At 44.0% G+C, this 72089-nt stretch overlaps 2 protein-coding genes across 2 annotated transcripts; both read left to right on the top strand.

Moving 5' to 3' along the window:
• The first annotated feature begins 21403 nt into the window (after nucleotides 1-21403).
• LOC147607425 (uncharacterized) lies at nucleotides 21404-69685 on the top strand. The gene is made up of 6 exons (XM_086790864.1): nucleotides 21404-21624; nucleotides 22567-22606; nucleotides 43520-43600; nucleotides 68169-68358; nucleotides 68871-69129; nucleotides 69228-69685. The coding sequence occupies exons 1-6, from the start codon at nucleotides 21550-21552 to the stop codon at nucleotides 69420-69422; spliced, it is 840 nt and encodes a 279-aa protein (XP_086646990.1). The 5' UTR covers nucleotides 21404-21549; the 3' UTR covers nucleotides 69423-69685.
• LOC147607426 (uncharacterized) lies at nucleotides 61409-62928 on the top strand. Its single transcript, XM_086790862.1, has 3 exons — nucleotides 61409-61895; nucleotides 61989-62150; nucleotides 62243-62928. The coding sequence occupies exons 1-3, from the start codon at nucleotides 61494-61496 to the stop codon at nucleotides 62696-62698; spliced, it is 1020 nt and encodes a 339-aa protein (XP_086646988.1). The 5' UTR covers nucleotides 61409-61493; the 3' UTR covers nucleotides 62699-62928.
• Nucleotides 69686-72089: the final 2404 nt, after the last annotated feature.

Genomic DNA, 72089 nt, shown 5'->3' with positions numbered 1-72089 from the left:
TCTCACGTCGTGAACCCTTATCGGTTCACATCGTGAACCGGACTTCACGTAAAGGTTAAATTCGTTTTGTTTTTTTTTTTTGTCGTGTGAACGAAGAGTCTCATGCCGTGAAGTTATAGAAAATGGTTCACGCGTCTGAACCAGACTTCACGAAAAAGAACTGGTCCGTTTTCACGAAAAAATTCAATTCTTTTTTTGCACGTGTTTCGAGGGCGTGAACCCTTAGGCCGTGAAGTTGCAGAAAATGGTTCACGTATAAACCAGACTTCACGAAAAAATTAAATTTGATTTTTTTTTGGTCATGTGAATGAAGGGTTTCATGCCATGAAGTTGCAAAAAATGGTTCACACGTGAACTGGACTTCACGGAAAAATTAAATTCAATTTTTTTTGCGCGGGTTCCGAGGGCGTGAACCCTGAGGCCGTAAAGTTGTAGAAAATGGTTCACACGTGAACCAAACTTCACGGAAAAATTAAATTTAAATTATTACATTTTGGGCGCAGGTTCCGAGGGCGTGAACCCTTAGGCCGTGAAGTTGCAGAAAATGGTTCACGCGTGAACCAGACTTCATAATTCGATTTTTTTTTAGAGTCTAGTGGGAAATTTGAATTTCTCTTTTTTTGGGGAGGGGGATATTTTTTGAATTTAAAATGAAAGAGATATGGGCATTTTCCCAAAAAGGTAAGTGGGAATCAAAAAAGTCAACCTTTATGACCCCCCTTCTTACACCCTTCATAAATGACTCCCAAAATGGACAATTTGACAACTCATGAACATCTACTCATTGAATGCTCATTAGCCTTAATGAGTGATGTAAAAAAGTGATTAAGAATTAATTCAAGATTAATCCTTTCACTAATCTTTTCCTCTTTTATACTAATCAAAGACTCTAATTAACTACTAATCAAAGACTCTAATTAGCCACTAATCCCTAATTAATTCACACAATTGAGCACATCATTGGATAGAGCAAGGGAATGCTAATCTTTGTACATCAACAAATGTGTAAATTAATCTAAAATAGGAGATTAATTAGACTCTTAATTGTGGTCTCGTCTTTTAATGTAAAATTAAGCAAAAAGAGTCAAATTTCTCCAATTAATACACATTTTTCTAATTTTTTTACCTCTTGATGAACAATATTAATCCCCCTTAATGACAAAAACTAGTCCATTAAGAGAAATTAGTCAAATTTAAGGATTTTTTTATGGTTTTAAGAAATTTTTTGAAAGATTAAGCTACTCCTAATGCTTCCTAACACTCTAATGCAAACAATTTCAACAAGAAACACACAATTAAGCTAAAATGATTTTAGTTCTATGTTTAACACTAAAGAGAGCTAACATTCACTAAAAATTACAATCTATTGTATTGTTTGATGCAATGGATACAAACTAAGCCTAATACAAACTATGTGCAAGCCCTAAGAACATGAAAAACCATAAAAACAACAACAAAAATAACAAATTAATCTAAAAATTAAGCAAAAGGCATTCTTTTCAAAAATAAAAAAGAGAGCTATTCTACACCAAATCACACACGAATCACCATGAAATCCACATCTTCTTCATGGAAAACCATTAATCAAGATAATGGGCAATGGGTAATGCGTAGATTAAAGGAAAAATGATGGAAAAAGCCAAGGGATGGCTCCTCGACAATGCCACAAAAAATGTTAAGGCTCACCCTAACCCTTCTTAAAACACATCCAAAAAGAGATTACCTGGTGAACCGCAACTATCGTGAGGATATTTCCAATGGCTGATCTCGTAACCCTTGAGGTCTCCAAGCTCTACAACCCTTTAAGAAGCAATTCCACCGCGCCTCCGACGAGCGTTGTCACACCGCGGCATTGCACTACGGGTACTCGTCCCTCCTCTCATCTCACTTCACTCACACACACTCACTAGCATGCATTAGGGAGATATATTAACAAGAGGATTAGCAAGACTCAATTGCACAATGGGAGAGTATGTTGTATTATGAGAGATATTCACTTATATACATGGCCATAAGTTTTCACACTCACTTAAACTGTGGCCAACCGGGCACTTTAGGCTCCTAAGAGGCCTAATGCTATTACAATGACTACTCTCGTAATATATCCATGAAGTAAATCACTTAGGACTTCATCCTAACTTGCTATCCCATTCTCTTGAAGCGGGAATCGCCATAAATACTCCATCACACCATTACGAGCACCCGTCCAAGTTGTGGCTTTGGACACTATTGCTTCATATCTTGAATGTATGACACTTTGGTGTATATATCGTGACTCCTTGATGTAAGATAATTGCGATAGCTTTTGTTAACCCTAGAATTGGGTTAACCCTCTAAAATCTATAAAAATAGCTCTATCATCCAATCAATCTCACGCTATGAGAATAACTTCAACCCATCATGAGCATATCTCCAAATTGTCATGAGCTAGTTTGATCACATGGTAGGTGGAGCTAACTTTGTCCAAGGTTATGAATTTCATCGTCAAACTATATCCGGCCTTACCTACCCATGGTTTGGGAAGGATTTTCATGTCATAAAATTTATCTTAGCCCTAAATCCCATGCTATTTCTTGTCCTTCGGCAATTAAGAGAACTTTAAACACAATATTCTCTCATAAATGAAGCTATGGTGGTATGACCATGTGGCCCAACTTGACACCTTCACTCTAAACCTATGTCATCAAACTTGCACGAGCAAAAACTTCATTAACACTGTGAGCCTAATTTCATCAAAACACTGAGTTTGATAGTTTATCAAATATACCATGAGCCAAAAATCAAAGCGTTAGCCAAGTTGTTCCACAAACCATTAATCAGTTGAATTTGTGCTCCGATCTCAAAATTGTCATATTTTAGTTCCACCAAGATTGATATCAAAACCATTGACCATAATCACCCATGGTATGACTACTTCTATCAAAACCATGTACGAATATAAACTTAAAATCTTCAGATTTAAAAATCATTTTAACCACCATGAATGAGAATCAAAATTATTGGCCCTACCCCATTCATGTTGACCAACTTCAAACTGTCAAGTGCAAATTTTGAGCCCGTGATATCTGTTGAAGCATTCACTCGGTTTGCTCATGTCTGACCAATCCAATGTCTCTGGGTCAAACCCTCTCGATCAAATTGTTGAGAGGCCATAGCAAAAATCATTATCCATCCATGCCAGTTTCAAAGGGTGTCAGTGATCTAATCTTAAGGTTTAATTCCAAATTGGGTCCACACCCCAAGAAGCTCAAGCTATAGTGGATAGGGCCATTTAGGATCTCCAAACAAGCACTTTTGAGCTTACCATACTAGATGGAGTTAAACTACAGAGTAAGAATGACTTTAGATTAAATCCTTATTTTGGCAAATTCCTTGTTGATGGGGTGCCCTCCTATTCTATTTTAGTTACATATCATTACATAATAACCCTTGTATTCCACATGTCCTACATGCTTCGAGTTGTGAGGAAGTCCCTCATGCATAATTATTTCATTATGGGATGGGAGATAGTGGAAGCAAATATGCAATAGGATGGTATCCTAAGACATTACTATTATATGTATTGTACCAACCTATTGGGGTGGGTTCACATGACTTGATTGAGGGAATTTAGGAGCTGATTAAGAGAATTAAGGGATTTTATAGAGGGAATCACAGAGAAGAATGTGGATCTAATGATGCTTTTTGTTAGCTATAAAAACATATACTTGGAACTCATTTTATATGAGAACTAACAAGGCTCTTGTGTTTATTTTGCATTTGTTATCTTGATTAAGATTTGTAATGTTTGCATTATTCAACCATGACATCAATTGATTGCTTTAATCCACTATTACGAATTCTAAGTAAGGCGTGGTGTCAACATAAAGCTTCTTTGTGATAGAGCATGACACCATCACACCAACCCCAACAAAGATGAAAAATATGGGGAACATCATAGAAAGAGAGCTCAAGCACAAATGTTAGCTCAACCCTATTCTTCTTCCTGACCACTAACTAACACATTTAGCCTACTTTCTCTAACTCCTATTACTAACCTTATCACTCCTCACCACCCTCTTCTCTCTTTTCGTAACTTCATCAACAATTCAATAAAGAAAGGTCCATGCAACTTCTATGGTCTTTGCTACCCCAAGAACTTTGAAAAACTTCACAAGCAAGTAATGACATATATTAAGATCTTCTAGAGCCTTCACAATAAGAACCAATGTAATTTTATACTCCCTTGATAACCCTCTTCCTTGGGAAGCACAAGAATGTCTACTTAAGGATAAAACAAGCCCTTAAAGACACTAGAATTCAAAGTGATAGCTGGAGCATGAGACATTCAAAGGCTAGAGAAGGCAACACATGCTAGTGGTTGCATCTGGCTAGGCAAGTTTCTAGAGCTAATAAAAGATGAATACATGGGGTTACAACAATGAGAGTGGTGCACAAGGAAAAGCTATACGTGAAGAAGTCAAAATAGTGGAAAGTTTGTAACAATGCACACATGGACCAAAAAATGGATCCAACATACTTCCCTATCATTAAGTAGTGGCAATGGAAAGAATATAAAAAGATATAAGAAGTTGATCCAACAATACTTTGAGTTTCCACAAACATTAAATGAAGTAAAAATCGAGCATAAAATTGACAAATTCAACAAAGAGACAATGCATTCTCAATCATGATGTTGTAGACCATAATTGGATTCTTCAAGCTAATTTCTTTGTTAGCTAAGGGTAATTCCAAAGGATAAAGAGTTTCTCAGAGTGCATGAAGGATTGGTGCTTGACCTCTCTAATGGGCATGCACTAAATCAAACTATTACCTTCTAAATCTAAGGCTAGATAAGAGAAATTCCAAAGGATAAAGAGTTTCTCATAGTGCATGAAGGATTGGTGCTTGACCTCTCTAATGGGCCTACACTAAATCAAACTATTACCTTCTAAATCTAAGGCTAGATAAGAGCAATTCCAAAGGATAAAGAGTTTCTTATAGTGCATGAAGGATTGGTGCTTGACCTCTCTAATGGGCCTACACTAAATGAAAATATTACCTTCTAAATATAAAGCTAGCTAAAGGAAATCATGTTTTAAGGGCCTATCCTAAAGAAAGATTGCCTTCTATTAAGGTCGAGTACATCCAACACCACTGCATTGTAACCATTAAATATAAGTTCAATATTGAAATGGATCTAGAGCAAAATATAGAATCAAACACATCAAAGCAAGAATCTAGCATCCATTAATCATGAGATTAGTGATCAAATTGCTCATCACATGAATATACAAGAAAGAGAAAATCTATAAGTGCATGTAGCAAGAGAAGATGCACAAATAGCCTAAGTGTGTTAACCTCTCACCAAGAGGATGACCATGGAAGGCCATATCTCCATAGATGGAGCCCAAAGGTACAAGATGACCAAAGTTAGTAAAAGTGTCAAAAGGCCCTACCAAAGTATCCCAAGCCCTATTTATAGTCACTATCTCCTTTTGCCCATGGGCCCCTATGTACATGTGGAAATCAAGCTCTATGGTTCATGACAAACCATCCCTTCCCAAAGATTTTGTCCTCAAAATCATACAAGATATTTACAATTGAATCGCAATCTCAATGTAAACCCATGGGAAGTAGAGAGGTCTTCAAAAATGTGCCTCGAATACATTTGGAATAGGGAAACCAAATGTAGTGAAGCCGATAAACTCCTTCTCCAAAAAATAGCATGTAGGACTGTTATGGTAGCCATGTTGTCGATGAAGCTTCCCTTGAAATTCTCCATAAAAATGAGCTGCAAATGATGCGTAGCCACACTCAAAAGGGTCCCACATATTTGTCATCAAACCAAATGATCTTCCAAGTATGTTGGAGTAGATTGGTAACCCCAACAATAGATCCAACCAAAGCTGTCCAGAAATTACAGCACATATGAAACCTCATGATATGCCCATTCTTCATATAATAATCATGCCACTTGATCAAGGAATACTTCCATCAAGTAAAACATGTTGTTGAACATACTCCATTGATTGCCCAGTAGCCTCATCTATGGGCAAGCGCTTCCATTTCACAAGGAATTCATCAATGTTCCGGTTCCTCAAAACCCTTGTCCTCTTGTCCACAATCCTCTCCGGCTCATAGATAACCTCCCCTTCTTCATCCATCGGTGGTAACTCTTCAATCTCTTGAGGAAGAGAGCCCACAAACCTCTTAAGGTTGGATACATGAAACACATTATGAATCCTTGTAGAAGGAGGTAGGTCAAGCTTTGAAGCCAAATCTCCCACTTTCTTGACTACCAAATATGGTCCATAGTATCTATGTGCCAACTTGGAATTGGAAGACCCTTTGAGAATATTGTGACGGCTCTTAGGAAGCTTGAGCAACACATAATCACCTTCCTTGAACTCCATTTTACGTCTATGCTCATCCGCATTTGCCTTCATGACTTCTTGTGCCTTCTTCATATTATCCTTGCATATTATCCTTGCATAATTGAAGAAGCTGTCTCATCCTTTCCAACTCTTCCTTGGCTAAAGGATTAACCATTTTATCCTCATGGAAAGGAATAGATGGCACATGCACTTGATACCCATAAAGAGCCTCGAAAGGTGACATCCCAATACCCTAATGCTTGCTTGAATTATGACAAAATTCAGCAAGGTAAAGCCATTCATCCCATGATGTTTGCATGTCATGACAATAGTGTCTCAAGTACACTTCAAGCCATTTGTTTGTGCACTCCGTTTACCCATCCGTTTGAGGGTGAATGCATCTCATGAAGCACCTTGAGAATGTAGGATGAGGTTGGAACCAAATACACCTTATCCTTGTGCCATAGTAGACCATTCCGAAGCTTATAATGAGGAAATTCTTCACCATCTCCTTGCTGTAATTTTCTTAAATATGGGCAGCACTTTATTTTAGCATATTGTCCCTCAAAATGCATGCATGATCCCTTCCACCGGGGTCGAAAGGAAACTCATCCTCTTCTTTGACAAAAGAATGACTCTCCAAGTCTTCTTCATGTGTCTTCTCGCTGCAATCTTCAAACTCTTCCACATCATGAGATGACTTGGAATCGTAATCCGCATCCATAATGATCATAGTAGCCACCACTTTCTTTGATTTGCAAATGTGCTCGGGTGACCACTTCTCTTTGCATTTAAAACATAGGCCTTTGCTCCTCAATTCCTCAATCTTAGGATCATCCATCCGTTGAGTCTTCTTGAATGGTTGAGGAGACTCCTTGACAAACCCATTGCTCTTCTTAATATCATTATGAACTCCACTTGTGGACTGTCCACTTCCAAAAGATGTATGGAAATTGGAAGTGTAAGTGGATGTAGAAGAAGGTAGACTTTTCCCCACATTTGAAGAAGTGTGAAATGGCTTATGAAAAGGTACATTGGGCTGAACCCTCTTATACTTTGGCTCATATAACTCCGCCAACCTCATAGCCTCTTTGATAGTGCTTGGTCTTTGTGCCGAGACATCCGCTTTGATGTATGAATCTAGACCATGCACAAACTTCTTCAATCGCATGCCTTCATTGAGTCCATCCACAAACATAGAGAGCTTCATGAACCTCTTGATGTACTCCCTAACCGACATGCCCTTTTGTGTGAGTTCATACCAGTATCGGTCAAGAACCAAAGGCGACACAAATGTCAAATTCATTTCATGCTTGAGTTCTTCCCAAGTATGTGGCATAACTCCTTCCTTGAGCATATGTCTCCACCATTGATGTGCATAGTCTTCCAAATGCAAGGATGCAAAATGCACTTTGTCCCTTTCACTCTTCGGATAGAGCTGAAAGTATGTATCCAACTTATTCATCCATTCTGAACCATCACCCTTGAACTTAGAAAGTGAAATCTTGTCCTTTACATCCTTTGACACGGTTGACGATGCATTCTCATGATGGTGCGAGGGCTTGTACTTTTGCATTTGCACAAAAGATGCAAGGAATTGAGCAAAATCCTTGTACTCCCCATTGAGGAAATTTAGCATTTCCATCCACTTGAGCTTCTCTTTGTCTCTCAATGAATGACATATGTTCCCAATCAAGCTCAACCACATCATCCATATCATACACCTCCTCTTCAAGCATGGAGAACTGATTTGCTTTGGGTTTCAAAGGTACTCTCCTTGGATCCCCAAAATTTGACTCCTCATGTCTGAATGTAGGTGCATGTTGCTTTCTATCCAATTGGGAAGAACCCGCTTGGAATGTAGTAGGCTTCATCTCCCGCATAGAAGGCCTCCTAGCATCCGCCAATGAATCCAAAAGTGACATTCTTGGTGGAATGCTCATGCGTTACCTTGGGAGAAACCTCTTGCACCATGGGTAGCTTGCCTTCCCTATGGCCTTCAAAAGCTGTCCCAAATTGCTTGCCTTCATGTAAAGCACCATGACCACTATCATAGGAAGGTTGGCTCATTGGCCGAGTGACCCTCTCTTCCAAAACTTCCATCCTTGTAGCCATAGTGTCAAGCCTACCATTGACTTCCACCCTTGTAGCCATCATGTCCATCCTAGCATTCATTTCCATTAGCATTTGCATGATCGAATCGATGGGGATAGCATGCAAAGATTGTGGGATGTGCTTATGGGCACTTCCGACATTCAACTCCTCATTCCCTTCTCTTGAAGTATGCCCAAAAGTATCCCCTTCTCTTGAAGTGTGCCCAAGAGTATCCTCCGGAGCATCAAAAATTCCTTGTTCCATCATTGCCTCTTCATCTTCTACCTCTTCGAAAGCCAAAGTGTTGCGCCTCGGTCGCCCTTTTGGCTTCGGCCCCATGGAAACCTTCGGTTTCAGAAATTTGGCTCTAAATTGAGGTAGGGATGTCCGATTGAAGTGATCTAAAGCTTGTTGGAGAGCTAATGAAGTGTACTAGACCACTATGCAAAGACTTGTAAGAGATGAGGTGTGCTACTATTCTTTGTTTTAGGGTTTACAGGGTTATAGGCTGAAACGGTATTTTGGGTATAACTTGAGCTAGGAATATCCTAATGCAAAACTTTTTAGCTCAAATCGAAGCCCTCAATGAGTACTACAAGCCTATGTAATTAGATCTAGAAGACCTTCAAACCCCTGTGACTGAATTAGGGTTTATTGTTTCTGCAAAAACCCTAAATTCTACCCTAAAGAGATATCGAAATGTGGAGGTTAAGGGCTCGTTGGGTAGCTCTAAGAAAGCACTAAGAGCTCATATGGTCCCTTTCAAGTCAGTCCAAAAGGGTTGGGACTGAATTAGGGTTTTTGAATCTGCAGATTCTTGCCAAAGTGACCCTTTTTGTGCCCAATTGATCCTTGTTTGCTTCCAAACCAATGTCAACACCTTCTGCACCTCATTGGCATCCCAAGGTCTGCAAATTATGCTCCACAAGCTTCAATTGTCCATGTATGACCAGAAATTTGAGAAAATTTTGACATAGTCTTCTTTGTTTTAGGAGCTAAATCTCAATCTTTCTCAAGTAGCAATGCAAAAATCCATAATCCTCTTATCAATTCCCATCCATTACATAGCATGTGCCTCAACTTGCATCACCAAAAGGCATACAAATTCCTTGCAATTCCCATGAGATGTCCATATCAAGGCGCCATTGCCATGTACATAAACCAAGAGGATCGTCGGTGTAGCGCGTTGAAGCTTGCCGATCTCCCGGCCAAGCTCTTCTCACCCCCGTACCTAGTTCGAACCAAGGCACGGGTTGAGGCCGTCTTCACCTCCAAACCTAATCCTCCACCGTACCGCTTTACCAAGGCACTCACGACACGGTGGATTCAAGCCATGCTCTTCCCCGGGCCTCTTCTCCAATGCCCGAGGTACCTCACAACATACTAGTTTCTAGAAATTGAAGTGAGTGGAAACAATTGTGAGGTGCATATAGCTTGAATCTGAAAATGAGGTGGATCACTTACAAGGATGTGACATGACTCATACCCATTACAATATACTCATAAACCATTATGCATGAACTCATGCTTATCCACATAGCTCCAAATGTCCACCATTCATCCAAAGATCCAACATCAATCAATAAGCACAAGTGAGATAATACCATATACCAATGACATCAATATCCAATTGGTATCACTCCCAAAGCATTGCTTATGAGTAATTGGCATCAAATGGCATTCAAGGGCATCAACTTGCATTTGAATGTAGCATTACCAATTGATTCCAATCACACATCAAGCTCTTCCAATGCTTCAACAGCATCATACCAATGCATAAAAACATCATGTCCATAGCAAAAACCTTCTCATTATTACCCAACATCCACTCCATGCATGTGGCTCAATCAATGCATCCAAGCATATGCATTCCTTCATCCATTTATGCATGGATTCATCAAAGAATCTTGCATTTGTCTCCCAAATGGCCACATGACATCCAAATGGGTGTGATTAAAGAAAGATGTGAGCAATAAGAGCATGTAATCACTTTCCAATGGATCATGAGTTATGTAAGAATGTTAAAATGCTGTAAATTAGGGTTTCCATTCACGAATAACCCCAATTTGTCCATAGCATGAAGATTAATCACCAATGCTTGAGAAAATAGCCATAGCAGCTCACCAATGGTATTCCAAAATCTTCAATGGTTGGATTGTTGCTTGATAGAGCTTCCAATGGAACCAAATCTTGAAGATTTTTGCAATTTCTGTGGGCTGCTCATACCTCCTCTTCTCCCTCTCCAATAGCCATGAAAAACTCTCCAAAATCCACCAAAAAGAGGCCAAACACCTTAGCTAACAACCACATGGAAGTAATGAAGTGTAATGGACTCTCCCTTTTGTGATTTTTGGCCGTGAGGAAGGGCTGAAAAACGGCCCTCAACGCCCTCCCATGAGTAGAAAAAAATGAAAATCATCTCCAAATCTAGCCCTCATCAGCCATAGAATACTCTTTCAGCCATGTAGAGTGAGTAGAGATGAACAATGGTGAGCTATGTGAGAGAGATTAGGGTTTAGAGCAAAGGGAAGGAAGAGGGAAAAAAAATTTCAGAAATTTGCATGTAAATTGGTACTCTATGTGTTCCTCTCCTCAAGCTCAACAAAAGCCCTAGCAAATGGAAGCAAAACGGGGCAAAGAGGAGAAGTAATGGCTGTGGAAAGCTTGGAAAAGAAGGACAAAAGATAAACATGATTAACAGAGAGATTAAAAGATGATTAATTTAAATTTTTTCCAATTTTTGTACCCCGCTCCAAAATTTTGGTCCAAGGTGCCCAAATTAGGTCCAAATGAGCTAAATCTCCATGAAATCACATGAAATGATGCCTCCCCTCCACTAATCTCCAAAGATTAAGCAAAAATTAAGCAAGATTAAGCCAAAACTCTAAGAAATCAAGAGAAAATTCAGAAAATTATCAAGAAAATGACTAATCTCATGCCCAAAACCTTGAAAATGGATCAAAATCAAGGCTCTGATACCAAATGAAATGGATCTAGAGCAAAATATAGAATCAAACACATCAAAGCAAGAATCTAGCATCCATTAATCATGAGATTAGTGATCAAATTGCTCATCACATGAATATACAAGAAAGAGAGAAAATCTATAAGTGCATGTAGCAAGAGAAGATGCACAAATAGCCTAAGTGTGTTTAACCTCTCACCAAGAGGATGACCATGGAAGGCCATATCTCCATAGATGGAGCCCAAAGGTACAAGATGACCAAAGTTAGTAAAAGTGTCAACAGGCCCTACCAAAGTATCCCAAGCCCTATTTATAGTCACTATCTCCTTTTGCCCATGGGCCCCTATGTACATGTGGAAATCAAGCTCTATGGTTCATGACAAATATGTCCTCTTGGATGCTACTTTCGATACACACTTCAAGTACTAACACAATCTAATCAATATCATGGAAGAAAGCAATATCCTTGCCTATTCATGACTATTCCAATAGGGACTAAATTACCTTCAAGATGGGAAATATGTTCACCACCATGGTTTACATTCTAAGTTGTATTATTCATATTCAATACTTCATTTTATTTACAACTTTATACATTTGGCCTCATTATTCACTCATACTATTTGTTGAAACATCACATATAATGCATTGTTTGTTTATGTTGTTACCTTTTATACAAAAATCTTTACATACAAAAAGTAAGAAAAAATACATTTCTTTAATATAAGTTTTATATAGAAAAGTTAAATGATAAAATTAAACAAAATGACTACATTGTAAGTTTATGCTTAAAACTTATGTACACTCCATTATGTCTCCACAAGAAAAGCACATAAATTGACTATGATGTTATGTCTTCAAGAAAAGCACATAAACTTTAGAAACATGCAATCTCTCAAAGAGAGAACACACTAGTAGTGCATAATGTGCCAAAATAGATTAATATTTAGAGAGTTAAACATATCTTGCTTCCAAATCTTGAAAAAGAAGAATCTCTAACATTAATCTCTTGGACCAGTGGGATTAATCCTATAAACAAGACTTTCCATGGCAAGTAGTAATAGCCTTGGTGATCCTTTTCCATAGTAGCATCATGTTCCCTTTAATATGATCATGTGACTAGTCAAGTATAAAAGCAAATAACTAGTCTACAAGCTAGCATGGGCAAAAGTGCAAAAGGCTTGTAATATCAACCCCTTGTAAAATGGTATGTATTATTAAAATATCTCATAATTCCACTCTCATTTACTCAATCTCCCGCCCTCCCTCCTTGGAGATATCATCCTAATCATAAAGTAGGTTAAGAGATATAAATATAGTGTTAATTGGATAACCTTGAGAGAGCAAGGGCCACAAGGACTTTAATGAGATACCAAACTTTGAGGTTTAATGCTCACATGAGCACCTTCCTAATACCTCACTATCCTCACTTCTGCAGAGAGAGAGAGAGAGAGAGAGAGAGAGAGAGAGAGAACAAGGGGCACTTTTGAAAAAATGGGGAACACATTGTTGTTAATATGAGAAATTTGTATTATAAACAAGTAGTCTTTTGGGATATGCTTACACTTGGCCACCCAAGGGTAAGTGACATGAGGGTGCCCAATTTAGATTCTAAGGTATTATGTGATGTAGACTCACAAGCTCATAATGCATCATCACTGGGCATAGAAGTAAATGAGCTTTTATAATGCATTCTTTGCACTTGTACAAGATGTAAACTAGGTTACATTTTTCAACCATAATATTATTATACATAAGTTATTCCACATTATATTTGCATAGTATTTCACAAATATTGGATCACATAAAAAACTTTATTCACTAGTTTTACAAGAAAGCTTTTCGTACCAAAAAAGAAAAAGAAAAAGAGATACCAAACTTTGAGGTTTAATACTCACATGAGCACCTCCCTAATCCCTAATCATAAAGTAGGTTAAGAGATATAAATACAGTGTTAATTGGATAACCTTGAGAGAGCAAGGGCCATAAGCACTTTAATGAGAGAGCAAGGGCCATAAGCACTTTAATGAGATACCAAACTTTGAGGATTAATGCTCACATGAGCACCTCCCTAATCCTAATCATAAAGTAGGTTAAGAGATATAAATACAGTGTTAATTGGATAACCTTGAGAGAGCAAGGGCCACAAGCACTTTAATGAGATACCAAACTTTGAGGTTTAATGCTCACATGAGCACCTCCCTAATCCCTCACTATCCTCACTTTTGTAGAGAGAGAGAGAGAGAGAGAGAGACAGAGACAGAGACAGAGACAGAGAACAAGGGGAATTTTTACAAAAATGGGGAACACATTGTTGTCATATGAGAAATTTGTATTATAAACAAGTAGTCTTTTGGGATTTGCTTACACTTGGCCACCCAAGGGTAATGACATAAGGGTGCCCAATTTAGATTCTAAGGTTTTATGTGATGTAGACTCACAACCTCATAATGCATCATCACTAGGCGTAGAAGTAAATGAGCTTTTATAAAGCATTCTTTGCACTTGTACAAGATGTAAAATAGGTTACATTTTTCAACCATAATATTATTATATATAAGTTATTCCACATTATATTTGCAGTATTTCACAAATATTGGATCACATAACAAACTTTATTCACTAGTTTTATAAGAAAGCTTTTCGTACCAAAAAAGAAAAAGAAAAAGAGATAACCTCCTTAATCCCTCAATATCCTCGCTTTTGCACACACACACACACACATAGAACAAGGGGGCACTTTTGCAAAAATGGGGAACACATTGTTGTAATATGAGAAATTTATATTATAAACAAGTAGGCTATTGGGATTTGCTTACACTTGGCCACCCAAGGCTAAGTGACATGAGAGTGCCCAATTTAGATTTTAAGGTTTTATGTGTGTAGACTCACAAGCTCATAACGCATCATCACTAGGCGTAGTAAGTAAATGAGCTTTTATAATAAGCATTATTTGCACTTGTACAAGATGTAAACTAGGTTGCATTTGTCAACCATAATATTATTATATATAAGTTATTCCACATTATATTTGCATAGTATTTCACAAATATTGGATCACATAACGAAATTTATTCACTAGTTTTGCAAGAAATCTTTTCGTACCAAAAAAGAAAAAGAAAAAGAGAAAGAGAAAACAAAAAGAAAAAAATATTTTTGCATGAAAAGAGCGTTTCATATACAAAAACCATTTGTACAAAATATTATATACAATGGCCTTGGGCTTTGGACCTTAAGGAAGAATTTTGAAATTGTTATTGCTAAAAAAGGCCCATTGTGTGATGTTTTAAGAGGAACATAAATGAAGTATGAGAACGTGGAGATTGTGTAAGTTCATGTTTGGGACTTGTAAATGCAATTCTACTCTTATATTCGCATAGTATTTCATAAATATTGGATCACATAACGAACTCTATTCACTAATTTTGCAAGAAAGCTTTTTGTACCATTTTCCATGTTATACTCGCATAGTATTTCACAAATATTGGATCACATAACAAACTTTATTCACTAGTTTTGCAAGAAAGCTTTTCGTACCAAAAAAGAAGAAAAAAAAAAAGAGAAAGAGAAAACAAAAAGGGAAATTTATTTTTTGTATGAAAAGAAGGTTTCATACAAAAACCATTCGTACAAAATATTATATACAATGGCCTTGGGATTTGGACCTTAAGGAAGAATTTGAAAATTGTTATTGCTAAAAAAGGCCCATTATGTGATGTTTAAAGAGGAACATAGATGAAGTATCAGAATGTGGAGATTATGAAAGTTCATGGGACTTATAAATGCAATTCTACACTTTCAAGAACTTTTGAGGTAGTGCAAAGATTAATACAAGGCAAGTCAATAGTTGTGATGCCTAGTGTGGAGGTAGTAGGATGGAGGCAAGTCAATAGTTATGATTTCTAGTCGTGTGGAGGTAGTAGAACCTGACTAAAATTCATTGTCTTGAGAAACATTCAATTTATTAAAAAGAGAAACAATTTCTTATAGAGAAATGATCTAAGAGTTAGACCTATGTTAAGTTCCAATGTTGATAAAAAAGAAGATCCATCAATAAACTCCTGAATCTATGCTACTTATTTCGTTCCTAGACTTGTATGTTCATAGTAGTAGATTTTAAAACCATGTTCATAATAGTAGATTTTAAAACCATGTTCATAATAGTAGATTTTTAAACCATGCCTCAATTATAAACTCAACAAATAGTCATGTGACTAGTTGAAGTCTATTATAAGGCATCTAATCTACAACCTACAAGCATCATTGTAATAAACTCCTGAATCTATGCTACTTATTTCGTTCCTAGACTTGTATGTTCATAGTAGTAGATTTTAAAACCATGTTCGTAATAGTAGATTTTAAAACCATGTTCATAATAGTAGATTTTTAAACCATGCCTCTCTTATAAACTCAACAAATAGTCATGTGACTAGTTGAAGTCTATTATAAGGCATCTAATCTACAACCTACAAGCATCATTGCAAAGAAAAACCTGTATTGCAAAAATTGACACTTCAAGGCATCTATTTTTATGAAATTTCATGGAGGGAATTATTATTTATCCATACTTTTCAAGAATCAAGAATTTAGCTAACAATAACATATTTTACTAAGCATATGTGACTAACATGCTTAAATTTCTAATCTCTCTCTAAGCTACTCTTTTCTAGTAGGTGACACTTATTGATACTAAAATACTAAATCTTAGACTCTAGTTACATTACATACTCTCCCTCCAAGAAAAAATTGCTATTCTCTCAATAATTACTTGAAACTGAACTTCAAAATTAAACAATTATGTCTCTAGAGCTTCAATGCTCTTTAAGATTACCTTTACATAATGTTTTTACTATGCAAACTTTATATGATAATACAACTCTAAGCGATAATATCTTTATAAATATGGGCTAACATCACAAATATTTTTTATATGCAAACTTTATATGATAATGCAACTCTAAGCGATAGTATTTTTATAAATGCAAACTTTATATGATAATGCAACTCTAAGCGATGGTATTTTTATAAATGCGGGGTAACATCATAATTTTTTTTACCACTTGATAATGTATAATTCATCATTGATTAGAACTCGACACTTGACTTACATGTTGATACTATATATATATATAAAATAGTGGTTTAATACCAAGAATTTGTTAGAAGCCAAGATGGAGTGGTTTCTCCAATGTTTAGAGGGCCACTAAATTGGACCTCTTAACAATTAATTTTCTTCTTACTTGTAGAGCCACAAAACTAGAGATCAGCTCATTATTATTAGATGCTATTCCTCAATGCTCTCCTTTAAAATTTATTGCTTAAGGAGGACCTTGCATTTATTAACTTGGTTTTGAACAATGGGAAAGGGCTCTTACACACTACCCGACTACTAATTTTCTCACTGTTAAGTTTAATAATGGGACACACACAAATCTAACATAACACACAAACATGGATGATGACTTTTGCAACACATAGTTCTACATGAGTCCCATGCATCAAAAAAGAACACGAAGAGTATTCACACTGCTCAAAAAATTTGGACACCCTTAGCAAATTGCCAACATCTCACAACCCTTGAATCTTTGATTTAAGGGGCTCAAATAGAATCTACATTTCCATGCAAAGGGAAGTATGAATTTTTATTTACCCTTGTGTGAAGGATAGACCCCTTTAGAAGGGTATGGATAATGGAAGCCTTCAAATTCTGGGCCTGAGCCTCAAGGAGAAAAAAAACACAAAATGGTCCAATTAAACATTTGTTTCAAGTATACAAATACTAGGGAAAGGGAGGCGGAAAGACACATGCATGAACTCCGAGAAATTAGGGTTGCGTAAATGAGGAGCTTGGGTTCTAGTGAATGCCTTCCCACTCGGCATAGCTACTTCCCTTATGTGTGAGTCACCTGTGAGACAGTTGAAGCATGGATCTCTCGAGCTAGCACTGACACTTGCATGCATCTTATGGGATCAAGAGAATGACACTCCTCATCACCCTTGACGACATCGAGTTTGCCAAGTCAGGGATTTGTGCTACGAGTGCAAAGAAATTGATCATTTTTTTAGAGAGTGACCCCATAAGTTGGATAGTTCTTCCCCCTTGGAGTCCCACGGAAACAAGACACCAGAATTGCCTTCTCCCTCATCCAAGGAAGGGATTAGTTCTTCCCCCTTGGGGTCCTAGGGAAATAAGACACCGGAATTTCCTTCTCCCTCATCCAAGGAAGGGATTCCAAAGGCCCGGAAACCTCCCCCCTCCCCCCATAAAGGCACTGCTATGGATATGGAAGCAGAATCCTCTCACAAATAGGCAGTCAAAAACCCTCTTGCCGTCAAAGAAATGCCCTCCCGGGATGCTTGGGCTTGGGAAAAAGCTCCCTCAAGAAGGAGGCAAGATCCCAAGCCTTGGACATATACAGTTCGTGAGAATCTTGATCCAGTTGAACCCTCGGTCAGGATGTCACCTCTTTGCCATAGTTGCATGCCACCCCAAACATGCAAACTCCTCTCCTTGAATGTGAGAGGCCTTTGGATGTAGCCCAAGCAAAAGGATTACTATGGTACAAGACCTAGATTTTCTAGGTTTGCAAGAACTGAAAACTAGCAACGCTCTGTAGCTTCATCTCAAACAAGGGTGGAATTACTGGCTTCATTAACGCCCCTAATGCCAGGGGTGGTGGAGTAACAATGTACATCAAAGACAAATGGGAAATCTAGAATGTATGCAGACATAGCAAGGGTGCCTTCCACGTGGTAGAGGTAAGATTTGATAACATTACTCTAATTGTATGCAATATGTATGCCACCAATGAGTCTCTTAATAGGGCAAGGATCTGGTATGAATTGTCTAACTGTAAAGGTAAGATTTGATAGCATTAGTCTAATTGTATGCAATATGTATGCCCCCACCATGAATAGGGCAAGGATTTGATATGAAACTGTCCACTCTGCTTGCAGATAAGAATGGTATCGTGGTGGTGGGTGACTTCAATATGGTTGAAGACCCCACGAATCGATCGCATGCTAAAACGGACATGTGTGCATGAGTATGACTCATGGCAGTCCCTCAAGCAAAACAGTAGATGCCAAAGATATTTCAGAGAGCACTGATGTAAGGTTGTATGACTCTTGGCAAACCCCAAGAACCGATTGCATGTTAAAACAGACATGTGTGCTCAGACTCATGGCAGTCCCTCAAGCAAAATAGTAGATGCCAAAGGTATTTCAGAGAGCACTGATGTAGGGTTGTATGCAAGGAGTATAACTCCCAGTAGTCCCTCAAGCAAAATAGTGAATGCCAAAGATATTTCAGAGAGCACTGATGTAGGGTTGTATGCTAGGAGTATAACTCCTAGTAGTCCCTCAAGAAAAATAGTAGATGCTAAAGATACTTTAGAGAGCACTGATGTAGGATTATAACATGGACTAACAGGCAAGCTAGACAAATGCTACCCCTCATGACGTGCAAATGAGTCTAGATACTATAACCTCTAACCATGTCCCCTGGCCCTGCACCTTGAGGTACAGGGATGGGAGCCCACTAGAAATGAACCCTCGTTGTATATGCTAAATGTTAAGATACGAGGATCCCACGATTTTGATGTAGGAGTCCAACATGCTTGGAAGTATGCCAATTCCATGGAAGGACCAATGTTAATCCAATTCTAGGATTAACAAGAGCTATCACCATTATCTTACATCAAGGAGTCACGGTAGATACACCAAAGGGTCATACATTCAAGATATGAAGCAATAGTGTCCAAAGCTACAACTTGGACAGGCGCCCGTAATGGTGTGACGGAGTATTTATGGCGATTTTCGCTTCAAGAGCGTGTGGTAGCAAGTTAGGATGAAATCCTAAGTGATGTACTTCATGGATATATTATGAGAGTAGTCATTGTAATAGCATTAGGCCTCTTATGAGCCTAAAGTGCCCGGCCGGCCATAGTTTAAGTGAGTGTGAACACTTATGGCCATGTATATAAGTGAATTTCTCTCATAATACAACATACTCTCCCATTGTGCAATTGAGTCTTGCTCTTGCTAATCTCTCTCCCTAATGCATGCTAGTGAGAGTGTGTGAGTGCAGTGAGGTGAGAGGAGGGACGAGGACCCGTAGTGCAACGCGGCGGTGTGACAACGCTCGCGGGGGAGATGCGGTGGAATTGCTTCTCAAGGAGTTGTAGAGCTTGGAGACCTCGAGGGTTATGAGTTCGGCCATTGGAAAGATCCTCATGACAGTTGCGGTTCACCAGGTAAGCTCTTTTTGTATGTGTTTCAAGGAGGGTTAGGGTGAGCCTTAACAACCAATGCATCAGATATACTGTTAATTTTTGTAAAAGTATGGCCGAGAGTAGAGGCTAAAGGAAGAAGAGAACACAAAGGAAGACTTCAATAGATGAGGCAAAATTTGTACATAGCTTAGCCCCTAGTGATGCTGATAGCTGGGCTAATATCTCCCCTAGAAGAGCACATGCAATAGAAGAGGAACACCACAAAGTAGAGGGAACCCCAATTACATCCAAGGTGAGATGGCTTAAGGAAGGGGATTCAAGCAAATGGAGTCCCCATGACCTTCCTAAAACATGGAATCAAAGAGCCAATGAAGTTTAGCAGGCAACTAAAGCGCTGGCTCTCAATATGCGGCTGTGGTGGTGGACACTATTCCAAAATCTTCCCACTCGAGATGGACTATTCAAATGGAAATATATCTCCCCCTTTTGCCCCATTTGCTCAACGGAATGAGAAACCATCTTGCACCTCTTCTGGCGCTGCCCCCTAGCTCTCGAAGATTATGGTGGAATATGCATTGGCTCCAACAAGTTGGCACTTAAAACACCTTTCCATGGAAGAATGTCCGTCTGGGGGACACAATGCTACCTAAGTATGCCAGTACCTACTGGCATGCACCGGGAGCTCCCAATCATGCCGGGTGCTACCTAGTCATGACGGTATCTTCCAATGTATGCTGATGAGTACCAACATGCACCGGGAGCACCCAATGCATGCTGGGTGCTACCTAGGCCTGTCGATAGCTTCTAATACATGCTCGTAACTACTGACATGCATCGGGAGCACCCAATGCAGCATGTCGGTAGCTTCGAATGCATGCCAGTAACTACCGACATGCATCGGAAGCACGCATCATGACGTTTGCTTGATTATTGTTAGGAGTCTTCATCTTTCTATACGTGGCCTAACCTGCCACAAAAGTTGCACTCCCCACACTGGCCGTGGGATGGCATTCGATTAGAGCCTCAGTGATCTCTATTATTTGGGAAACTTGTAATGGTCTGGTGTTTAGAAGGATAAGTGGACAAGTTGGATGGTGACACTATGAAGCCTGTTTGAGTAACTTCACATGCCTCTTCAAGCCCAAAGATGCAGAATTTCTAGCTCTATGCAAACCTTAATAATAATAATATATATATTTCCTTCCAAGAAAATAATAATCACAAAATGCATTTGGGCACTCAGCAGTCTAGGAGCTTAGGGCCTTTACACACCGCCCAATCCCGCCCAATGCGTGCTCATGGTTTGGGCATGAGTTGGTAGTCTTCAATGGGCAGGGGGTTTACACACCGCCCAAGCCAGAATCTTTCAAAAGGTTAGTATTAAATGCATTATTGACAGAAGACTACAACTATATTTGAATTTGATTGGTGGGATGAGTGGGTGCCCAAGTTTGGGTAGCCAACGTTGGCTGCCCATGAAATTGCTTATCATGGGCGCTAGTCAACTGCCACCTCACCTTTTGAAGTTTGCCCAATTTTGGCTGTGTGTAACCGCGTTGGCACCCATCCAGCCGCATCCCATTGGCTCCCAACATTAACTGTGGGTGGGCAGACCTTGGTGTGTAAAGGCCCTTAGGTGCGGTTTCTGTTGGCCAATTGCCACGTGGCAAAGGAATGCATTAAGAATTTGCCACGTGGAAAACGTTCTTGTGAACTGCATTCGTCTGTGGCAAACGAAGGGGTTTTGCTCTAGCCTTCATGGAGGCGCTTTTCATCTCTTGAAAACTGCACGGCAATTTACGGTTTGCTAGCAAGTGAGGGTAGAACATCGCACGCAGAGAGGTCTCTCAAGGGGAAAATTAGGGTTTTCTCAGCTTTTTTTTCCTCTTTCAAGATTACCATGGCTGATCCAAACTACAGAACTCAGGGCGGATATTCCAGCTTGCCAGCCAGCAACCTTCCCGGATCGGTACCGGTAAGCATAGTCTCCTGTTTCTTTTTTTCAAAACTTGGGGTTCTGCAATGGCAGGATCATGCGAAGAGAGTAAGGCTGCGGCGGTTTCCCTCCCACTGCACACGCCCCACCCGCTCTCTCTCTCTCTCTCTCTCTCTCTCTCTCTCCCCCCCCCCCGCGTCCAACACCACACAGACACACACAAATATACTGCAGACCTCGTTGTCGTCTTAAAGTCTAGGCGTAGTGCACTTAATATAATTTTTGCTTAGTTAAGGCCCAAGGGCCACCTCACTCAGCGTCGCATAATTCCATCTAACATTAGTGGCTTTGCCTCTGAAGCATTTTCTCAGCTTCGCTCATCCGACTGATGGTTTGCATTGGATTTCAGGTTTTTCACTTCACACACACACACACACACGCGCGTGCGCGCACATGCACCCTTTTCCCCCTCTAGTCCTTCTGAAGGTAGAGGTGTAATATAATGCAGACCTGGCTACTTAACTATGCAGTTGCGACTGCAGTATTATGATCCTAGGTTTGCTTCTGAATATGCATGGATCCTAGCGTTATCTTTTTTTTTTTTGTGGGGAAGGGAGAACAAAGCTACCAAATCATCTACACTCACGCACATAGAGGGATATGTACATCCGGGTAACCACGGGAAGTTGGGCAGGGTTCAAACACACAACACACCACTATACACAGGGTTCAAACACACAACACACCACTATGCACACACTCAGTTGAACCACTACACCAACTTCCGTTGGTTTCAGCAGCTTTATCTTATAGTCTAGGTCTAATGGACGCTTAAGACTTTCTGCATATGTCATCCATGTCTAGGGATATAAGGGCCTCCTTGTATAGTTTAGCTATGATGTACTTCAGATCATACCTGCATGTGCTGGCTATGTTTATTTCCAATGCCTCACTGAATAAATTTTTATTGAATGCCTTTAGGTGGCAGCAGATGCGGATCACATGCTTCTGCCTTTCCAAGGTAAGCTTTCATGCGGAGATGTTTGAAAAACTTTTAAATGGAGCACTAATGGTCGGATGAGGCCCAGTTTTTTCTAGTGAAGGAAATGAGGCTATAAACCAGCCTGGAGTGGTCATGGTTGGTCAATGGAGCACAAGATGCTGATGTAGCTTTTTGTGTTTGTGAGCAGAAAATGCAGATGATGTTGCATTTTTGGAAAATAGTGGCTGCTTAGCTCAATGGCAACAATTGCATGGTTGTTGCATTTCTGCATTGATTCTCATAGATAGGGAAGGGCTTTACGACCTCTCCCAATGAAGACATAGAGCTTATAGGTGGGGCTGTTTTGTAAAGGGTAGTGCTCTTGTACGTGGCATTGTTGTCTTTTACAAATGCTCAGACATCGTCTTTGAAGAAAGCTTTACTGACTAGCTTGTCCTTTGTTGGATTCGTAACATGTGGGGCATTAGATATGGCGAAGCATCATTTATTTTTTTGTTGAAATCATAGGGACCATCTTATTTCAGCAATTAAAGACTATATGCCTTCATAGGGATTGGAGAAAGACGCCATAAGCAGTGAAAGAACGCTGACAACACAATGGCCAACAAATGACCATGGAGATCAGGCTGATCACTAGAAAGCCTAGGAAACCCACAGTCCTACAGGCCATGCGTAGACCTCTCTTGATGTTGCTACAATACTGTAGACTAAAGATAGTAGAACTAAGGAATGGGAGGAAACACGTTACGTTTCATTATCTAGAGGGGTCATCCAAATTGGTGAAACAGGCCATGCACCATGAGGTTATAAATTGCACATTTTTATAAGGTGAATTTGGGCATGCTCCTGGATTCATCTAGGTATATGTATAACTATTGGTCATTCTACATCAACAGAGTAGGCTTTGCACTAGCATACAATCAAAGTCAACCAAATCACATACCAAAAAATGCAGGATGATGTCAAGGACCTTGTTTTTCCACTTTATCATGTTTATGTATAACTAGATACATTCTAAGGGCCATATCTCTTGGCTCAACCATATACACGGTATGGACTCTAGAGGCATTTCTTTAGGATCTCTTTGGTCCATTTGTTCCATCTTTCATAGTTTCAGTACTCTGCACTTTTTTAACACTCACCTAATGGTTACTTAGTTATGACACATGCTTCTCAGTCCGTCTGCATTCCTAAAACCTCATTGTTGCTCATAGCCTCACCCTTACACTTGAAGGGACTTGCAATGAATCTATTTTTAAAGCCATGGTTAATTGTGCTTTTTACATGTTTTCCAACCCTTACCAACAGTAAGTATATGGGGTATGGTCGGCACCCTCAATCACTCACCCTAAATTGTTCCCATTTTCGACTACATATCATGGATATAACACTTCACAAATCAAAACCAAAAGTTATAAAAACAAAGATCTCTAAACATAGAGGCTAAGGGTGGTGTTCCTTGGCTAATGCGAGAAAGGTTAGATTGACTCACTTGGTACGTATCTACTGCCAAAGTAAGGGCTACATATCCCGAACATAATACGTCAGTATGTGTGTGGCAGAGTAATCCAGGGCCACATTTTAGGTATGAACTGCCCCAAATGTGGAGGCAAGCCTTGAACCAAAATGCATAGAATTTGGCAAGCCGCAAGCAAGGATTCATTCCAAGAGTCCAAGCTGCCATCATAGCCTATTTTGTTATGCCAGGATCAAAGAGTATTACCACTCTCTTGCCCTTTACCATCCCATAGCACTCGAGAGCCTCTCTTAGAGAGAGACTCAGTGTTATGTCCACATCGGGCACCTAAACCTACAGTGGGTTAATCCTAGGTTAGAGGGGTGCCTTGCTAGGAGTTGGCTTCACACTAAGTGAAGGAAGGCTTTAAATAGGAGGCATAGTTATTAAAAGAACTATGGGAAAGCACTTATGATAAAAGCAAGGCTAAGTTTAGGGCCTAGGTTCCTATATAAGTGAACCTGGGGTATAGTTATAGGACACGATTATATAGTTTGACTTGTAGTAGTCTAAGAAGGCCCAACGGGATTGCTCACTGCAATGACACTTGCAAGGTGTGTCTTGGTGGTATGGGACGCCACAAAGTCTTATTGTGGGGGAGCTTTGCCTAGGGTGTAGCTATGGCCTCTAGCTCGTGGGTGAGTCTGGTTGGACTCTATGGCTAGGAGGTGAGCCTAAAGCCTTACTTCTAGGTGTGTTCCACATCAGATGATCCTTGGTTGGTGAAACAAGAGACTCAACATTGGTATCAAAGCTTGATCTGACATGTTTGGAACCCTAGAAGTGAAGGTGTTGGGACTTTTCAAAGAAAGCCATGGATCCTTATGGAGATGGAAGAGAAAAGCAGGCACTCTCCTGTGTGAGTGAAAGAATCCCAAGCAAAGCTTTCTGTGACCCTTGTTTTTGCCCTTTGATGGTAGATGAGGATGGCATGGATATGTGTTTGGACATGTGTATGGAGAAGACAAGCTACAACGTTCGTGTACTCGTATGTTTGGAAGGTCGCTGCTATATGAACGCTCATGGACGTGTATTTACACACGAGTGCCATGAGCTTTTGTGTGAAAGCTTATGCATGCTTTATCCAAGCCTTGCCTCAAGGCAAGCCAAGCAAGGCTTGGCCTTACATGGTTGTGTGGCAGCCAAGACAAAGCTGCCTAGTTGGCTAGCATGCACAGTCGGCCCAAGCCAGGCATGTAGCTGGCATTAATTGCAGCCAGCCCTGTGCATTCAGAGCCGTTATTTATAGAGGCCAAACAACGCAAAATGCCAATGTTACACATCGAGCACTGTCAACCATAAGGTGGTGGGTGCATAGAAAAAGAAAGCAGGGAGAGGTGGTGACAGTAGTGGGCACGCACAACGGAGAGAGGAGAGAGGGGTGGGTACGCAAAACGTAGAGAGAGAAGTGTCGTGCTGTAATTGATGTGGGCATATATAAAAAAAAGATTGTCGACTTCCTTTTCGAAGGTAAGAAAAGCTAAGGCTTTTAAAAAACCTTTCGTGCTTTAGGTTTAAAAAACAAGTAAAAGCTTTGAGTTTTAAAGCTTTTCAGACATAATTTTGGGCATTCAGTGGTTTCACAAGTTTCTTCTTGATGTCAAGTGGGACAAGCACACGTTCCAGATCAATCGGAATGTGTCAAACGCCCCAGTGACCATTAAGTGTGAGCCAGGAATTCCGAGCTTTCCGCTCATAAGCCACTTGCATATAAATGAGCAGTCAAGAAAGGCGCACATTGTGCGATGATATACATCCAGACAGCCCAGACGGTGGCTAGTGCTTTCGAGAAGTACTTGGCTCTCCATGAAAAGTTCCAGAAGATTTTTCTTTGGGACAATCTCCCTCCCCAGCTCCCCCCGTCCAAACCGGAGGACCACAAGATTGACCTCCTCCCATGTAACATGTGGAAGCTTCGGAGAAGATCGGTAACTTCAATGCTCAAAAATCAGCACACTTTTCACGACGGAATTAACGCACAAAACTGAATAAAGATGTGCAAAAAAATAGAGAGAGAGAAATGAAATGAAATGATATATTAACGTCTTCAGAAGGCCAAAATGACCTATGAGACCAAAAAGGTTACAACAATTGGTGGATCTGATACAATGTCTGTGTAAGAAAAGCTAAAAACAACTAAACAACTAACTGAAACTGAAACAACTATGAGGAAAAGTACGGTACTAGGAGCTCCTAATGGATAACATCTGGGAGGAAGACTCCAGCAACAAAGGTAAGCATCATACACATCACTATCCAAAGATGTCTCTCATCGGTCGATGGCGGATATCCTCAATGTCCTCCATGGTGAGTACTCTGACTGGACGTCTCCCATGCTGTGCCAGTATGGTCCTGATCCTCTGTTGTAGTCTCCGCCGGTGTCGAGATGGGCCTCTCATCTTGGGGCGCCTGGACCGCCCCAGCTCTATAGCCCGATCAATCAGTGTACCTCTAGTGCGGCTATACTCTGCGGCTAGCTGCAATGCCTGCTGGCCTGACTACTCAATCTCTGGTCGAAAGAAGTCTGTAATCTGCCTCTGTAGGCGTCTCTCCCTCTCTGATCCCCTCCCTCTCAAGAGACCCTCTCTATGTCTACGAAGCTCCAGCAAGTATAATCCGAGGCATCTCTGATCCTGGTATCTCATGACTCTAGAAAGTGGTCTGAAACCCTCTCTAAACAAGCAGTGAAAACGGCCTCGTATCTCATAATATACTGGACAGTGACATATGTAATGTAACTCTGTCTCTGGCTCCATCTGGCATAGCTGACAAATCCTGGCCTCAGCTGGTACTCCTCTGAATCTGCCAGTCTCAATCTCTAGCTGGTGTGAGGATGTGTGCATCTGACCAATAGCACACCGTACCCCATGAGAAAGATGAGTATCCATGTAGCTGGGTCTAATCACAAACCCATCCTGCGTGAGCTGGAGAAGATGATCTCTATAGAAAGCCATCTTCGTACCAAGCTCCTGTGTCGGTTGTATCCATGTCCTCCTAGTGTCCAGCTGAATCAAGTCCTGCCTGATAAGTCTGGTAATCTCTGCCCGTGTGAGAGAGAGGGAGGGTGCATCCAGGGAGTACTGAAATGGAGGTAGCCTGTCCATACTAAAGCCATGCAACTGGAACCAAGCTGTCATCTGTGCATACCAACATGATCCGTCTCCCTGTGATGCCAACTATCGTGAAGACTCCAGGGCTAAGCGAGCATATCTGTCTCTAGGGAGAGCCTAAGTGCTATGTATAAAGGAGACTGATCGAGTGAGTGCCTCTACTACCAATGGGGGGGGCAGCCATCTCTGCACGGATAATATCATGTGGTACGGAGGCCTTGGCCCTAATCATCCGAGAAATCATAGAAACCAAGGGCCTCTCCATATGTCTCCATCCATCAGTGCTACCAACTCGGCTGTGGTGATCCAGTGAGGGTCCCCATATCTCCACTCCATACAGCATGGCTCAAGTGACCAAAGTGTCAAAGAGCCAGAGCTTTGTTCGAGGTTCCTGAAACTGAACCTGCGAACACATCCTCTCTAGTCTCCCCAATGCTGCATAAGCTCTGGTCAATCTGGTCTCCGTTGCTCTCCTCAAGGAAAATAGTGGGCCACTGAAAACCACACCAAGGTAAGTATATGCATATGTATACTCCACTGTCTCCTGACCATATGTAAAGGTGGGTACTGACCTCCTAACCCACTCTGCTGTGGTGTTAAACACCATCACCCTGGTTTTACCAAGGTTAACAGACAATCCACTGTCCTGTGCAAACGTGTGCAATGCATCCAAATGACGCTACATCCCCTCTGGAGAATCTGAGATCAGCACAATATCATCAGCATACAATAACAGCGGAATCCATGTCCCTGCTAGCTGTGTTCCTCTGTCACCCTCCCGCTCTACATAGTCTGAAACCTCATCCACGTACATCCCAAATAAGGTGGGAGAAAGGGGGCAGCCCTGTTTCACCCCAATAGTGGAGTGAACCATCTCAGATATACCCTGAGTAGTACGTACCTGCCCCACAACTGTCCTGTATAAAGCCATGATTCCCCAAATCAGCTCTGTGGGCACTCCCATCTCCTGTAGTCTGCGCATCAGTCTGGCTCTCGGTACTGTGTCAAAAGCTTTGCGAAAATCCACAAAGCAACAATAAATCCTCCTGCCATATAATCTGCCCTCCTCAATAATAGCTCTGAGTGTCAAGATATGGTCAAGAGTGGAGAAACCTCTCCTGAACCTTGCCTGCCCTGACGCACGTATGCCCTCTCTCTCTGCCCATCTACTCAACTCCTGCTCAAGAATAGATGCATATAATCTAGCCAATGTGTGACCAATCATGATGGTACGATAATTCCCAGGAAGCATGGGATCCCCTGACTTGAAGATAGGCACAATCGTGGACATATTCCAAGTCTCAGGCCTCACACATGGCTCGGTTAAACATCATAGCAATAAGCTCTGCAAGCATATCTCTGGCATGAATAAAGTGCTCTGCTACCAAACCATCATGATCATATGCTCTCCCAGTCCTCATCCTGTCAATAGCTTTCCTTACCATCTCAGCAGTAAAGAAAGCACATGTCTCTGGGCATGGCTCCGATGGGTCTGGCAGGGGCGGCTGTCCTGCTGCTGTGTACAGGGATGCTGCATACCCTCTGTAGGGCCCCCCACCACGGATGGTGTATTTGCTTTATTAGAATGATGTAAATCTGAAAAGAAAATACAAAAATCTTGACCTTTCTTGGCTGAGAAATCTCTGCCCTTGACCTGCAGTCCTTCACCCCTTTGCTTTAGCAACTCCTTGGCTTGTCTAGCCCTTGTTTGCCTTGGCTCTTGGTGAAATATGAGATAACACAATGACTTGTGGGCTCACCTATTTATACTCCCAATAAATAGCAGTCGGCCAGCTCTTATCCAGGCGGCCAGTTCTATTTTCTGCCCACGACTGCAAATCAGCATTTAATGCTGGAAAGCTCACATAAAAGCTGCACTTTTCTTCCCTTGTTGGCTGTGCTTTATGCGCATGATTCCTTAGGGGCTGGGGCATAGTCTTTAGGCTGTTTGGGGACTGGGCAGCCTGTATGGGCTGCCCCATACTTGCCCTTACAGCCATAACCAGGCTGTACAGCCTGTATGCTTTCTTTCCCCTAGTCTGCCCCTAGGGCTATCCTACAACCCTCCATGGCTGGTGGGTTCAGAACCAGAACCATGGGACCAGAGTGCACCAGGCAGCCCAGCTAGGGCACCAGGCTTGAGTGTCACAGACATGTTCCAGCAGATGATGCGAGCAATCGCAGACCAGACAGCCAAGTTGGATGAGCAGAAGGCGCGGATCTTGGCTCTGGAGGAGCGTTCTCGCTCTCCAGCGTCGCGTTTTCCATCTCCTCCTCCCTCTCCTTCCGTATCCCAGATACCAGATCCTCGTCACAGGGACCCTCTCGTGGGGTCACAGCCGCAGCCAAGCTCCTTGCTTGAGTTGCAAATGCGTGCATTGGAGATTCGACAACGAGAAGACGACGCCATGCGACGCGTGGAACACGAGCGTTACCTCAGAGCTTTGGACGCCAGATTGACACCGGCGGCGCCCTCGAATCATTTTTCCGAGAAAATGAATTTCAGTAAGTATAATGGTAAACTCGATCCCACAACTCTTTATTTATGGTTACATCAATTTGAAGCTTACTTTGCCGTAGTTAGGAAAACAGATACTGACAAAGTGATCTTAGCTAGTTGGTACTTGGAAGGTGAGGCCATCCCTTGGTGGACTCAGTGGGCTCATGCCCACACCAGAGCAGGTATGGCAGCTTATGGGTGGGACGAATTCGTCCGCGACCTTAAGCAGCGGTTTCTACCGCCCCACTACCTTGAGCGACTCGAAGACGAGTTCAGGGGAGCGCGTCAGAACGCGCAACCAATCCTTCAGTTTGCCAATAAAATTTTGACCTTGTGTCTGCAATTAGGCTTATCTGATACGGACAAGAAAGGGCAGTTTTTGTATGGCCTGGACACGCAAATCCAATGGGAGGTGTGTATGTTTAGGCCAGCCACCTTTGAAGACGCACTCTCGCTTGCGCAGAGTGCAGAAATGAAACACAATGGTGGCAAGCCCAAGACTTCCCAGCCGGCTTCTCCCAGGGCTAACACCTCGGGGGGCAAAAGCCAGAACCAAACGGGGTCCTCCCCAGGACAGAGCCTAGGAGCCTCTGGCTCCAAGAACTCGAACAATGCGTCTAAGCTTACTCCAGACCAGAAAGCGGAGGCAGGCAAGATAGGTGGCAAGTTGAGTGCTGAGGAGCTTTCTCAGTACAAGAAGGAGGGTAGATGTTTCTTTTGTCACACAAAAGGACATACTTCTCGGGATTGTCCGAAGAAGCCTCCAAAGGCCGCCGCCGCCTCCACAGCTTCCGTGGTGGTGAGCACAGCTCCCACACAGACCCCAGCAGCTACCCCTAGTTCTTCAACCCTCGGCGCTTCAGTTGGAGCAATTATTAGCCGGGAGCTCGAAGATAAGCAGAAGGGCGCCCATGACCAGGAGTATGAGTGCAACGAATTGCTCAAGTCCTTTGGCTACATAGGTGGCCAGAGAGTCGTTGTCTTGTTTGACAGCGGCAGCACGGAGGATGTGGTCACGAAACAGGCCGCTAGGCGTGCCCGTTTCGAGCTGACTCCGGTGGACAAACAGGTGGAGGGTTTTAGCATAGGTATGACAACGAGCGTCAAGTATGAAGCTCTAGGTGCTAAGTTAGTGATTCAGGGCATAGAGTTTGTGCGTGACTTTATGGTTGCCCCTCTTGTAGGAGCAGACATAATTTTGGATATCCAGTGGTTTCACAAGTTTCTTCCTGATGTCAAGTGGGACAAGCACACGTTCCAGATCGATCGGAATGTGTCGAACACCCCGGTGACCATTAAGTGTGAGCCAGGTATTCCAAACTTTCCGCTCATAAGCCACTTGCAGGCTAAGCAAGCAGTCAGGAAAGGCGCACAGTGTGCGATGATTTACATCCAGACAGCCTAGACGGTGGCCAGTGCTTCCGAGAAGTACTCGGTTCTCCATGAAAAGTTCCAGAAGATTTTTCTTCGGGACAGTCTCCCTCCCCAGCCCCCCCGTCCAGACCGGAGGATCACAGGATTGACCTCCTCCCAAGCTCGGAACCCCCGAGCAAGTTTCCGTATCGCCTTTCTAAGGCAATGGAATCGGAGTTGGACCGCCAACTCCAAGAATTGTTGCAAGCTGGCTTCATCCGCCCCAGCGTGTCGCCATTTGCAGCACCGATCTTATTTGTCAAGAAAAAGGATGGGTCTTCCCGGTTGTGTGTAACTATCAAGAGCAGATTCCCGATGCCTCGAATCGACTATATTCTCGAGAGGCTGAATGGAGCAAAGGTGTTCTCAAAACTGGATTTAAAAGTGGGTACCACCAGGTACGGATTGTAGAGGGGGACATCCCTAAGACAGCCTTCCGTACAGAACGGGCCCACTATGAATTTGTGGTTATGCCATTTGGTTTGACGAACGCCTACATTTAACCGCATGATGATACGTGTGTTCCGGGAGTTGATTGGAGAGTGCGTGTTCATATTTTTGGACGACATACTCATATTTTCAGTTACAGTTGAGCAGCATGACATTGATGTGGAGAAAGTCCTTAAGTTGCTAGAAAGCAATGAGCTCTATGTCAATGAAAAGAAGTCAGAATTTTATCTGTTCCAGGTACATTACTTGGGATATATAATTAGTGCGGAAGGCATTCGACTTGATCCGGCTAAAGTGGCCGAGATTGTTAAATAGGACGTCCCTCAGACCGCTTACGACATTAGATCATTTGTGGGTATATGCCAGGCATATTCCACCCACATTGACAAGTTTTCTGATCTCTCGGCAGACCTCACCGATTTGCTAAAGGGAGTGAAAACAAGAAGGCAAAAGATTCGAATGACTCCACGAGCGTGGGAGGCATTCCAAAACCTTTTTTAGCCCTTGCCTCGTGGGACGAACCATTTCAAGTGATCACCGATGCGAGTAACATCGCAATTGGAGGTGTATTGCAACAGAATGGTCATCCAGTAGCTTATATGTCTCGTAAGTTACTGCCCGCCAAGAAGAACTACTCAGTCTATGATCGTGAACTCCTAGCAGTTATACAGGCCTTGAAACATTGGAAACATTTCCTATATGGCCGTGACTTCGAGGTCCGTACTGACCATCAGGCATTGCACTGGATTCAGACGATGCCAAGTGCACAGTGGAGTGATCGACAACACTACTGGAGTCAGATATTCCAGCAGTTTGGTGGTATGATTGAGTACCTTCCAGGAAAGGCCAATCCAGTGGCCGATGCTTTAAGCAGGAAGGGACAAGCATCTATGATTCAGACCACTAGACTTGACCTTGTTGGTACAGGACTAGAAGACATGAAGCACACGTACGCGGATTCCGAGGAATTCGATACTAAGTGGGAACAGGCATTGGATGCCACAGGACCATGCCATTTTCTGATACGCGATGGTTGGCTTTTCTACAAAGGCCGACTATGTGTCATGAAATCATTCCGGGCAGCTCTTCTTCATGATGCCCATGACGCCATTACAGGTGGTTATAGGGGCATGAATTCGACTCTGGAGAAATTAGAACGGCAATACTATTGGCCAAAGATGAGGCGTGATGTGTTTACATATGTACAACGCTGTGACATTTGTCAAAAGGTGAAAGCTCCTCGTGGAAAGAAGATAGGGTTGTTACAGCCTTTGCCAATTCCTGAGGGTCCTTTCTAGGACATTTCGATGGACTTTGTCACAAATCTGCCTCCTAGTCCGAGTAAGCGTAATACGCAGTGTTTAACTATTGTTGATAGGTTCAACAAATTTGTTATGCTTATTCCTTGCAGGGCCAATGTGACCGCCGAGGATGTTGCCCAGCTATTCATTCGGCATTGGTACCCGATTGGCGGGATTCCTAGAACCATAGTGTCAGATCGAGATGCCAAGTTTTCCAGTCATTTTTTGGAGGGCATTGTTTGATAATTTTGGTACTAAGCTGAATTTTTCCAGTGCATTCCATCCACAGACAGATGGCCAGACAAAGATATACAACCAGTTGGCCTTTGATGTGCTGAAGTGTTATGTCCACGATCAGCAAGGTAAGTGGGAATCGTTTTTGCCTTTAGTTCAAGCTGTTTTGAATGACTCTTTTTCTTCCGCTATTGGCAGGACTCCATATGAGGCAGCGTTTGGAAGACCTTTCCAGTCGTTGTTAACCAAGATTTCGTCTTCAGTACCGGAGGCGAACAGAGTGACGGAGTCTTACCAGGAGATCCTAGAGTCAGTAAAAGACAGATTGGCTAAAGCGCCAGAGGCCTACACTCGACAGGTCAATAAAGACCGAAGGGACATGAAGTTTTTGGAAGGGGATTGGGTGTATCTTCGGACTATGAAGCAAAGATTGAAGCAGGTGGGCAAGCGATGCCCAAAGTTGTCTTTCAGGAGCTTCGAACCATTTCCCATTTAGAAAAAGATTAATGAGGTGTCTATGCAGTTAAAGCTACCTCCGAGCTGGACTATGTACGATGTATTTCATGTCAGTTGGTTAAAGCCATATGCAGGTCCATCCCCTTCATAGGTCAAAGACGAAGCGGAACCAGACATTGTTGATGAAGCAGAAGTAATGGTTCCAGAAGAGATCCTTCTGCACCGTTTCAAGCATGGCTCAGGCCGAAGACTACGACAGTTCCTCACGAAGTTTCAGGACCGAGGAACTCATGAAGCGGTATGGCTCGACAAAGAATTGGTATGCGAAGCCCAAGGCAAGGAACACAGATTGGGAAGAACTCCCAGGAGGTTTGTTGGTGGTGTTCCACAGTGCCAGATGGGGATGGCAGTTCCGTGAGCCAGATAGGTTCTCAGGCAACGGTCCCAAGGGAGGTTTATCCTCCAAGGGTGATGTGAGAGTGCCAGACTCAGTTCCAGGAATGAAGACCAAGACGGTGTTCAGAGTCAGGGCAGGAATGGATTGTGGACTAGAGGAAAACCGATGCATAGATCTTCATCAGAGACAGAGTGGTTTGGAGAACAGGCCGGGTTTTCAGAGAAAAAGGGTTGCCAGGGATGGATGATGACAGAGGGACTTCGGGACAAGATTGGGATGATGACAGTCATCCAAGAGCAGGTTGGAAGCCTGTCATCAAGTTTAGTAGAGGGGGATGTCATGTGCATCACAGATGCCATGGACATTCTCAGGGCTAGATCTAGAAGAGGCAGCCAGATAAAGAGTAGAACTAGGATGATAGAGCATAGAGCACCTTTAGCAGTGTAGACTGGAGAGAGGCATGGATCAGATGGCTGTCGGCTGCAGGACAGGTGGTGCTGGTTGCCAGAAAGGCTATCGGCTGACGTCAGCAATGTGTGAGCAGCAGGCGCATCATGATCAAGGAGTATAACCAATCGGCTGCATTAAAAAGGACATTAATGAATTTAATACTGGCCGACCAACAGTCGGCCAGTTTCCCATGTAGTCCAAGGGACCTATAAATAGGCCCAAGTGATCATCATTGGACTCATTCACTCCCACTAGGGGTTTGGATCATTAGGGGTCCCATAGGGGACAGATTTTGGTGTGTTACCACCTTTTTATGTAAGGCAGCCCATGGCTGCAGATTTAGGTACCTTTTTGTACCATAGAATATACTGAATTTTCCAGCACCTCTCTCTCTCTCTACTCTCTCTCTATACCTACGTTTTTGGCATCAGATGGTTCTCAAGAGTGTTTAGGGCTGAAAGAAGACTTCCAGAGCTTCCGTGTGTTACAGTTTCACACTATCCGCCCACACTAAGACTTGGGGTAGCCCTATGGGCTGGCCCCTTGTTCTAAAAGCAAAACCTAACTAACTACACAGTGATCTGGCATCCGGTACTATACCAGATACACAGAATCACTGACATCATTCCGGAGGGAGACTCACAGCGTGGACTGGCACTGTTTCATGTGCAGGACATTGCACACCTAACCTTGGACTCATGTGCAAGACAATGCACACCTGACCTCGGATGCCTGAGATGGATCCCTGGCTGACTCGTCCCGGACTGGGCTCACATGGGACCAGTTCACCATCCCAGGTCCTGCACCTTCTGTACACAGATGTCTACGTGGCATCCAAGTGCGGGATGCACGTGACATCCCAGGCTCGGAACCCCCGAGCAAGTTTTCGTATCGCCTTTCCAAGGCAATGGAATTGGAGTTGGACCGCCAACTCTAAGAATTGTTGCAATCCGGCTTCATCCGCCCCAGTGTGTCGCGATTTGTCGCACCGATCTTATTTGTCAAGAAGAAAGATGGGTCTTCTCGATTGTGTGTCGATTATCGTGCACTCAATAAGCTGACTATCAAGAGTAGATTCCCGATGCCTCGAATAGATTATATTCTCGAGAGGCTGAATGGAGCAAAGGTGTTCTCGAAACTTGATTTAAAGAGTGGGTACCACTAGGTAAGGATTGTGGAGGGGGACATCCTCGAGACAGCCTTCCGTACGGAACGAGCCCACTATGAATTTGTAGTCATGCCATTTGGCTTGACAAATGCCCCAGCTACATTTAACCGCATGATGATGCGTGTTTTCCGGGATTTGATTGGAAAGTGTGTGTTCATATTTCTAGACGACATACTGGTATTTTCAGCTACGGTTGAGCGGCATGACATTGATGTGGAGAAAGTCCTTAAGTCGCTGGAAAGCAACGAGCTCTACGTCAATGAAAAGAAGTCGGAATTTTATCTGTTCCAGGTGCATTACTTGGGATACATAATTAGTGCCGAAGGCATTCGACTTGATCCGGCTAAAGTGGCCGAGATTGTCAATTGGGAAATACCTCAGACAGCATATGACATCACATCCTTTGTGGGTATATGCCAGGCATACTCCACCCACATAGACAAGTTTTCTGATCCCTTGACGGATCTCACCGATCTGCTAAAGGGTGTGAAGACAAGACGGCAAAAGATTCGAATGACTCCACGAGCGTTGGAGGCATTCAAGAACCTCAAGAGGTGGCTTTATCAGAAGCACCTTGTTTAGCACTTGCCTCGTGGGATGAGCCGTTTCAGGTGATCACCGATGCGAGTAACATTGCAATTGGCGGTGTGTTACAACAGAATGGTCATCCAGTAGCTTACATGTCTCGTAAGTTACTGCCCGTAGAGGAAAAATTACTCAGTCTACGATCGTGAACTCCTAGCAGTTATACACGCCTTGAAACATTGGAAACATTTTTTATATGGCCGTGACTTTGAGGTTCACACTGACCATTAGGCATTACGCTGGATTCAGACAATGCCAAGTGCACAGTGGAGTGATCGACAACACCGCTGGAGCCAGATATTCCAGCAATTCAGTGGTATGATTGAGTACCTTTCACGAAAGGCCAATCCAGTGGCCGATGCTTTGAGCAGGAAGAGACAAGTGACTTCGATTCAGACCACGAGACTCGATCTTGTTGGTACAGGACTAGATGACATGAAGCACACGTATGCAGATTCCGAGGAATTCGGTACACAGTGGAAACATGCATTGGATGCCACAGGACCATGCCACTTTTTGATACGCGATGGTTGGCTTTTCTACAAAGACCGACTGTATGTCATGAAGTCGTTCAGGGCAGCTCTTCTCCATGATGCCCATGACGCCATTACTGGTGGTCATAGGGGCATGAATTTGACTCTGGAGAAATTGGAACGGCAATATTATTGGCCAAAAATGAGGCGAGATGTGTTTACATATATACAACGCTGTGATATTTGTCAAAAGGTGAAAGCTCCTCGTGGAAAGAAGATAGGGTTATTACAGCCCTTGCCAATTCCTGAGGGTCCTTTCCAAGATATTTTAATGGACTTTGTCACGAATCTGTCTCCCAGTCCGGGTAAGCATAATATGCAGTGCTTAACTATTGTTGATAGATTTAGCAAATTTGTTATGCTTATTCCTTGCAGGGCCAATGTGGCCGCCAAGGATGTTGCCCGGTTGTTCATTCAGCATTGGTACCCGATTGGCGGGATTCCTAGGACCATTGTCAGACCGAGATGCCAAGTTTACCAGTCATTTTTGGAGGGCATTGTTTGATAACTTTGGTACTAAATTGATTTTTTCCAGTGCATTCCACCCGCAGAGACGGACAACCAGACAGAGATATACAACTGTTTTGAATGATTCTTTTTCTTCAGCTATTGACAGGACTCCATATGAGGCAGCGTTTGGAAGACCTTTCCAGTCGTTTTTGACCAGGACCTCGTCTTCAGTACCTGAAGCGAACAGAGTGACGGAGTCTTACCAAGAGATTTTAGAGTCAGTAAAAGATAGGTTGGCTAAAGCGCGAGAAGGCGACCCCCTCGCGCCTCGGTGGCTTGCGGAGCTCGAATCGAGGGAGGGTGTTGGAAGGTTGGCGATTTCGAGCGTGTGTTCTATGGCTAGAAGGTGCCTTGGATTATCCCATAAGTGGAAGCATGGGAAGTTGGAGAGCCATATATAGGCTAGAGTGGCACCTTGTCATAATCATCTCCTCCGACCGGTGTTTTGGGAGGCAGCTCACCGGGAGATGGGAGCCCGGTGGAGGGATGCTACAGTGTCCATTGGGGGTGTTCGTGGTGCTCGATGGTGATGCGTCTCCTATGTGCGTTAGTCTTCCGCTGCGCATTCTAACAAAAAGGGTTCAGCCCATAGGGCTACCCCAAGTCTTAGTGTGGGCAAGGGGATAGTGTGAAACCACCCTCATGAGGGCCAGGAAGGCCCTGGCTGAACCCACCAGCCATGGAGAGGCTGTAGGACAGCCCTAGGGGCATGCCAGGGGCAGCTGACAGTACATGAAGCATTTATATGGCTGTAGGGCATGTATGGGGCAGCCCATACAGGCTGCCCAGCCCCCAGACTGCTTGCAAAAGAGTGTCCAGCCCCTTGGATTCAGGCGCATGATGCCCAGCCAACAAGGGAAAGAAGCGCAGCCTTTTATGTGAATTTTCCAGCATTAAATGCTGATTTACAGTCGGACAAAAAGTGAGCTGGCCGCCTGGATAAGAGCTGGCCGACTGCTTTATGGTAGAGGTATAAATAGGAGAGCCACAACCCCATTTGGGTTATCTCATAATTCACCAAGTGCTAAAGCAAACAAGGGCCAGGACAGCCAAGAAGTTGCTAACGCAAAGGGGTGAAGGACTGCAGGTCAAGGGCAAAGATTTCTCAGCCAAGAAGGGTCAAGAATTCTATATTTTCTTTTCAGATTTACATCATTCTAATAAAGCAAATACACCATTCGTGGTGGGGGCCCTACAGAGGGTATTTGGGACCCAATACTGTGTCCTCTCCTCTCTCCCTCTCTCTCTCTCCGCAAGGCATTTGATACTGTGCCCAGAGAGCGCCTCTTTCGGCGACTACAGACACTAGGCATACCTTCAGACATGATGTGGGGCATATACAGGCTATATGAGCAGGTCTTTGGGAGAGTCCAATGCCGAGGAGGCTTGTCCGACACAGTTGCTAGCACCATTGGTGTGAAGCAGGGGTGCCCGCTCTCCCCCACGCTCTTTGGCTCTATATTGATGAGGTGGTCGATTACATCACACAGGGAGGAGGCTCTGGGGTTGAGCTATCAGGTATTACTGTCCATGTTATGCTTTATGCTGATGACATCGTCTTGGTATCCGACACGCAGGTTGGGCTTCAAAGACACCTTGTGGCTCTTGATGACTTTTCTGCGCACAGCAGGGGCTCACAGTGAACCTTGGGAAAATCAAGGTTATGATCTTCCACACTTCACCCGCAGTTAGGAGCCACACTACTCTCACATTAGCAGGAGGGCGGGTCGAGGTGGTGAGCTCTTATGTTTACCTTGGCATCACATTTACCAGCTCAGCTGGACGCTTCTCCATGGCTCAGGCAGTCCGAGACAGAGTGACCCGGGGGTATGCAGCTCTTGCTGGCCTTGAGCGTCAGTGTCATTAGGCACATTTTTAGGAACCCTGCACGAAGGGGTGGCTCTTTGATACATTAGTGACACTAGCCTTGATGTATGCAGCAGCGGTTTGGGCACTAGGGCTTGCAGCCTCCACATGGGTACAGCTGGAGAGACCACAGATCTTGATGCTCTGGAGGATGATACGCAGCAAACCATCCGTCCCGCACGACATTGTTCGAGCTGAGTTTGCTGCACCACCTATGGCAGTGGAGGCATTGTTCCAGACGATCTCCTTTATATACAGGATGAGGGAGATGCCCATGGAGAGATTATCCCGCCGAGCTTTTGAGGCATCCAGACAGCTGGCCGAGGCTGGACACACTGGATCTTGGTATGCACAGATGCTACAGTGGTTCTCACATCATGGTATAGACATTGAGCGGTTGCCACCTTTTCAGTATGATCAGTCTGCTCCACGGGGTTACCTCTCTCTCAATGAGAGGAATAGAGTGATGAGACAGGACATATGGCAGCACTACATACAGGAGACATGGACAGCACCAGAGAGCCCACTACCACCAAAGATGCTGTATTATAGAGACCACTTTATGAGCATCTCAGGGGATGGGTTTATACATCGACCGCGGTACATGGATGTATACATGCCACACAGCTCTCGTGTTGCTATTGGACAGCTACGAGTCTCACATCAGCTAGAGATAGAGGCTGGGAGAGCGGCACGGGTTCCTAGAGCTGAGCGGATATGCAGATTGTGCCGCGAGGAGGTGGAGACTGAGGATCACTTTGTATGTAGATGTAGAGCCCACCAGGGGGTCAGAGATAGATATGCAGGATTGTTTGAGGAGCACTCTTCACTACATCAGTTGATGGAGGCCTCGGACCAGCGACAGCTTGGCAGACTACTACTAGAGCTTCATAGTTCTCGAGAGAGACTCCTCCAGACACCCGCTCCCACTAGGGGTGGGAGACAGTCCCAGCTCACAGATTTCTTCCAGAGAGCTATGCCAGTGCCAGCTGATGTACCACGTGGGGTGACCACACAGAGAGCAGAGGAATTGAGAGCCAGGAGGAGACCTAGACAGACTGGACATAGAGCACCCCGACTCCGTCACCGAGAGATAGCAGCTATCCGAATGAGACACCAGATGGAGACACAGGAGAGGCTAGCTCGCTTTCATTCAGACTCAGGGTACATGTTCATGCTATTCACAGCCTCAGCATCGGCGATGTATGATATCTTATATCCCTCTTATGGCACTGGATGGAGTTAGACATAGATCTGCATAGCATGCTTGTACTACCCCTTTAGCATATAGAGATGCATCTTGCCTTAGCACTCCATCCACATCCCCACCCCCCTTATATTGTTTGTATATGGGCTCCACCGATCCATGATGATTCACAGTTGTATCCAGACACATGCACACTTTTTCTTTTGTTTCTTTTCTTCCGATGACCGGAAGAACACAGTTGTATTATTTTTTGTCTCATAGGCCGACTTTGGCCTCTCGTAGACGTTAATATTTCTTTCTTTCTTTCTTTCTTTCTCTCTCTCTCTCTCTCTCCACTCCACATCTTCTGCTTGTGTTTTGTAGGTGCATGTTTCGGGAAGGTGTTTAGGGCTGAAAGAAGACTCCCAAAGCTTCTGCATGTGACAAGTTCCTCTGTAGAGAGACAGGGATGTAGGGCCCGAGGACAGGCAAGCTTCCGGAGGAGCTACTCTACCCTCGACCATATCTTCACCCTTGGAGCCATCATCGAGGAGGGCAGAGCACGCCATCAGGGGATCTATTGTTGTTTTGTGGACTTCCGCAAAGCTTTGATACTGTTCTCCCTGGGCCTGACTACTCTAGCACCTACAGGACATTGGGGCTCCATCGGACATGACTTGGAGCATCATTGCTCTTAATGAGTTCGTCACAGGATGGGTGAGAGCCCCAGGGGGGATGTCACAGGAGATCACTAGTACTATTAGGGTGAAACAGGGCTGCCCTTTATTATCCACTCTCTTCGGCCTCTACATTGATTAGATCTCGAGCTTCATTGATAGACTAGGCGGGCCAGGCACTCCACTTGCAGGCATATTGATTCCCCTCCTACTCTACGTAGATGACATTGTGCTCATATCAGCTTCAGCTGAGGGGCTTCAGTGACACCTAGATGCTCTGCAAGTTTTCTGTACACTGCGAGATCTCACTGTTAACCTTGGTAAAACCAAGATCATGGTCTTAAACACCTCGCGTCCCTACACATCCAGATTGAGCTTCAAGTACAGGGGAGCCCTGATGGAGATTGTCTCATCATGTGTACCTCGGAGCTACTTTTATCGGCCCCCGCTTTACCATCACCACAACAGCACACACTAGAGTGACACGAGGATATGCAACTTTGGCCTTCCTTGAGCCGACAGTCATTTCAGGCTCATTTCTGGAGCCTAGGACAAAGGGTTGTCTCTTCAACACCCTCATCACACCAGCCTTGATGCCAGATCTATTAGGGCAGGATTGGTACCGTGTGGAGAAGTCAAGCCCCAAGTCATGATGTTCTTTTGCATGAGGCAGAGTTCACAGCGGCTCCGATGGTGGTGGATGTACTTTTTCAGACAGTCACCTACCTCCACCGCATTAGCACGATGTGTCCCCATAGATACTCGAGGCTTGCCCATGGCACCTTGCACGTGAGGGTGACACTGGAGCATGGTACGTCCGAGTTTCCACCTGGTTTTCAGGACACGGGCTCTAGATGAACCACCTCCCACCCCTTTAGTATTGCTTGGACTCTCCTTTTCTCCGGATCTCCCATGAGGACGTCAACTGGATTATCCGCTTTGACCTCCTTAGCCTCCACATACATAGCACATGGATTGCACCTTCGGAGCTATTCACTTCTACAGAGATCATTTCCTTAGGCTCATAGTGGATGGCTTCATCCGGCAGCTAGGCTACTTGGGTATTCACACGTCACATGCCATGCGGATCGCGGTTGGCTGGCTAATGGGTATCTTCCCACCGCCTACTACGGGTGGAGACGGGGCGGGCCAGAGATGGAGAGCTCATAAGGAGACCTCGGGAGGAGAGGATCTGCAGAATATGCCACACACGGGTCGAGACAGAGGGGCACTATACCTGCCCAAGTGTACTATGAGATCTGCCGGAGGTACCGAGAGACTCTCTCTGCAAGACACTCCTAAGAGAGTGTTGGCCACAGCCACCACCCCACCTTCCTCGCTAGCTGACCATCACCAGATCTTCGAGGCCCAAGGAGAGGATACCAGCATAGTGGATTGCAGGGGTCCACCACAGGATACCTCAGCTCTACCCCGTCCTCGAGGAATCGCTTCGGAATGGGCTTGCCCACTTCAACGTACCGGACGTTCTCAACCCATGGGATGCCAACCACGATCCTCCCATCAACTCCAGATCCAGGACATGCTCCACAGCCACCACACCACCTTCTTAGGTACCGCGACAAAAGGGGACCTCTCAGCCATAGTCAGTAGCCCCATGCTCGACATACTTGAGAGAGGTGTACCCTCTACTGGAGGATGATGTGCCCCTTGGTGCTTCATATTCTCAGGCACTCCATGATGAGATTCTCTTGTACTTATGCTTATATATCCCATGTACTCCCACATGATGATCATTGTATCAGCCTCTACTTTCAGAGAGCTATGCTAGTTGTACTTGTTTTGTTTTCCTTTTCCATGATGAGAGTCGAGACATACCATGGATAACATTGTATCACTTTGGTCTCATAGGCCCATTAGGTCTTTAGAAGATGTTTAATATAACTTTCTTTCTTTCTTTCTTTCTCTCTCCATCACATCATGGATTTATTTCATCCCCCTTAGTTGTGCAAGAAACTTAATCCTAACTCTAATCTGCTTACATGGTATCAGAGTTAGGCTTTTTAGGGTTTACTGGTTTGTAGGGTTTAGCATTTTAGGGTTTCTCTGTTCCGTATAGCTGCCGAACGCGCCTTGCATTCTCAATTCTAATCTGAGATGTGGTTCCCTGTATATCTTTGTGAAGTTTTGCATTTGCCTTCTTATGTTTTTCCAACTCCAATCTGAGGGCTGCCTGTTGTGATACCTCTTCCTCTCCCTTCTCCTTGTCCTTTAAGGAGGCAATGGTAGCTTTGAGTTCTCTCATTGCAACTTTAAGCTCTACCAGATCCTTCTCATGATGCTCCTTCAGCTCATGGAGATTTACATTCGCCTCTTTAAGTTGCTGGAGGGCTACTTGTAGTAGAGAGCCTAAAATGTAGAGAGAAATGTTAAACTAGTTTCTATAAGTTTTTTGCTAAGCACCTTTTTTTGAAAGGCAGGCCAAGAAGCCTTTTCAAGTATCTATTGAGGATTCTAGCAATTTGGCTGCATTAAGTTTTTGAACTGTGAACATGACACTTTGTTATTTACAGATGAAGAGACTATTTACACAATTTGTATTTTCGGGCTGGTGTGTGCAGAGGCAAACTTGCAAACTTTTCCGCCAAGTGATGCTCGAAGCAAACTTTTGGGATCGTATCCACCAAGTCATGAAACAGATGGTATTCCTAGTCTCATTCACAACATGATCTTTGCAAAGAAGAGTGAAATGTTGTGGTTTTTCAAAGTGGAAAGCTTGGTAATTGTGATGGCTCCTTGGGTTTACTCAAAAATCTTGAAATTTTGTCATAATATGCTTGAGTGGTGCTTTCAAGGAAAGGTTTTAGATTCGAGATGTGTGCTTGTCTTGTTTGACAAGCCAAGTTCAAAATTGTGTTCAGCTCTTGAACATGAGTGTTAGGTTTTGCTTACTAGAGGGGGGTTCTTACTAGAGGGGTTTGGACATCATTGTCTACCTTTTTGGCCTAAATCTGTAAAAGATCAGTATCTCCATAGAATTCAGACGTCAAGATGAACTCCATACTAGCCAGGGAGGGAGTTAAATCATGGCTGCAAACTGACAATGTAAGGTGTCCGTTACTTAACAGACAAAACTTGATGAAGAGTCCAACTTGATCAAAGTCTATCAGCAAAAAACATATGTAATCGAACAAAGAATCGGTAATGGCCAAGGCATAAAAAGAGCGAATCTCTATGATGCAAGAGCAACTCAAAATATATAGTAACAAGATAAAACCCAGCCTTCAATAAGAGTATACGGTGCTCAAGGTTGAAGCTGAATCTATTGTTAATGCTACCACACTTCTTCAGACATCTTCGTGGCAGGTTTTGGGAGCCGCTTGTTCAAATTACTTCTCTGTGCATTTTTGTTACTCTTATCAGGCACATTTATTATGAGGATGAGCCGTCTATGTGGACTCCTTAGCTTATGAATGAGCTGTAATGAAACCGATCCCGTCAAGTGGAAAGACTCCGTTGGACACCCACACACTTAATAGCACAACTTTAAAACCACAATTTGAAATGGACAACTTAATACAACTTGAAATTGAAATGAAAATGAAATGGAAAGATGGACACCAGCACTGGGGCCGGAACGGGCCGACCCCCCCTCAATATATGATATATATATATATATATATATATATATATATATATATATATATATATATATATATTTTCCGGGAGAGAGATCCTACTAATAGTTAACATTACAACTCGCTCAACGTCCCAGCCACGCTGGTGTCGTGAGCTACAAGATATCTACGCGGCCCTCTGAAGAGGGCGACGAGCACACTCGACCACAGAGAGCAGAGGGGCTACACTGGAGTCCTCCTGGGAAAGGGGGCCAGAACACGATCGACGCCGAAAGGGAAGCTTATGGAGAGCGCGGATGAGAGGTGCCGCCGAGGGGTCCAAGGAGGGTTTGAACCCAAGACCTTTCGGTCCTAGGCAAACACTTTACCACTTAGACTATCACCTCTTTGGCAATATATGATATATTTATTGGGAGTATTTAATAAATACAATGCTCCATGGGTTCCAAGAACCAGATGATGTCCATGTACATATGAAAACAGTACCAAACAAATAGGCTCGAAGTTGACGTTTGAAGTAGACGCTCGAAGCAGAACGACCACTAGCGTGGTCCAGTCTCTACGGTCCTGTGCTTTCACTGGACTCCGCGGAGAGCGCCTCACTGGTGTTCCGAGACCACGCACAAACATGTGCTCTCGTACTAACGCCTGGCTCTCCTGATCTCAGCACCTTTGGACCGAGGTTCTCCAATTGAGCTTGGACTACCCGGCACCGAACGGGTGTTGGCCGTATAGGGAGTCGGGAATCCCTTATCAGATTTAACACAAAATACTTTACTTAAATTTGAAATTCACTTACTTGTGGATGGCTGGTAGAGGACCAATACCCGTGTTATTTGTGTAGAAGATGTTGCCACCTAGGAGATGTGAATTCCTCTTGTAGTCGCCCGTGGAGAAGAAGCGCAACCTCTATCAAAGTAGGAAATAGAGAGGCAGCCTTAAGAGGGATAACACCTTGTTGAAGAAGCGGCCACCTTGTTGAGGTGGCACAGCCGCCTCGTAGAGAACTTAGTGCAGCCACGAAGATAAGTACAACCGCAAAGAGCACAGCCGCCTGCTGTGAGAGAAGGAGCACCCACTTGCAAGGGAGGAGTTGCCTGGCTGCAGCGTGGAGGAAAGAAGGCGTGGAAGAGCTCAAGCACAGTCGCTTGAGGGCAGTGTTCTGCTGATTGGAAAACAGGCTTACAGCCACAGCCGCTTGTAAGGGCATGCGTAGCCTGGAGAGGTGCAGCCGTTGGCTAGGGGTCGCCTGCAGTCTCTGGAGGTACAGCCGCCTGTAGAAGAGCATGCGCAGCCAGCAGTAGCATAAACAGCAGCCAGTAGAAAAGCATGCGTAGCCAGCAGTAGCATAAACAGTCGCCAGTGGAAGAGCATGCGCAGCCAGCAGCGATGAATTATGCGCAGCAGTTCAACAACCGCCTCAAAAAAGCGTGCGCAGAGATGGTCGCCCGTTTCCTCCTATTTTCCACGAAGGGTGATAGCTTCTTTTTTTATAAAATTAAAGTGGAGTTAAACAAATGGATTAGCTGGCTCCCCACGTTTGCATGTGGGTGGCCAGTTCCAAGATGGGTTGGGTAGGTGCCCATGCACCCACCCCCACACACACTTAAGTGGGGTTCCCCACCTTGGCCCCTAAGTGGGTGCCCACTTTTAAATGAATGTGAACATTTAACCTTATAAAACAAAAGGTTAGAATATGAAACATTAAAATAACATGTGCAATTACTTACCACCTGTTCACATGCGCCAAAACTTGTCAGAATACAAAGCAGACTTCACGACTCACTGGCAGGCGACCCTGCTCGGTAAGTAACACGTCAAACAGGCAAACACAAAAATACATGTCATGCGAAAACAGTTTCAAACATGCAAATCATGTGTGCATGTGCAAATAGTAACATGGACATATCTCCCGTTCATGGAACAAGTACAAAATATCTGTCGGCACAAAACTGGCACGACGTAAAATATAAAAACCTGGTCTTCCTATGGAGTGACAGTCCCATAGGTAAAACACAGTTCCAGGCACGAGTCTCCCTATGGTGTGACAATCCCATAGGCAAAACACGGCACGAATACTGGCTCTTCCATGGCGTGACAATCCCATGGGTCGAACACAGTCCAGGTCATACACGGGTGGCACGAGTCTGGCTCTCGTCCATACGACACCATCTTGCTAACATACGGGTGGCACCAGTCTGGCTCCCGTCCATGTCAGCAAAATACTGGCCTCTTCACATGAGACACCGGCCTGGCCTCAAGTGAACGAGACGCAAAAACTGGAGATGGACCAAATGGTCGGCCAATTGGTGACATCCCCCCGGGCTTCTAAAGAGTTGTCCTCAAGTGAAAAGCCTCAAGATATGCCTGCAACAATTGTGGGTAATCAACAAAATAATCCTCATTTACCCACTTGGCATCAATAGGCAGATAATTCTTAAACTTCACAAGGTATCTCCTGGAAAGCTTTCCGGCAGGTAGCTTTCGCTCCTTGTGAAAAACAATCTGTTCTGGCTGGAGGATCTCCTCAAGCTCTTCAATCTCTGGTGGATCTTCTGTGACAGGCTCATCGGGATCTGGCCCCACATATTTCCGAAATAGACTCACATGAAAAGCATTGTGAATCTTCCCAATGACTAGGTAAAGCAAGCCTGTAGGACACTTCATTGATCTTGTGAATCACCTTGAAGGGTCCATAATAGCGAGGAGAAAGCTTAGGATATGATCCTTCTCGTCCTGGCCTCTTCCGAAGCCTAGCCTTCTCAAATTTCAGCAAAACCCAATCACCTTCTTTGACTTCCATGTCCCTTCTGTGCTTGTCAGCAGCCATTTTATGCTTATCCTGAGATCTTGCAATGGCTGTCCGCACCTGACCAAAGGCAACATCCAAGTCACGAACATATTCATCAGCTGCAAATATTTCATGCTTAGTACGAAGGATGGGTGGCAGTACCACTCTGCCATAAATAATCTCAAACGGAGCCTTTCCCGTGGAGGCATGGATCGTATTGCTGTAGGCAAACTCAACAAGTGGAAGATACTTCTCCCATGCAGTCTTTTGATCTGCCACATAACATTTCAACAAATCCAACACGGCTGAATTTGCAGCTTCACTTTGGCCATCCGTTTGGGGATGATAAGCTGATGAAAACTCAAGTTTAGTACCCATATTATCAAATAAAGCCCTCCAAAAGAGGCTCGTAGTCCTGGGATCTCTATCCCCAACAATGGATTTAGGCATACCATGATGCTTGAAAATATTAGCAAGAAAAAGCTTTACCATATGATCAGCTTTGATGGTTTTCTTGACGGGCAAGAAATGAGCTTGCTTGTTAAACCTGTCCACAATGGTCCAAATAGCATCATTCCCATGCTGGGATCTAGGCAAATCCATAATAAAATCCATAGTGATACTTTCCCAAGGTTGCGAGGGAATAGGCAATGGCTGAAGTAAACCTGGAGGTTTTTGCCTATCAAATTTCACCTTTTGGCAAGTAATACATGCACGCACATAAGCCTCAATGTCTTTACGCATGCTCGGCCAAAAGAAATACCTCTGAATCATGCGTGTAGTAGGCATAATACCTCTATGACCAGCATAAGGTGGAGCGTGACATTCGTCCATAACCTTTGGACGCAAATCCTTCACCACACATAGACAATTATCCTTCATAAGATAACCCTCGTTGATAACATAAGAGGCATGTGAATGACCAGCCATCAAATCAGTCCATATATGGCAAAAATCAGCATCCAAATGATACAAATCTCGCATAGCAGATAAGTCTCCATGAGAGGCCACTGAGACTGCAGCTACATAAGGCCTCCTGGATAGTGCATCGGCCACCACATTTTTCTTTCCTGGAGTATGCACAATCTGAAAATGAAACATGGAAAGAAAGTTTGCCATTCTCATCTGCTTCTCTGAAAGCTTTGTTTGAGATAGAAAGTATCTCAAGCTTTGATGATCTGTCTTGACTACAAATTCAGCCCCAAGAAGATAATGTTTCCATATCTTTAAGGCGTGAATTACAGCCAAGAGCTCTTTCTCATAGATATCCATATGAAGCTCAGCATCATGCAAACGACGGCTCTCGTATGCAACTGCATACCCTTCTTGATTTAGGACAGCTCCTATGCAATCACCACAAGCATCACATTCAACCACGAATGACTTGTGCAAGTCAGGAACAATCAAAACGGGTCCACATATGATAGTATGCTTGAGCTGCAAGAAAGCATCCTGTTCCTTTGAAGTCCATTTGAAAGCAGTTTTCTTCTTCGTGAGATCATGTAGAGGAGTGGCAATCATAGCAAAATGCCTTATGAAACGCCTGTAATACGAACATAATCCCAGAAAACTACGTACTTGATGTACGTTTTGCAATTCGGGCCAATTGCGAATGGTCTCTATCTTTGCAGGATTCATTGTAACTCCTTCTTTGGATACAATATGGCCCAAATAATGAATTTCTGAAAGGAAGAACTCACTTTTCTTGGCATTAACGAAAAGTTTATGCTTTCGCAACTCTTCGAACACTGTGACCCAATGAGTTCTGTGTTCCTGCTCATTCTTGGAGAAAACCAAGATATCATCAAAGAAGACTCCTGCGAACTTGCGATGGGGTCGGAATATCCTATCCATCATACGATTAAAAGTAGCAGGAGCATTTGTAAGACCACAAGGCATTACCAAAAATTCATATAATCCGAAGGCTGTTCTGAATGCAGTCTTATGGACATCTTGTGGCACCACGCGTATCTGGTGATAACCACTCTTCAAATCAAGTCTGCTAAAACAAGCTGAGCCATCAAGCTTATCCAAAATATCATCAATTCGCGGAATTGGGAGTCTGTTCTTGATGGAAAGCTTGTTCAAAGCTCTATAGTCCACACACATACGGAATGATCCGTCCTTCTTTTGAACAAGAAGCACAGGGGAGCAATAAGGTGAGGAACTGGGCTGAACCAAATCTTTCTCTAAAAGCTCGTTTACCTGCTTCATGATCTCTTCTTGTTGTGTAGCACTGACTCGGTATGCGGGTTTGTTGGGTGGAGAACTACCGGCACAAGATCTATGCGATGATCTTCGGGCCTTTGGGGAGGTAATTCACCTGGCAATGAATCAGCAAAACAGTCGTTGAATGCATGAAGAAAATTCAGCTTATCATTAGACATAGCATCCACATTTTAATGATTTGGTACAAGGCTATCACGAACAAAAACCAAGTACGCAGAAAGACTCTTTTTCTTTGCTTTATTAATTTGGATGTGTGATACAAGTGGGATGGAATCCCCTTCTTTGCCAGCATCAATAAAATGCATGCGGCCTTTATGCATAAAATAAATCATATTAGACTTGTAGTCTTTGCGGGGCTCAAGCCTATGGTGCCACGGCTTGCCCAACAATACATCACATCCATTCAGTGGAGCAACTAGGAAATGCTCATTATCATGGTAGCCCTGGATATGGATGCGCAACTTTCCTATCAAAGGGGTAACCTGCACCTCTTTACCAATAAATGCAGCTTGCATATTGCTCTCTTTGCTCCGGGGTTAAGCCGAATTTGTTCTTCCTTGGGCCCTGATCTTTAGATGTGTTATTTTCAGCTTTACCACCCTTGTAGGACTCCCGGAAGTTCTTTTTAGGTGGCTGTCCACCCTTTTGCAGATTTGGGACAGCCTTATCTTTCCCCTTGGAACCTCCTTGATCCTACTTAATCTTGAGCACCAATTGCTCCGTAGCAAGAGCAGAAGCTGTGAGCTGTTGCAAAGTATGTTTCGGGTGCAATTCAATGCCCGATCGATATGCTGGTTGCAGTCCAGAACGAAACTTCCTCTTTCTTTCATCCTCAGTGATTTGCATAAAGGGAGTCACTTCCAGCAACACTTTCCAGAACTTGTTAACATACTGTTGCACGCTTTCATTATCTCTTTGCTCCAACCTGTCCCACTTTTGAGTGAGAGTTTGCTCCGCATTTGGTGGCAAAAACTGAGCATAGAATCTATCTTTAAATTCCTTCCAAGTGGAAATGGGATCCTTGGTGATCTTTACAGTGATCCACCAATGAGCAGCAGTCCCTTTCAAAAACATGCTAGCATGGCGTACTTTAGACTTTTCAGTAAAGTCCTCATCGCTAAAAGCAATGTCGAACTGTGCCACAAATGCTAACACCTTAGAAGCATCATGTTCACTATGAAAAACATCAAATTTAACAGATTTGTCACCTGCTTTGAATTCCTTGAGCTTCCTGGCATGAGGCTCATGGTCTTCTCTTTTTTTTTTCCCCTTATCCAACGGGGCAGCCCTTTCTGCATGGGCTCCATGGGCCGTCATAGAAGTTTCATGAGGCACGGTGGCATGTGCTCCACGAACTTGAAACTCAGATGCATGTGACTTACCTGTATATGGCAATGTCTCTCCATGAACAACTCAGAAGGCCAAATTTTTCTGGAAGCAGACCTGTCACCCTTACCATGAGATACATGTCTTGCATGCATGTGACTTTCATGCCCTCCATGAGCACTGGCATACAAATATCTGTCAGGCTTAGTGCCTTGTGGAGAAGATGCATGACGAGAAGTGATTGTCACCTCTTCCTTTTGCATAAAAGATTTCAGCCTTTGAGATGCGGGATCTCCATGCTTCAAACGAGGTGGATTTTTGAATTTCAGCTCTCCATCATCCCCCTCTTTGATATCACCTTTGCGAAGGAGGTAGGCAAGTGCCAACTCCCTTGGCTTCTTGCCCACTTCCCGTGCCATGGACTCGAAAGTTACATCTACCATTGCATCAGCCTTCCTGGCTTCAATAGCACTTTGCACATGGGGATCTTCGTGCAAAAACTTTAACTCTTGCTCTTGAGCTTGCAAAAGTTTTCTCATATGTTCCATTTCAGCCCTCATAGCATCAGGCTCTTGTTCAAGCATAACTGTCTTTCTTGGAGACAGTTGACCCTTTGATACACTATCATTAACCCTTTCAAGGGGCTTGTGTCGTCCTCGCAGGGCATCAGACCCACGAGAGGCACTAGATGGACCCCTCGAATTTGGCACTTTCAAAGGGTTGCCTTGGCTGTCCATTGTGTTTAAAGTGTGCTAAAAGCGGGATGTCCAGTACACAGGTTCGTTTCCCCACTAGGAAGAGGGAAACAACCGTGCTCTGATACCAATGAAACCGATCCCGTCAAGTGGGAAGACTCCGTTGGACACCCACACGCTTAATAGAACAACTTTAAAACCACAATTTGAAATGGACAACTTAATACAACTTGAAATTGAAGTGAAAATGAAATGGAAAGATGGACACCAGCACTGGGGCCGGAACGGGCCGACCCCCCCCTCAATATATGATATATTTATTGGGAGTATTTAATAAATACAATGCTCCATGGGTTCCAAGAACCAGATGATGTCCATGTACATATGAAAACAGTACCAAACAAATAGGCTCGAAGTTGACGTTTGAAGTAGACGCTCGAAGCAGAACGACCACTAGCGTGGTCCGGTCTCTACGGTCCTGTGCTTTCACTGGACTCCGCGGAGAGCGCCTCACTGGTGTTCCGAGACCACGCACAAACATGCGCTCTCGTATTAACGCCTGGCTCTCCCGATCTCAGCACCTTTGGACCGAGGTTCTCCAATTGAGCTTGGACTACCCGGCACCGAACGGGTGTTGGCCGTATAGGGAGTCGGGAATCCCTTATCAGATTTAACACAAAATACTTAACTTAAATTTGAAATTCACTTACTTGTGGATGGCTGGTAGAGGACCAATACCCGTGGTATTTGTGTAGAAGATGTTGCCACCCAGGAGATGTGAATTCCTCTTGTAGTCGCCCGTGGAGAAGAAGTGCAACCTCTTTCAAAGTAGGAAATAGAGAGGCAGCCTTAAGAGAGATAACACCTTGTTGAAGAAGCGGCCACCTTGTTGAGGTGGCACAGCCGCCTCGTAGAGAACTTAGTGCAGCCACCAAGATAAGTACAACCGCAAAGAGCACAGCCGCTTGCTGTGAGAGAAGGAGCACCCACTTGCAAGGGAGGAGTTGCCTGGCTGCAGCATGGAGGAAAGAAGGCGTGGAAGAGCTCAAGCACAGTCGCTTGAATGCAGTGTTCTGCTGACTGGAAAACAGGCTTACAGCCACAGCCGCTTGTAAGGGCATGCGTAGCCTGGAGAGGTGCAGCCGTTGGCTAGGGGTCGCCTGCAGTCTCTGGAGGTACAGCCGCCTGTAGAAGAGCATGCGCAGCCAGCAGTAGCATAAACAGCAGCCAGTAGAAAAGCATGTGTAGCTAGCAGTAGCATAAACAGTCGCCAGTGGAAGAGCACGCGCAGCCAGTAGCGATGAATTATGCGCAGCAGTTCAACAGCCGCCTCAGAAAAGCGTGCGTAGAGATGGTCGCCCATTTCCTCCTATTTTCCACGAAGGGTGATAGCTTCTTTTTTTATAAAATTAAAGTGGAGTTAAACAAATGGATTAGCTGCACGTTTGCATGTGGGTGGCCAGTTCCAAGATGGGTTGGGTAGTTGCCCATGCACCCACCCCCACACACACTTAAGTGGGGTTCCCCACCTTGGCCCCTAAGTGGGTGCCCAAAGGGGGTGCCCACTTTTAAATGAATGTGAACATTTAACCTTATAAACAAAAGGTTAGAATATGAAACATTAAAATAACATGTGCAATTACTTACCACCTGTTCACATGCGCCAAAACTCGTCAGAATACAGAGCAGACTTCACGACTTACTGGCAGGCGTCCCCTCTCAGTAAGTAACACGTCAAACAGGCAAGCACAAAAATACATGTCATGCGAAAACAGTTTCAAACATGCAAATCATGTGTGCATGTGCAAATAGTAACATGGACATATCTCCCGTTCATGGAACAAGTACAAAATATCTGTCGGCACAAAACTGGCACGACGTAAAATATAAAATCCTGGTCTTCCTATGGAGTGACAGTCCCATAGGTAAAACACAGTTCCAGGCACGAGTCTCCCTATGGTGTGACAGTCCCATAGGCAAAACACGGCACGAATACTGGCTCTTCCATGGCGTGACAATCCCATGGGTCGAACACAGTCGAGGTCATACACGGGTGGCACCAGTCTAGCTCCCGTCCATGTCAGCAAAATACTGGCCTCTTCACATGAGACACCGGCCTGGCCTCAAGTGAACAAGACGCAAAAACTGGAGATGAACCAAATGGTCGGCCAATTGGTGACATGTAATTTGTTATTAGCTTTCATTGAACCATCTCTTGAGAATGACTTTTTTATGCATTTTGCCAAGAATGCAACCTTCACAAACATGATCAACTGGGAACTCTATATGAGCCATACATTCCACCATATTATGCTTTTTGCAAAAGCATCAAACTTTTGAAATTTACATGGCCAAACTTGGCATGCCATAGTTCAGCTGCCTTCATTGCATTTGCATTTTATTCAAGTGAATATACTTGATGTGTTTGTTTGTGATCGGTATCCAATCTATACAAACCATTGCAAAGTGAACATGTGGATACAATCTGTAACCCTTTCTTAGGATCCTTGATGAGACATTTCTCACCCACAAACTCCACATGCATACCTTGCTCGGCAATAGAAGACAGCACGGTCGTACGATATGGTACGGTACGATATCATATGAGAATATTTACCGTACCGTATGAAATTTTGGAATGTGATATGGTAAAGTATGGTTTTAAAAAAAACACTTATAAATTTATAGATTATCAATTTGAAAGGATAGAGAGCTCAAAGGTTGTTACAAGCCAAAATTTTGTTAAAAACAAGTTACAAACAAATTTACAAAGCATAGTAGTAAGGGCAGCTGTCAGCTAGACCGTAAGATTGGTGCAATGCATGCTAGGCGCAAGTACAAAAAAGTGAGTTAAAAAATGGATAAGAGGGCGGAGGCTAGAATCTAAATCCTAGGACCTAGATGGAGAAGGCATCGCCACATCACTATCAGAGCTCTCGATGAGATCATCTGTAGGTAAGTCCTCGCTGAAGTCACCATCGCTAAGGAGGTTGCCATCCTCCTCAAACTCGGGTCTCTGACCTCATGCGAGAAGCCAAGGGGAGCATCCTCATCTGCAAGAGTGGTTGAAGAGCTACTGGAACCGCGTCGCACGTAGGTCTGCACTGTCTTCCTCTAACTGCGACGAATGGTGTATCCACAGGTGCCTACTCGCACTACTTTGCCACCATTTTTTAGATTTTTCACTATAAAAATTTCTAGAAATTATCCAAGATGATTTAAATCATTCTAATCTAATCAATTTCCACTTTATTAAGAGTAAACAATATGAAAAGTTTAATTCCATCAATTTGATTACACATCTAGGATAAAGAAAGGCTGAATTCAATAATGAAGAGAAGGGGGAAAGCCTTTCCAGCAAGGCATAACATCCATTTTCATTTTAAAGAAGGCAAAAATAAAAAAACCATAAAATAAAATAAGAAAAAGTAGAATTTCTAACTTACTAGGAGTTTTGTGAGCTTTCCTTTGATTTTTATGGTTTGAGGGATCTACTTTTGTTTGCAACAAGAGTGGCCACCAATTCTTTTGAAGAGGAAATGGTCAAAAACAAATGAATTATCAATGAATTCACTGTTTTTAGCTCTGGGGAGGAGTAGAGTAACAGTGCATAAAACACTATTAACCATTTACAAAGGGGGAGGCTTCATTTATAAGAAAAAGTGAGCCTCTAACCAAGCAAACTGATTCTAGAATTTTCCAGATCAGTTTGGTCAATTTTTGACCATTTTTAGGTTAGTTTAGCCTACTTTTTGGAATTGCGTATGACAACTTGCCAAGCCTTATACCTGCCTTGCTGATTCCATCTTGTGCATGGCACGTACCATGTGCAAGTTAGCACAGCAATACACTAGCCGCTCTAACTGTCGTGTGCTCAAGCTATTGCGTATCTTCGTGTGTATACGTGAGTAGGAACTCTAGTTCCTCGCATATCTTGCGCTAAGAACCTCCAAGCCATCTTTTGGAGACGACTATGCACATACCCGAATGGCTCCCACCAAAAGAGAGGCTTCACCATTGATTCCCTCTTCCAACAAGCGGGAGATGCAAGTGCGGTTCCCCCCCTTCGGTCATTGTAGCTAATGAGTTTCTCTAGGAACTTCCCATGATGCTCCTCTAGCAATGCTTTCGGCAAGAAAGTATCGTAGTCCTGAAGCAGCTCCACGTTGCTGAAGAGGACTGACAATTTGTAGGTCGGATGTAATAAGGCGGCTAGACCGTGGATAGGTCTTCGCATCCACTTCCACCTCTTCTCCACTATGGTCAAAATATCTTCGCGCTTCTCCTAGTCGATGGAAGGAGAAGCACGCATCTTCGCAATGGCCTCTCTCATGAAGTATACGAGGAGGCCCAAGGTGGCTCTCTCCATGTCCATCATGTGCAAAACTCTATAGAAGGGCGTGTGTGTAATGATGATTGTGCACACGTCTTGCCAAAACTCCTCCTTTAGGTGAAGTCGTTGCATGGCTTTGGCCTCCTTTGATTACCGCTCATCCCATTCGTTCCACATTGTCGAGACCACCGTTTGGTGAAGGGGAGACTTGACATTGTAGAGCCGCTCCAATAAAAGTCACATGTAGGCAAAGCGTGTGGATGACGGCTTCTTTAACTTTAGCTTGCTATGCTCGCAAAACATAGCAAGCATCTTCACCTTTGTTGAAGCTGACAATGGATGAAGCGTCGGCCATCGTCAATTCCTTCATCCACATTAACTTGCCCATGTCCTCCATGAGTAAGCCAATGCAATGGGAGGCACATGGGGTCCACATCCACACTATGGAGGGTTAGTCCTCCTTGATCAAATACTCCATCCGACGACAATTTGATGCATTGTTGGCGATGACTTGCACCACATTCTCCGGGCCGACCTACATACTAGGGTCCACAACACACATCATTATGTGAATGGAATTATGGATGCAACATTGTCATGATTCATATGCAACTTGAAATTTTGCAACTCACCTCCATAATTGCTTGCTTGATATGGTGATATATGAACTCGCCGAAGGTCTTCCTTCCCGTCTTTCTGGAATCTACGGCCTGCACAAAGTAAGCGCCAAGAGAGCAAGAGACAAGTATGTTGATGATTTCCCTCTTTTTCCGGTCACTCCATCCATCGGAGAGGATGCTACACCCGTACTCGGCCCACGCCGCTCGCACGGGTCGAGAGACCTATCTATTCTCTTCTTCTCTTCATGGAGCCTCTTAGTGCGTATGTCAGAGTAGCCTATGCCAGTTATGCCTGTCCATCGTTCACATGGCCTCACATTCGCAATGGCTTTGACCATTGTCTTCCATTGCTTTACTTTAAGCACATGGAATGAGAGATTGCACTCAATAATGGTGCGTGCAATCTCCACCTCTGCGAGGCGTTGGCGTTCTCGAAGATGCGAAGGCAAAGTAGAGAACCCCCCCACCCCCCCCCCCCCCCCCCCCCGGCGGCCCTCTTTCCCGGTTGGCTTCGGCAAGAGTGGCTTGCCTTTGTAGTTTGGTTGCTCGAACCTTTGCCTCTTTGTGGAGGTGGAGGCAGAGGCTTGAGCGGTGGCGGAAGCGGATAGGAAGGTGGCAAGGGAGAATGTATTCACCTTTGGCACGGGAGGGATGACCTCATCATATGTTGATGAGTTCCTACCACTATTTCGGTCACCCGTTCCACTCCCGCTTGCTTAGTTTTTGCCACAATACCTACAAGTCCACTTATACGACTTGGACTTGTTGGTGGCTTTCTTGAAATGGATAGTGTGCAACTAGAAGGCTTCATTCACCTCCTTCACCATTGTGATAAGAAGAAGAGAAGAGATGGGCTTACGGCTTGAGAGAGAGAGAGAGAGAGAGGCTAAAGCCTAAAGCCTAAGGCCCAAGGGGAGGGAGAGAGAGAAAGAAAGAAAGCTGTATTAACGTCTACTAGAGGCCAAACTCGACCTGTGAGACAAATCAATGTACAACTGTCAATGTCTTCTGGATGTCCAGAAAAAAAAAGGACAAAATGAACATGAAATAAACTATGAAAGTACTGAGCTAGTGGGGGGGTGTGATGGATGGAGCACTACTACTAGAGGCACAGTATGCAACCTATATGCGCAGGGTATACAAGAATGCAATGCAGATCTGTCTAGCTCCAACCAGTACCATAATGGGGGTGTAGAGAGAGAATGGCTATGGCTTGGAGAAATGAAAATGAAATGTTATATTAACGTCTTCAAAAGGCCATAATGACCTATGAGACCAAAAGTTACATCATGGTGGATTTGATACAATGTCTGGATTTTAAAAAAAAAACCCAGAAAATGAAAAATAAAGATGATACTACTGGCACCTAGAAAATGAAACTGGAACTGGAAGGTAAACAGAAACCCTTATAGGGTGTGAATATAGTGAGGGGGGGGTACGCTATGGAGAGAGAGAGAGGGAGAGAGAATGCTTGGAGACTTGCAGTTGGCACCTTGTGGCTTGAGAGCAATGAGAGCTTGAGCTTGAGAGGCTAGACTCTAGAGCTATAAGAGCTTGAAACTTGTGATGGAGAGAAGGTTGGAGGAGAGCTTTTTAAAAGGAGGCCAAAGAGGCCAAGGCACCCACCCAAGGCCAAGCAAGCCCCATGACTGTCAAAAACGGCCATTAGGAAAAAAAAAACCCCTGCTAGAAATGTTCAAAAATTGGTGATTTTTTTCCATTATTTTGGACCGTACAGTATCGTAGCATACATTCGTACTGTACAACAGCAACTATGGAAGACACTAACACCAAGCTCTTCTTTTTCTTGACACATACAACACATCATTCATGCAACTTTGCTTCCCATTGGCCAATACCAAAAGCACCTTGCGTACACCTTTAACAAGGTATGAAGAGTGATCTACACCTTTAACAAGGTATGAAGAGTGACCTGCACAAGAGACACTCCAATGACTTGAAACAGATTGCATAGAGCTGAAATCGTAACTCCTAGATGTTATGTGATGCATAGCACCACTGCCTATGTACCGAATAGGATAATTCTTTTTAGAAGCACTGAGAGATATATCACTAGATAAAGAAGCATCAATATTGACCTGTTCCATGGCCAAAAACACCCAATCATCATCTACGATGTTGGCTGAATTTTCCTGTTTACCCTTGGAGAAAGACAAGAAGAAGGATTCCTTGTCAGAATCCTTCTTCTTGTCTTTCTCTTTAGCAATCCTTTTACGACACTCATTGATATAGTGTCCAAGCTTGTGTTAAAAGTGGCATTTACCCTTCTTCTTCTTAGAAGCTTCACCCTTGGCTGGAGCGTCACCCTTAGAAGATGACTTTGCCTTGGGCTTCCCTTTGTCTTTCATTGCAAAAGCTTGTTCACCACCATGAGTACGGTTGGCCCTTGTTTGCTCTTGTTGGGTATTTGGAGCTTCGTATGTGTGAACCAGCCCTTGTATGTGTTTGTGTCCTCGCATGTGTGAATCAGCCCTTAGATGGTTTAGTGTGTTTATGTGTGAACAACCTCTTATAGGTGTTTTATGTGTGAATGTGATGAACAGTTATGTCATAGGCACTTGCCATGTGTCATTGCTCCAGTGTGTGTTGTGTCAAAAGTCATGATGCTAGATGGTTACCCCATAGCATGCCGTGTTGTTTGAACCACACTTTTAGCTTCACCTAGTGGACAATGTGTAACCATGTGGCGCCAACGGGTGCGTAGCTCTATGGCAAGGACCTGTGATGTGTGGAGGGGAAGTCCTGAGTTCTAACTCCCCAGGCCTCCGTTTGTATTGTGGCTGCAAGCTGTAATGCCCTCAGGCGAGAAGACCAAGCCGTTGCCAGGCGTGTACCGAATTGCGATTACATAAGGATCTACTCAAAGAAAAAAAGTTTGTAACCACATGGCTTGTTGTAACAAAATAAACGACACTGTCCATAAGCTATATCAAGGTTGCAGTCGTACGTACATACGGATCGATCCGTACCGTACGGATCCGTACGCGTACGGATCGATCTGTACGGATCGATCCGTACGTTTATTTTTAAAAAAAACCCCTTTTTGACCTTCAACGTACGAATTTGGGCTTATTTCGGAATTTCGCCTGCAGTGCTCTGTTTCGCTGTGTCTCTGCACACTGTGCACATTGCAACCAGGTAATTCTCACGCTCTCTCTCGCTCATGGCCTTGGTCCCTCATGATGCATCTCTGTCTCGTACTACTCTCTCTCTCTCTCTCAACCGTGAGCGGCCAATGTACTACATGATTAATCTCGTCTCTCTCTCACTCCCTCCCGAGTCCCTCTCTCTCTCTCTCTTTCCTCCTTTGGAGTATGCTCTAAGCTCTCCCTCTCTCTCTCTCTCTCTCTCTTTCTTCCTTTGGAGTATGCTCTAAGCTCTCTCTCTCTCTTTCTTTGTGTCACACAGCTTCCAGGATCCAATATGCCGAAGCCATGCAACCCCTACTGGTAGGAGCACACCAATGTCATCCGTGTTATTAATACGCCGACCCAAGCTGGTTTTGGCACGCGTAGATGGCAGTGCAAGTATTGCAACTTCGAGCTCACGAGCACAATTTCTCGTGTCGTGATACACTTTACAGGTATTGGCACCACTGGTAATTGTGGTGGGTGCAAGCAGGTGCCGCAGGATATCAGAGACAAGCTCATTGCTGAGAATTCATCAACAGCAAAGGGTTCAAAGAAGGTAAGGGGCAGCCAGCACACTCAAGATGCACTTCATGATGCGCTTGTGGGGGAGATGGGTGATTCTTCCACACAGGATAGCCAACCTACAGGGGGCAGAAAGAGGGCCCGTGTCATGCAGGAGGGTGATGAGGATGATGATGCACATGTGCTGAGACAGAGTACTTTGCCTTCACGTGTGTCATCTCTTTCGTGGGTGAAAGAGAGACAAAAAGTGGCTGAGATGGAGATTGCTTGCACTCTTGTGGAGTGCAACATCTCCTTCAATGTACTGAGGACTAATCAATGGAAGAGAATGGTGAGGGCCATAGCAGAGGTTGGCCACACAGACTCGTGGTCTGGGGTGGAGTATAACAAAATGCGTGCCATGATGCTTGAAGAGTAGAAAGCCTTGTTAGACAAGGCATTGGTACCTGTCAAGGCAGGATGGCAGTCTTTTGGGTGCACCATCATATCTGATGGCTGGAGTGATATGCGTAGACGACACATTATCAATATTTTGGTGTCCTCATGTCTTGGCACATACTTCTTGCGGGCTGTGGATGCAGGAAAGGCAAGAGAATCCATTAGTGGTGAGTTTATTTATCACCACATCAGACAGGCAATTTTGGATGTTGGGCCAGAGAATGTGGTCCAAGTGGTGACAGACAATGCTTCAAATTGCAAGCGTATGGGTGAATTGGTCGAGACAGAGTTTCCTCGCATTGCTTGGACTCCTTGTGCTGCACATTGCTTGGACCTGCTGATGGAGGATATTGGAAAGTTGCCATGGGTGCAACCTGATGTTGCAGATGCCACGAAGATCACTACATTTTTCCGAAAAAAACATCAGGCTTTGGCCATCTTCAGGAGCCATAGTGCACTGACCCTCGAAGACTAGGTTTTCTTATATGTTCCTGGTCTTGCAGAGGCTTTTTAGATTGCGGGACCCACTACTACAGACTGTGGTGGACCCGAAATGGAGGTTTATGCACCATGCGCAGACAGAGGCCACTAGATACATTCAGCGAAAAGTGCTTGACGAGGCCTTTTGGACAGAGGTACAGAGCTTGACGATGGCATTGCAGCCTATCCATGTCCTCCTCCGACTCACAGATATGGAGGGCTCTACTCTTGGGCTGGTCTATCATCTCTTCATGGAGATAAAGCGCTATATTGCCGCCTGTACAACATTGACGGAGTCTCGATGAGTGTACACTTGGATATTGTTCTTGGCTGATTATATTAATATTAAATAATATGCACATTGCAACAATATGTTTAAAGTTATATTATATAATGACTGTTGGAATGTTGGCTTGTCGATTTGTAGCCGGGGTGACATCCTGGCTATTGTAGAGCGGCGATGGACATTTATGAGCCGTCCCATTCATGGGATGGCTGCATTGCTTCATCCCTTCTACAAGAAGCCAGAGCTGTTTAGTGAGAGCACTCTGCTCACGCAGAAAGACCAGTACATCAACATAATGTACGACGAGGATGAGCAACTTGAGGTTGATGCAGAGATGGTGAGTTTTATGAACAATCTAGGACCATCCTTTGCTAGAGCGGTGGTTTTGAGAGAGGAGGCGACGAAATTTCCTCTCACGTGGTGGCAGAGCTATGGAATACAAGGTCTTCCAAAGCTGACTCATCTTGCTCTCCGAATCCTCTCGCAGGTACTCTTGACTCTTTCACAATTGCATCCATCTTTAAAGTTTAATTCATTAAGGGTTTTGACTCCAAAATCGTATCGTGATTCGTGATCATAGGATTGTTCTGCTGGTACTTGTGAGCGCAATTGGAGCGCCTACTCCTTGGTTCACACGAAGATCCGCAATCGACTTAGTACCGCTCAGCTGGAGCGATTAGTGTATTGCCGAGCTAACATGAAGCTCGTGCGAGATTATCATGCTTTGGGGACACCCAAGCAGGTATATTTAACTGTCGTACGTCTTTTGACACATTTCAATATAATTAAGTCATTTCTTGTGGTTCTGACTTGTCGGATTTTGCTTTTCCACAGGCAGATCCGACCCGTGTGAAGATGGTGCCAACCTCTACTGAGGACGACGTGGAGCAGCGTGTCAAAGACGAGCAGGCAGATATTATACGACTCCTTCATAGAGAGTTGGAGAGCATCGATCGCCGTGTCACAAGGTCACGCGCACGGACTTTGGCGATACCTTTGCGTGAGGAGGCTATAGATTCAGAGAGCGCTAGACGGAGGAGCATTCGTCGGGGGAAGCTGCCTGTTCGTACGGAGCAGACTCGGGCGAATGAGGCTGTCACTCTCATTCATACTCAGAGTGAGCCAGGAGATGATGATGTAGCACATGGATCTCATGATACATCTTTCACATCATCACATGTGCCCGTGATGGCAGAGCCTGAGTATGACGACGAGGGCAATGTCCTGACAGATGGGGACTTGCTCTCTTCTGGTGCATTGTCATCATCATCATCTGATGAGGAGTTTTGACTCTTAGATCACGTTTCATTGTGGAGTCTAGACTCTAGACTAGCCCTTATGGGCCTTTTGAGGACATTTCTATGATGTAGTGTTGCAGCTTGCTATGTAGTATGTGCATTGTACTCAGTTTGTTTTGATGCATTTGCAACCTTTTAACATGGATGAGAGTCGAGACTTTTGTTGTGTAAACACTGATTCATCAGTTTATATAGAGCTAAGAGTGATGATTGGTGATTGAAGATTGATCTCTGATTGAAAACTGGTTTTGGTATCTGATGTTTGATTTCTGAAGTAACAAGTTTTACAACGTGCGGCAAGGGTTTTGTGATTACTAATCAAATGTGTATTAGCAAAGACCTTATTAGATTGTCTTGTAGGTCTCTCTCACAATTTAAAATGTATTTGGATCTTTTTATGTTTATTTTGATATGAAATGCCATATAGATTGATATTTTTTACAATGGTACGTATTTTTACGTACATAAATTTTATCTGTACGGAACAACGTACAAATACGTATCATACATTATGTACAGTACGTACACATCAACCTTGAGCTATATTTCGAAAAGAAAGTCGCGTAGGCTATGAGGGACTCCTTTCTTTCCCTTCCCTCCTCCCTTCCTCCACTCCCCTCCATTTATATCCCCTTGTTTTTTTTTCTTTGAGGAAAAACATCCTTCTATTAGTTACCAAGAAAAACAACAAGATGGCTACTTACAAACTTGTCCTCAAATGGGAAACAAGAGTCAAGATTCATAAAGGGGAGGATGCTCTTCTCCTCGGGTTGGCCACTCTAGGAGGAGAAGGCTATCTCATACAATAGGGGAAGGGGGAAACAACCACATAGGTGGTCTATAATGCCAAGTGGGCTCGCCACCACTACTAGTGAGAAAGGGACCATGATGTTAGGTGCTTAGGAAGGCCTTTGGCTTTTGTGTGCGGCTTGAGGCATACTGAAGCTGCCCCTAGTGACCAGGGAGGGTATGAATGATATTGAGCCAGATGCTCCGGATGGACTCCGCTGGCGGGGTGAGGGTGCCTTCGATGGCTTCGTTGCATCTAGCTCTCCATATGTGCCATGCAGCTATACCCTTGCAAATCTCTCATCTTTGGCAAGAACCTGGCATCCAACAACCTGTAGATGGAGCTGGGATTGGCACTGCAGAAATGTGAAGGCGAGAGATCTGAAGGGCTAGTCCCCCACCTTCCTCCTCATATGACATGACAACTGCAGCCTCAGTGGCCCAAGCAATTGTGCCCCACGTAACAATATGGGCGAGGACTTGATCCAAAGTGAAATGGGGTAGGATCTTGTGCCAAACCTGCTGAGCCTTCGGGCAATCCCAGACAATGATGTTGAGACTCTTGGGGATGGCCATACCTTGGACATAATGCTAGTCTACCTCCAATGGCCAAGCACGTGCCAACTGCCAAGCTCCTATGTGCCAGTTGCCACATGAAGAGGGTGATCTTCCGCGGCCGAAAAGTATTCCACAACCGCTTTCAAAAACTGAGAGAAAGTGCGGCAAGAGGACTTGGGATTGCCAATGTCTTGTTACTGGTTGGAGACTGGAGTGCCCTCGGCGTCTCCTCATTGTCCTTTGGATCCTTCCATGTCCACTCTCCTGGGTCCCACTGGAGACTCATGAGAGGCCGACCCTCCCAAATCCATAACCGCAAGAGTCTCTCTCTGGCCACCTTGGCCGGTGGAGGGTCGATGTGCCACTCATGTGCATGAAAACCAATCACTCTCACCCTCTGCAAGATGCAACCCTTGGAGTCCTCTAAGGGAGTCTTTGCTCTCTCCAATTTGCCATGAACCCGATAGACAAGGTGAGTAAGGCGAAGCTCTCATCCGCACCATGGACTACCAGGGAAATATCATGCTTGGTGAACACTCCTAGCCGTTGCCTGGGGGGGGGGGGGGGGGGGGGGGGGGGTTCCGGTAGGGGTTGTGGTAGTGGGGCTAGTCAATCTGGTGGGATGGAGGAGTCAATGTGAAGGCTATGTTTGTCTCTTCCCTGGATCCCGTTGAGGCCTCTCCTGGGCCTTTCGGGACAGCTACCTAAAAGTAAGCCAACCTCCAAGATCGAGCAAGGCCCGTGCTCAAAGCTCCCCACGATACGTGTGGGCGAGTCCCGAGCACTGCCCAGGCAGACCAAGGGGTTCCCAATTGGGGGCTGTAGGAGCCGCTCCTCAGAGACTACTGGAGCTGACTCTTGAAGGGCCGGCCTGAGATAATCCCAAGCACACAAAAGATTGGTTGCAAATCTATCCTCAAATGCTGGGCTAAAGCCACATGTTCGCGTCTTTGTGAAAATCCATCTCGTACTCTAAGGTCAAGGGGGCCTCCCAAGGTTGGGGTGCAGGTGGAAATCCTAGCTAGGAGGAAGTCCTTCAAGGCTCAACCCCCCCCCCCCAGAAGAAGACCCTGAACAATCAACTTGGCCGATAAGGCTCGCCTCTAAATGGAGGGGCTGCTGCATCGCGTCTGAATGATCACTCTCTAGGCCACCTTGGTTTGGGTAGGTCTCCCATCACTGCCTAAGTCGGCTCTATATAAGTGAGGGGAGAGCTCTAGTCATAACACAGCGTGGGTTTGAGAGGAGGCCAAAGAAGCCTTTACTCGCGGGCCTTGGGCTTTAGTGCGTGTGCAGGAGCACTCCTAGCCGAGGATACTTGGAGCGAGACCGGTGAAATTGTATCCAACTTGGCAAAGAGTAAAGAAATACCTACGGGGGCGCCAGAGCGGTTTGGGGCCACCACTTCTAGGAGTAATCTAGCTCCCCCTGTATATATTCTCCCTCTATTCTCTCTCTCTCTTCAAGTCTAAGTGATTTAAACTATCTTTAAGCGCTTGTGTGTGATGAAGTTTTTGTCTACCGCCCGTCAATTTTATTGAGGCCGGTTTCAAGGTTCCATCGTTGGGATCACGTCAACTTTCTCAAGGGGGCAAGCTCGTGGTTGTCTGCACACAAGCATGACGGGAAGAGATGAGAAAGAAGACAAAGAAGAGAATGTCAAAGGGCAGCGGAGAGATGTAGACAAACGACAAAAACGCCGAAGCTCCAAGAGAGAGATGAGAGAAAACAACAAAACGCTGATGTACTAATCTCAAGAAAAGAGTGGATACAATCAGCCCGTAGGCGAGGAGTGGACTCCGTAGGCAGAGGGCTGCAAGTGCTCACTAAGAATGATCAAGTAATGATAATAAAATGAGGAAGAGGGCAGTCCATCTATATACGCCTACATGAGCTGGTCGACTGCCTCCTAGTGTCATACACGACCTGAAAATAGGTGATAAGCTCCACAAAATTGGTGGGCAACCCACATCAATGGCCCATGAAATAGGGGAAAAATATGGGGAATGCTTGAGCATAGAAATGCCCCCCCATAAACCCTAGAAAAGCCACCAACAGGAGATGATATATGCTAACACCCCTCTCAGGTCTTGGGGGTGGCCCAAGACCCAAGGAGCTGCCATGAACGCCAATAGCTGATTGAGATAATCCTTTGGTAAATAAGTTTGCAGCGTTGTCCTGGGTAGGACAATATTCAAGGATAATGTCTCCCTCCAAGATCCGCTCCTGCACACAGTGGTATTGGATCTCTATATGCCTGGTATGTATATGAAATACTGGATTTTTAGCAATAGCCAAGCAACTTTGGTTGTCACATGAGGTAAGGGTAGGCTGTTGTTGTCGAAAACCAATTTCCTCAAGTAACCGCCGCAACCAAACCACCTCATAAGTAGTCGAACAAGCAGCTCGATACTTCGCCTCAATCGATGAAAGCGCCAGCATAGGCTGCTTTTTACTCGTCCATGAAATGGCTTTAGATCCAAGAGTAAAGCAATACCCTGTAGTAGATCGCCAGAATCTGCATCTCTAGCCCAATCGGAGTCGCTCCAGCCACGTAAAGTGGCCCCCTCTCCATAGAAAATGCTAAAATCCTTGGTACCTTTCACGCAACACACAGAGTGCTGCCTGCCAATGAGTGTCCAATGGTGCCTGCATGAAAGCACTAAGAGTTCCCACCACAAATGCACAAGTTTCCTATACATAGTGTATTTGCCAGTGGATCGGATCCTGTGGAGGAGAGTTTGATGCCGGGATCCATGGGGAAAGTGATGGGCTTACAATTTATCATCCTGATAGCCTCCAGCAGCTTTGCTGAGAAATGAATATGCCATCTTAGCGCTGAAAAATCTCCAATCCAAGAAAGAAGTGAAGCAACCCAAGATCTGTCATCTCAAATTCCTGACTGAGGGCAACCTTTGTCTAAGCAATGTGTGCTGCATGGCTGCCTGCGATGATCAAGTCATCCACACAGAGAATGATGAGAGTATACAACCCTTTCTCGGGATAAATGTAGAGATTTTGATCAGCCGTCGATCGCTTGAAACCCTTTTGTTGAAAGAAAGCATCAATCTTCTCATACTAAGCCTTGGGGGCTTGTTTCAAACCATATAATGCCTTTTTCAGCGTGTAGACCATACCTTTGGAGCCAGGAACTTGAAATCCCGGGGGTTGTTCCACATAAACTTCCTCCTTTAGCTCCCCGTTGAGGAATGCTGACTTGACATCCATCTGAAAGATGGGCCAATGAGAATGTGCAGCAAGAGTAAGAACAGTCCGTAGATGCACTCATTTATTGGACCTTGAGATGAGGGTGATGATAAAAAGGTTTTGGGAGGAGCACTGTCGTGCATTGTAACATAGGGTTCATCGTGTGGGGAGTACATAGTGCATGGGGATTACTTTCTTGAGATGACATAGATAGAGTTGTACTTTGAGTTCAGGTCTTCACACCTTGAGATCACCATCAGCCAGCATTCATTCGAGGCTTACATGCCTTGGTTTATGCGCTACTCGAGGCAATGTGACCCATGTGTTTGTAGGTACCACGTTGGATTTAAGATTTTATATAATGTCTTTCGTGGCTTATCTGGGTATCAGGGGGTGGTGCCTTATAGCCCCCGAGGGATCAGGCGGGAGGAAGCAGGGCAGAGGAGGAGAGGGGGCTGTGCAAAGGCGCAGAGTTTTGTTGTTTGGGAAGGGGGGGGGGCTGCACACATTGAGGCGAAGGCGGAGGACTACGAACAGGGGCAGGGAGGGCAGGGTGATGGCGAGAGGGTGCTTGGTGCGCAGGGGGAAGCTCCAGCTTCAGCTCGACCAGTCTAAGGTATGCGGTAAAGGCAAGCTATATCCCCCTTGTTGATGTGTCATATCCTTGTTTCTGTCTCCCCAAAGGTGCTATTTCTGTTTTTGTGTCTGTAACCGTTTCTTTGCTTCCCCCTTCCCATAACTATGCATTGTCCTGTCTTTCATTTATAATTTTGTCAAATTGTAAGTTTTTGGACAGAAACTGATTGAAATGGCCAGGATTCTTTTGTTGCAACGAAGAATGCCAAATTTTGTGATGTAATGTACACAAAAATCTACTGATATTATCATGTATGTTCTCTATGGTTCAGAGCCCTTGGCCAGGAAAGCAGCAGAATCTGGGGGCAGTGAAGGTCAAGGAGGTGTGCCTCGTATCTTTAGGATCTCCACTTACCAACCTTACTTCAATGTGGACACGGCAGAAGTGTCACAGAGGATTCTTCAGTCATTTCTGCTGTGTCGAGGAGAGTTCATTGAGATGACAAGCCACAATCCTGATTTGTAAGTCTTTTCTTATTTTTCTAATAGATAGAAGGATTAGATATCTTCATTGGAAAACAATGTTTTGCTTTCAAACTAGACGTGCCTATTTCTGATGTCTGTACCTTTAACAATGGCGTGGACCCACTTCAAGCCAGTGTATAGGTGTGCTTCTGTCTGCCCTCCCTCGAAGCTAAAGCTTCTTGTCTTGCACTCATGTTGTTTCCATGATGTACATCATGAGCCTGCATTTTCTTGGACGGGTTGAATTTTAAGCATCTGCATCTGAGGCTGATGTTGCATCATGGACATAACCATCTCCTGAAGCATTTGAATCTCTGGAGAAAGTAAAGGTGGGGGACAGGACAGTTCGGATCCGGTGTGTGACAGGGACATCCATTAGAACTGATCTTGCCTTGATCAACCATTGGAGGTTATGCATGATTTGAAATCAGGTTTGAAGATCCTTAGAGGGAGATTAATATTTTTTAAGTTTCTTTGGTTCACCACATGATTTAAGTTTTGTTATGCAGGTACGGGCCTTTTTGGATATGCACTACCCTAATTTTTGTGGCATCGGCACTTGGAAACTATGCAACCTACCTTTCAGACCATGATTCGTGGCACTTTGACATAAGTAAGGTCAATTGGGCAGCAGGGGTGTTCTACGGTTACACATGTTTACTACCCTTGGCGCTCTTCTTTTTTCTGAAATACATTGGTGTGTCACTGGGCATTGTCCAACTATGGTGCCTGTATGGCTACTCTCTCTTTGTTTTCATTCCAACCTCGGTATGACTCTGATTCTCATGCTTTGTAGAGGCAGTTTTTATGCTTTTGTGTTGAAAGCTTTTGTTTTGTGTAACTGAGTGTCGACGTTCCACATGCAGTTTCTCTCTCTCATTCCTGTGAACGCGTTCAGATGGGTGATAATAACCATGGCGGGACTAGTGTCGGCATCTTTTGTGACCATTAATCTCAAAGGCCATCTTGGATCAAGTGAATGGTCCTTCATTGTTGTTGTTGCATCCCTGATATTGCAATGCTGTTTGGCACTAACTCTGAAGCTTGTATTTTTCCGTTAGCAATGGACCATACTTATAGGTCAATGTTTTACATAGTTATGGGAAAAGCTTTACATGGGGCTCGTTAATGACAGAACCCCCTACAGGCTGGGATTGCATGTAAAATCTTCTCTTGCACTCTGTTTCGTGCTGGATGCTTTTAGTGAATTTCTGGAAGCCACACCTGTTAAGAGCTGTGGTGGTGCTTAGCAGAAGCTAACTTTCATCATTAGGTTGTAAGCAGAGGTTTTTTAAGAATCTATATCTATGGTGTGCTTCATTCAGTCTGCCTTTGGTATCAACTTGGAGAATAGGCTTGCACTTGCCTGCTGTTGTTTTGTGTTTGCAGGTGACTCAGAGTTGTGATTGACAGATTACCTTTGCTTCCGAGTTACTCTATTAAGGCAATTGAAAGCCTTGAATATGATTGCATGCAAATGTAATAAACGTCTAGTATGCTATTAATGTCACAAATTTGGCACTACAATTGTGTACGTTGGGTCTTGAGAAATTGGGAGTCTTTTGGAATGGGTTGGATTCCTAACTTTAGTGGGAGGTTAGGTGCTTTGAGGCCAAGGCCTTTGAGAGTGTTTTCCAGCTTGCTCAAAATGTCAAAATGAAATATAATCATGGCAAGCAACAACCGCTCCCAACAGTTAACCACTCGGTAGGTTAACATGGTTTTATCCACCCAACCTACTTTAAGGCACTTTGTTATCTTACCTGCTCAAATGAGCACTTATCTTTTGTAAGACGATGCTCAAACATATAAAGCGGCCTTACCTTGCGCTTAAGGTCAAATCAAAAAAGTCTAAAAACTTCGTGTACATACTTCGCATATTTAAATTTGGAGTTTATTTGCATTTGGTATTCTATTTTCATATCTTGGAAGAGGAAAATCTTGGATTCATGGTGATTTGCGTGATTTGGAGTCGACAAGGCTTAGATTTCATTTGGCCAAGGAATAGTTTAGCAATTGTGATTAGCAATGGATTTCCACTGTGAAAATTGCATTAATTTTGATGAGGTGTGGAAGCAAGTGGGATTAGTTAATTTTTGTTCATGTGTTTCATATATTTTTATATTTTTTCATGCATTCTTTGGATTGGTAGCATACAAAACCAACAGAAATTTATTTAAAAGCATTGATTACTTGCATGACAACCAATAACTAGGATTAGGATCTTGAAGCATCTCCTGTAAGTCCAAAAACCTCAAAAAACCAGGCCAAACAAGCTGTTGATTGGGAGATTCAAGCTCGTCTCATGAAAAAAGATAAGACAAAAGCATGGGTCAATAAACGTGAGCTTTGGAGATGTGAGCCAGAAGTCTAGATATGAGTCAACAAAGGGGAGTCAATCAGACTTGAATCTAGAAGTATTTATACCTAACATTGTACTAACCAATTGTTATTGCCTTAAAGGCTTGTAAATCTACTCATGTTCTTTAAGGGTTTTTTTTGTCATACAGCTTGTATTAGCAATAATTTTCAAGGAAATTCTCCATATCTCAAGAAGACCTATTTTATAAAAATAAAGTATGTGAGTCTAGTTTATACAAAAAAAGTGTAAGCTTATAGACGTGAGCTTGGAGATGTGAACGGAGCCTAGAGACGTAAGTCTTGAGGCATGAGTCAATAAACACTAAGCTACAAATGTGAGTCAACAGTCGGAAAAAAAAAGACATCTTTAAACTCAAAAAAATATATTAAAAGGAAAACATATTTTTGTAACTTGAGCAGAATGGACGTGTTTGAAATCAGTTTTTGGCTTACTTCAAGAAGCAATAAAGATTGTTTCACCAAAGTGAAGCCTTTGATGTGAATCCAATTTGGACTAATTGTTGGAAATGACAATAGAGTTGAGTATAGATCATCAAACCACACTTCCTCAAACTCACATAATCTTCCTAGCAAACAACACTCAACAAAGTACTCTCCTATTAAGAAGGCAAAACTCCTTTGGTTGGTCTATGTGAGGCGAGAAGCTTTGGGATGAAATGAGCCAACTAAATGCAAATGCGAGCAAAGGTACAACGGAACCCTTACAAAAACGAGCCGTGATCCTTCGAGTTTTAGACTCGCTATAACTAGCACTATGAACATCACCATAAACTTTATGAAAAGGGTATTAAACCACCTTATTTTTGGGCAACGCTCTAGTGAAGGAACGATAGTAAGGCCATGAACCTCAAGGTTTGCTCCCTCTAGAAGTGGTCAAACCATGCTAGATGCCACAATGTTTTAAACATTTGGTATCGATCATGAGATGGGATTATTCCAAGCTTACCACAACCATCGAGACATGTCTCCTTTGCTATACCATAAGGAAGACACATAACAACAAGCACACACAATGCAAGTAGAAGTCCCACTCTCCACTGGAGCTCATTACAATAGCGTCTTCATCTCATGAAACCAAGTTCCAGTTGTCTATTTGGACGAGGAACATGGAACACATGAAAGGGTAAAGTCCAATTTTGGGACTATCCACAAGGGCATTCACATGATGTGTTCTTGGCCGCATTGAGTCTCAAAACCAGGCTGACAACATAGGACAAGTGCAATTGGAAAACCAAACATCCCAACAGCATGGGCCAAGGGAATCCCAAACATTGAAACATTTGTGTAACCATTTCCTTATGTTTTATTGCCATGTGAATATGCAAAACACATGCTTAGGATGGCGT

The sequence above is a fragment of the Cibotium barometz genome, chromosome 55, assembly GCF_041138505.1.
Source record: "Cibotium barometz isolate CiBa-2024 chromosome 55, ASM4113850v1, whole genome shotgun sequence".
Classification (NCBI taxonomy): Eukaryota; Viridiplantae; Streptophyta; class Polypodiopsida; order Cyatheales; family Cibotiaceae; genus Cibotium; species Cibotium barometz.
This window is presented reverse-complemented; position numbering and strand designations above follow the sequence as displayed.

Coding starts and splice junctions, on each gene's coding strand:
- LOC147607425 (XM_086790864.1), top strand. CDS start 21,550: ATGGCTGATCCAAACTACAGAACTCAGGGCGGATATTCCAGCTTGCCA. Junction 21,625..22,566: donor ACCTTCCCGGATCGGTACCG/GTAAGCATAGTC, acceptor GAATGCCTTTAG/GTGGCAGCAGATGCGGATCA. Junction 43,601..68,168: donor ACCAAGTCATGAAACAGATG/GTATTCCTAGTC, acceptor TCTATGGTTCAG/AGCCCTTGGCCAGGAAAGCA.
- LOC147607426 (XM_086790862.1), top strand. CDS start 61,494: ATGTTTAAAGTTATATTATATAATGACTGTTGGAATGTTGGCTTGTCG. Junction 61,896..61,988: donor CTCTCCGAATCCTCTCGCAG/GTACTCTTGACT, acceptor TCGTGATCATAG/GATTGTTCTGCTGGTACTTG. Junction 62,151..62,242: donor CTTTGGGGACACCCAAGCAG/GTATATTTAACT, acceptor GCTTTTCCACAG/GCAGATCCGACCCGTGTGAA.